At 36.1% G+C, this 72,089-nt stretch overlaps 1 protein-coding gene and 1 non-coding gene across 2 annotated transcripts; one reads left to right on the top strand and one right to left on the bottom strand.

Annotated features, from left to right (window-relative positions):
• Nucleotides 1–37,514: 37,514 nt before the first annotated feature.
• Nucleotides 37,515–37,622, top strand: LOC112725336 (small nucleolar RNA R71). The gene has a single exon (XR_003164451.1). It is a non-coding gene; the product is annotated as a small nucleolar RNA R71 (small nucleolar RNA).
• Nucleotides 37,623–59,414: 21,792 nt separating this feature from the next.
• On the bottom strand, nt 59,415–63,698 carry LOC140176113 (uncharacterized). Its single transcript, XM_072205990.1, has 12 exons — nt 63,584–63,698; nt 62,883–62,938; nt 62,536–62,620; nt 62,409–62,459; nt 62,247–62,332; nt 62,086–62,157; nt 61,909–62,008; nt 61,576–61,787; nt 60,832–60,900; nt 60,100–60,162; nt 59,689–59,708; nt 59,415–59,571 (listed from the first exon to the last, which is right to left on the bottom strand). Exons 1-12 carry the CDS (start codon nt 63,696–63,698, stop codon nt 59,415–59,417), a joined length of 1,086 nt encoding a protein of 361 aa, XP_072062091.1.
• Between the last annotated feature and the right edge of the window lie 8,391 nt (nt 63,699–72,089).

The following is a 72,089-nucleotide window of genomic DNA, read 5'->3' as shown; positions in this document are numbered from 1 at the left end:
TCAAGGTGGATGTGAACAATCTTTCCTCTGACCATAGTCCGATAGTCATAGAGGGCAGTTCCAGATATTCTCTGCCTGTCTGTTTGCCACAGATTAGCGTAGAACTCCTGAACCATATTCCTTCCCACTTTTGTTTCAGGATTAGCTAGGACTTCCCAGTTCCTGTTTCGAATCTGCTCTTGGATCTCCGGATATTCATCTTCTTTCAGATTGAACTTGACTTCCGGGATCACTGATCTTAGACCCATTATTTTGTAGTAACGGTCTGAATGTTATTTGGTTAAGAACTTTCCTTGATTCCAAAGTGGTTTTGGAATACTCTCTTTCTTGCCTCTTGGAGTGGTTTGTTTTCCTTTAGGAGCCATGATCTTAGTGGGTATAATTTAGTAATCACAGATAAACACACCAAACTTAGAGGTTTGCTTGTCCTCAAGCAAAAGAAAAAAAAGGAGAGGGATAGAAGGAGAGCTAGTGTCGAATGGTGGATGAGAGGAGGGAGGCCGAATGTGGATTTAAAACGGGAGGGGGTGGGTTTTCGAAAATTTTAAAAAAGATAAGATAGAAGATATGATTTATAAAAAAAATATGTATGATATGAAAAGAGGTGATTTAAAATTGAAAAGTTATGAAAGATATTTGAAAAAGATAAATTTGGATTTTGAAAAAGATAATGTGGAGATTTGAAAAAAGATATTGATGAGTTGAAAGGATTTTAGAAGGAAAAGAGATAGATTTGTTTTGGAAATTTTGAAAAAGAGTTGGATTGGATTGAAAAAGAATTTGTGTTTATGGATTAAGATACATTTGATATTTTTAAAGTAGGGTTTTTAGAAATTAGGGATTTTAGAAATTAGGGTTTGTAACATGTTTATGCAAGAAATCATGAATTGAAACATGAAAATTAAAATTAAAATGAAAAATATGAAGTAAAAATGAATTTACCTCCTCCCCACCATCCTGGCGTTAAACGCCCAAACACTGCATGTTTTGGGCGTTTAACGCCCAATTGCTGCTTCTCCTGGGCGTTCAACGCCCAGCTGTTGTTTCTTTCTGGCGTTGAACGCCAGGAACTCCTTTGTCACTGGGCGTTTTTCTGAACGCCCAGGACGCTGTAAATCTGGCGTTAAACGCCCAGAAGGAGCTTCTTTCTGGCGTTTAACACCCAGATAGCTATTCCTACTGGCGTTTTCTTGCCAGTGAGCTCTCTTTCTCTGTTTTGTATGCTGAATTCTTCTGTAACCTTGTGAACTTATACAATTGACTCTTTACCTTAGTAGCAATGAACTTTATATAAACAAATAAAATCAAGAATAGGGCAAAATAACAGAAAAAGTCTTCCCAATGGCTGGGTTGCCTCCCAGCAAGAGCTTCTTTATTGTCTTTAGCTGGACCTTGCTGAGCTTTTAATCTAGCTTTAGCCTTGAGCACTCTTGCTCAACATTGCCTTCAAGATAGTGCTTGATTCTCTGTCCATTAACAATGAACTTCTTATCAGAATCAATGTCTTGAAGCTCCACATAACCATATGGTGATACACTTGTAATCATATATGGTCCCCTCCACCGGGATTTCAGTTTCCCTGGGAATAGCCTGAGCCTAGAGTTAAACAACAGAACCTTTTGTCCTGGTTCAAAGATTCTAGATGACAGCTTTCTGTCATGCCACCTTTTAGATTTCTCTTTATAAAGCTTGGCATTTTCGAAAGCAGTGAATCTGAATTCCTCTAGCTCATTCAGCTGGAGCAATCTTTTTTCTCCAGCTAATTTGGCATCAAAGTTTAGGAATCGGGTTGCCCAGTAGGCTTTATGTTCCAGTTCCACGGGCAGGTGACAAGCCTTACCATACACAAGTTGGTACGGAGAGGTCCCTATAGGAGTCTTGAATGCTGTTCTGTAAGCCCACAGTGCATCATCCAAGCTTCGTGCCCAATCCTTTCTACGGGTACTTACAGTCCGTTCCAGGATTCTTTTCAGTTCTCTGTTAGAAACTTCAGCTTGCCCATTTTTCTGTGGATGATATGGAGTCGCCACCTTGTGGCGAATCCCATACCGGACCATGGCAGAGTAAAGCTGTTTGTTGCAGAAGTGAGTGCCCCCATCACTGATTAGTACCCTAGGGACACCAAACCTGCTGAATATATATTTCTGGAGGAACTTCAGTACTGTTTTAGTATCATTGGTGGGTGTGGCAATGGCCTCTACCCATTTTGATACATAGTCAACTGCCACCAGAATATAAGTGTTTGAGTATGATGGTGGAAAAGGCCCCATGAAATCAATTCCCCATACATCAAATAACTCAATCTCCAAGATTCCTTATTGAGGCATGGCATAACTATGAGGCAAATTACCAGCTCTCTGGCAACTGTCACAGTTACGTATAAACTCTCAGGAATCTCTGTAGAGTGTAGGCCAGTAGAAACCACATTAAAGGACCTTGGTGGCTGTTCGCTCACCTCCGAAATGACCTTCATATTGTGACCCATAGAAATGCCATAAGATGCTCTGTGCTTCTTCTCTAGGCACACACCTACAGATTATTCCATCTGCACATCTCTTAAAGAGATAGGGTTCATCCCACAAGTAGTAGTTTGCATCAGAAATTAATTTTTTCTTTTGTTGCCTGCTGTACGCCTTGTGTATGAACCTTGCAGCTTTATAGTTTGCAATGTCTGCAAACCATGGTGTTTCCTGAATGGCGAACAAATGCTCATCCAGAAAGGTTTCAGAGATCTCAATAGAGGGAGAGGGCGCCCCTTCTACTGGCTCTATTCGGGACAGATGATCAGCCACTTGATTTTCTGTCCCTTTTCTATCTCTTATTTCTATATCAAACTCTTGCAGAAGAAATACCCATCTTATAAGCCTGGGTTTTAAATCCTGCTTTGTAAGTAGAATTTAAGAGCAGCATGGTCAGTGTACACAATCACTTTTGATCTTACTAAGTATGATCTAAACTTGTCAATGGCATAGACCACTGCAAGCAATTCCTTTTCTGTGGTTGTGTAATTTTTCTGGGCATCATTTAAAACACGGCTAGCATAATAAATGACATGCAGAAGTTTGTCATGCCTCTGCCCCAGTACTGCACCAATGGTGTGATCACTTGCATCACACATTAATTCGAATGGTAATGTCCAGTCTGGTACAGAGATAACTGGTGCTGTGACCAGCTTAGCTTCCAGAGTTTCAAACGCCTGCAGGCACTCTGTGTCAAACAAAAATGGCGTGTCAGCAGCTAGCAGGTTGCTTAGAGGTTTTTCAATTTTTGAAAAATCCTTTATAAACCTCCTATAGAATTCTGCATGCCCTAGAAAACTTCTGATTGCCTTAACATTGGCAGGTGGTGGTAATTTTTCAATTACCTCTATTTTAGCTTGATCCACCTCTATTCCCTTGTTTGAAATTTTATGCCCAAGGACAATCCCTTCAGTCACCATAAAGTGACATTTTTTCCAGTTTAAAACTAGGTTGGTCTCTTGGCATCTTTTCAAAACTAGTGTCAGGTGATCAAGACAGGAGCTGAATGAGTCTCCATATACTGAGAAGTCATCCATGAAGACTTCCAGAAAATTTTCCACTATATCAGAGAAAATAGAGAGCATGCATCTCTGAATGGTTGCAGGTGCATTACACAGCCCAAATGGCATCCTTTTGTAAGCAAATACTCCAGATGGTCATGTGAATGCTGTTTTCTCTTGATCCTGGGGATCTACTACAATTTGGTTGTAGCCTGAATAGCCATCCAAAAAGCAGTAATAATCATGACCTGCTAGTCTCTCTAGCATCTGGTCTATGAATGGTAAAGAAAAATGATCCTTCCTGGTGGCTGTATTGAGCCTTCTGTAGTCAATACACATGCGCCACCCTGTAACTGTTCTTGTAGGAACCAGTTCATTTTTTTCATTATGAACCACTGTCATGCCTCCCTTTTTGGGGACAACTTGAACAGGGCTCACCCAGGGGCTATCAGAAATAGGATAAATAATCCCAACCTCTAGTAATTTGGTGACCTCTTTCTGCACCACTTCCTTCATTGCAGGATTTAGCCACCTCTGTGGTTGAACTACTGGCTTAGCATTGTCCTCAAATAAGATCTTGTACATGCATCTAGCTGGGCTTATGCCGTTAAGGTCACTTATGGACCACCCAAGAGCTGTCTTGTGTGTCCTTAGCACTTGAATTAGTGCTTCCTCTTCCTGTAGATTTAAAGCAGAGCTTATGATCACTGGAAAAGTATCACCTTCTCCCAGAAATGCATATTTCAGGGATGGTGGTAATGGTTTGAGCTCGGGTTTAGGAGGTTTTTCCTCTTCCTGAGGAAATTTCAGAGACTCTTTCAATTTCTCTGAATCCTCTAGATCAGGCGGAACATCTTTAAAGATGTTTTCCATCTCTGATTCGAGACTCTCAGCCATTTTGATCTCCTCCACCAAAGAGTCAATAAGATCAACTTTCATACAGTCTTTTGGTGTGTCTGGATGCTGCATGGCATTGACAGCATTCAACTTAAACTCATCCTCATTGACTCTCAGGGTGACTTCCCTCTTTTGGACATCCATGAGAGTTCGTCTAGTTGCTAGGAAAGGTCTTCCTAGAATGAGAGTAGCACTCTTGTGCTCCTCCATCTCCAGCACTACGAAGTCAGTAGGAAAGGCGAATGGCCCAACCCTGACAATCATGTCCTCAATCACGCCTGATAGGTATTTAATGGAGCCATCAGCAAGTTGGAGACATATCCGGGTTGGTTTAACTTCTTCAGTTAAACCAAGCTTTCTGATAGTGGATGCAGGTATTAGGTTGATGCTTGCCCCAAGATAACATAAAGCTGTCTTGGTGCAATTACCCTCTAATATGCATGGTATCAGAAAGCTTCCGGGATCTTTAAGCTTTTCAGGGAAGCTTTTCAGAATGACTGCACTGCATTCTTCAGTGAGAAGAACTTTTTCAGTTTCTCTCCAATCCTTCTTATGACTTAAGATCTCTTTTATGAACTTGGCATAAGAATGTATTTGCTCAAGTGTTTCTGCAAACGGAATCTTTATTTCAAGAGTCCTGAGATAATCTGCAAAGCGAGCAAATTGCTTATCCTGCTCCTCTTGGCGGAGTTTTTGAGGATAAGGTATCTTGGCTTTATATTCCTCAACTTTGGTTGCTGCAGGTTTATTTCCTACAGAAGTGGTTGAAGAAGCCCTTTTAGAGGGGTTGTCATCAGCACTTGCGTGTGTCTGATCCCTCACTGGCAATTGAGTACTAGGGTTGGAAGCTGGAGTGACGTTAGACGCCAACTCCTCATCTGTTTCTGGTGTCTGAACGCCAGAATTGTGCTTCCTTTGGGTGTTCAACGCCAATTCCTTGCTTGTTTCTGGCGTTGAACGCCAGTCCTGAGCATGGTTTGGGCGTTCAGCGCCAGCCTTCCACCCAATTTCTGGCGTTTTAGCGCCAGAATTATTTTTCCCCAGGCTCTTACTATCCTCAGATGGAATTTGGGTAGTTTGCTGATTTCTTGGCTTCCTGCTGCCTTGAGGTGGGGTATTTAATGTTTTTCCACTTCTTAATTGAACTGCTTGGCATTCTTCTGTTATTTGTTTTGACAGCTGCTGCTTTGTTTGCTTTAATTGTTCTTCCATTATTTATATTAGCCGTCCTTGTCTCTTGTATTCTCTCCTTGAATTCGGCTAACTGTTTTATTAGAAAATCCAATTGCTATTTTAATTTAGTAGCTTGTTCAGCAAGACTGAGTTCAGTAGTCACTGTTTTAGCCTCTTCTTTCATGGAAGGTTCGCTGCTTAAGTACAGATGCTGATTTCTAGCAACTGTATCAATGAGCTCTTGAGCTTCTTCAATTGTCTTTCTCATGTGGATAGATCCACCAGCTGAGTAATCTAGAGAGATCTGAGCTCTTTCTGTAAGCCCATAATAGAAGATGTCTAGCTGAACCCACTCTGAAAACATTTCAGAGGGGCATTTTCTTAGCATCTCTCTGTATCTCTCCCAGGCATCATAAAGAGATTCATTATCTCCTTGTTTAAAGCCTTGGATGTCCAGCCTTAGCTGTGTCATCCGTTTTGGAGGAAAGTATTGATTCAGGAATTTTTTTGACAGCTGTTTCCATGTCCTTATGCTAGCCTTAGGTTGGTTATTTAACCACCTCTTAGCTTGATCTTTTACAGCAAATGGAAATAGTAATAATCTGTAGACATCCTGATCTACTTCCTTATCATGTACTGTGTCAGCAATTTGTAAAAACTGTGCCAGAAACTCTATAGGTTCTTCCTGTGGAAGACCGAAATATTGGCAACTTTGCTGCACCATGATAATGAGCTGAGGATTCAACTCAAAGCTATTGACTCCGATGGAGGGTATACAGATACTACTTCCATATGAAGCAGTAGTGGGGTTAGCATATGACCCCAGAGTCCTTCTGAACTGTTCATTTCCACTTAGATCCATGATGGAGAAAGGGAGATGATGTGGCTTTATTTTATTTATTTTATTATATTAAAAAAAATTCGAAATAATAAAATAAAATAAAATAAAAACTATAATAAAATAAAAAAATTGAAAATATTTTATGGGGATTTTCGAAAAAATGAAGAGAGAGAATAAGTGGTTAGGAGGTTTTGAAAAAGATATGATAAGATAAAATTTTTGAAATTGAAATATGAAGTTTTATGAAGAATTTCGAAATATTAGCTTAAAAATAGTTAGAAAATATATTTTTTTTGAATTTAATAAGGAAAGAGAAAAATAATAAAATAGCATAAGATTTAAAAATTTTTTAGATCTAATGCTCCTTGTTTTCGAAAATTTTGGAGGGAAAACACCAAGGAACACCAAACTTAAAAAATTTAAGATCAAGACACAAGGAAAACTCAAGAACACTTTGAAGAATCACAAGAACAACAAGAACATGAAGGAGGAACACCAAACTTAAAATTTTTAGAAAACCAAACTAAAATTTTCGAAAATTAAAAAAAGATTAACAAGAAAACACCAAACTTAAAGTTTGGCACAAGATTCAATCAAAGAAAAATTATTTTTGAAAAGAAAGATTTTAAAAAGAAGATACCCAATTACCAAGAACATAGACCAACGCTCTAGCCAATTGGGCAGTAAATGTAACACTTGTTTTGAAGAAGTATTTTTAATAACTAAGAATAAAACTTTTTTGAAAACTAATGTTTTGAAAAGGCACACGAAAAACAAGAAAAGATGCAGATCAAGAAAAACTAAAAATCAAACAAGAAAAATAAACAAGAACAACTTGAAGATGAAGAAAGAACAAAGAACACAAATTTCAAAAATTTTTTTTAAAAGAAAATAAAAACATGCAATTGACACTAAACTTAAAATATGAAACTAAACTCAAACAGAAGAACTCAATTATTAGTTTATAAAATTTTTGAAAAATTTAAAAAAAAAAAGAGAAAATAAGAATTTAAAAAAAAGAAAATTTCAACCAAAAACAATAATAGAAGACTCTAAACCAAAAAGAAAAATTTTTCCTAATCTAAGCAACAAAATAAACCGTCAGTTGTCCAAACTCGAACAATCCCCGGCAACGGCGCCAAAAACTTGGTGCACGAATTTGTTACATGTCAATGTCAATATTGCTATTTTTCACAAATTCGCACAACTAACCAGCAAGTGCACTGGGTCGTCCAAGTAATACCTTACGTGAGTAAGGGTCGAATCCCACAGAGATTGTTGGCTTGAAGCAATCTATGGTTACCTTGTAACTCTTAGTCAGGAAAACAATTCACTTATCAAATTGAATTGCGAGGAATAAAAGAGCATAAAATAAATACTTGTTATGCAGTAATGGAGAATATGTTTAAGTTTTGGAGATGCTATGTCTTTTGAATCTCTGCTTTCTCCCTGTCTTCTTCTTCACGCACGCACGTCCCTCCTATGGCAAGCTGTGTGTTGGTGGATCACCGTTGTCAATGGCTACCATCCTTCCTCTCAGTGAAAATGGTCCAGGTGCGCTGTCACCGCACGGCTAATCATCTGTAGGTTCTCGATCGTACCGGAATAGGATTTACTATCCTTTTTGCGTCTGTCACTACGCCCAACACTCACGAGTTTGAAACTCGTCACAGTCATCCAATCCCAGAATCCTACTCGGAATACCACAGACAAGGTTTAGACTTTCCGGATTCTCAAGGATGCTGCCAATAGATTCTAGCTTATACCACGGAGATTCTGATTAAGGAATCTAAGAGATACTCATTCAATCTAATGTAGAATAGAAGTGATTGTTAGGTACACGTTCATAGGTTGAGAATGGTGATGAGTGTCATGGATCATCACATTCATCATAATGAAGCACGAATGAACATCTTAGATAGGAACAAGCGTGTTTGAATAGAAAACAGAGGTAATTGCATTAATTCATCGAAACACAGCAGAGCTCCTCACCCCCAACAATGGAGTTTAGAGACTCATGCCGTCAAAGAGTACAAAGTTCAGATCTAAAAATGTCGTGAGATACAAAATAAATCTCTAAAAGTTGTTTAAATACTAAACTAGTAATCTAGGTTTACAGAAAATGAGTAAACTATGATAGATAGTGCAGAAATCCACTTTTGGGGCTCACTTGGTGTGTGCTGGGGCTGAGACTAAAGCTTCTCACGTGCCTGGACTGTTTTGGGCGTTCAACGCCAGGTTGTAACCTGTTTCTGGCGTTGAACTCCAACTTGTAACTTGTTTCTGGCGCTGGACGCCAGACTGCAACATGAAACTGGCGTTGAACGCCAGTTTACGTCGTCTATCCTTGACCAAAGTATGAACTATTATATATTGCTGGAAAGCCCTGGATGTCTACTTTCCAACGCAATTGGAAGCGCGTCAATTGGACTCTTGTAGCTCTAGAAAATTAATTCCGAGTGCAGAGAGGTCAGAATCCAACAGCATCAGCAATCCTTTTTCAACCCGAATCAGATTTTTGCTTAGCTCCCTCAATTTCAGCCAGAAAATACCTGAAATTACAGAAAAGCACACAAACTCATAGTAAAGTCCAGAAATATGAATTTTTCCTAGAAAATAATGAAGATATACTAAAAACTTAACTAAAACATCCTAAAAACTACATGAAATTAACCCCAAAAAGCGTATAAAATATCCGCTCATCAAGTCCCCAGTTAGAGGTGCCCAGAGCTCTTAAGCGCACTCTTTTTGCTTTGGACCACGAATTTAACCGCTCAGTCTCAAGCTTTTCACTTGACACCTTCACACCACAAGCACATGGTTAGGGACAACTTGATTTAGCCGCTTAGGCCAGGATTTTATTCCTTTGGGGCCCTCTTGTCCATTTATGCTCAAAGCCTTGGATCCTTTTTACCCTTGCCTTTTGGTTTAAAGGGCTATTGGCTTTTTCTGCTTGCTTTTTCTTTTTCTTTCTTTTTTCTTTCTTTCTCTCTCTCTCTCTCTCTCTTTAAAGCTTTGTGTTTTTCACTACTTTTTCTTGCTTCAAGAATCAATTTTATAATTTTTCAGATTATCAATAACATTTCTCTTTTTTTCATTATTCTTTCAAGAGCCAACAATTTTAACATTCATAAACTTCACTATAAAAAATATGCACTGTTCAGGCATTCATTTAGAAAACAAAAAGTATTGTCACCACATCAAAATAATTAAACTAATTTCAAGATGATTTCGAAATTATGCACTTCTTGTTCTTTTGCAAATGAAAACATTTTTCTTTTAAGAAAGGTGAGGGATTCATGGAATCATTCATAGCTTTAAGACATAGACTCTAAACACTAATAATCATGTACTAGAGATAAAAACAAGACATAAACTAAACATAAAAGCAGACAAATAACAATTAAAAGAAAGGAAATTAAAGACAAAAATAAATGACTCTAATACTAATGCTCATGTAACTCCTAAAATAGGGCTCTAATAACAAAAGTTATCACATAGTTAGGACTCAACAACCTTTATTTTGAGAGATACTTGCTCCTTCAATCTGTGGGACGTCCAACTCTTCAAGGGGCAGCTTCTAGCGCTTTAGCTCCTGTATCTCACGCCCTTGTTTCTCTTGTTCCTTGAGCAGTTTTTAGAGTATGTTGTTTTAATTCTGCTGCTCTTCTTTGAATTGATCCATAGCTTCTTGCAACTTGGTGACAGATGCTTCTAAGCGGGCCCAATATTCAAATTGAGAAATTTCTGGGAGGAGCTCATGCGCCCTCCTTTTGATGGGGTTGTCTTGGACTTGAGGTCCATCCATCACTTTTTTGGTGATTGGGCGTTCAACTGGGATATATTCATCCACGCCTATCTGTACCCCTGCATCTTTACATAACAGACTGATCAAGCTTGGGTAAGCCAATTTAGCATTAGTGGATTCCTTGTTTGCAAATATGTAAATTTCATCAAGAATCAGCTGATGAATCTCTGCTTCTTTCTCCAGCATAATACAGTGAATCATCACTGCTCTCTTGATAGTGACTTCAGAACGGTTGCTGGTTGGGAGTATAGAACACCCAATGAAATCTAGCCAACCTCTAGCAACTGGTTTGAGATCTCCTCTCTTTAGCTGGTTTGGGACACCTTTTGAATTAGTAATCCACTTGGTTCCAGGGAGGCATATGTCCTCTAGAACTTGATCTAGCCTTTTATCCTTGGCCATTCTCCTGTTAAAGGACTCTGGATCATCTTGTAGTTGAGGAAGTTTGAGAACTTCTCTCACTTTGTCAAAATGGAAGTAAATAATCTTCCCTCTGACTATAGTCCGAAAGGAGTAGAAAGCAGTTCCCTCTAATCTTCGCTTTTCTGTCATCCACAGATTTGCATAAAATTATTGGACCATGTTTCTTCCAACATGTATCTCAGGATTAGCCAGGACTTCTCAGCCCCTGTTTTGAATCTGCTCTTGGATCTTCGGGTATTCATCTTCTTTCAGATTGAACCTAACTTCCGAGATCACTGATCTTCTGCACACAATTTTGTAATAATGGTTTGCATGTTCTTTGGTGCAGAAATTCTCATGCATCTAATGTGGTTTTGGATTGCTTTCTTTCTTGTCTCTTAAAGTGGTTTGTCTTCCTTTGGGTGCCATGAGATTAGTTTGTTTTAGCTCAGGGATCATAGAAATCACACCAAACTTAGAGATTTACTTGCCCTCAATCAAAATAAGAAAGAAAGAAGATGAATAAATGGAGAGAAAGATTCGAATGATGGATGAAGAGGGGCTGGCCGAATGTGTATTTAAAAGGGAGGGAGGGAATGGGTTTCGAATTATTTTTGAAAAAGATAAGATAGAAAGATATGATTGATAAAAGATACAATTTGTAAAATATGAGAGATTTGAAAAAGATATGAGGAAGTTAAATCTGAATTTTTGTGAATGCACCTAAGAAATAAAAGATAAGATGGATGAATTAAAAAGATTTGGAAAGAAATTGGAAAGGTAAATGAGTTTTTTTTCTTTTAAGAACATTTAAAATAAGGATTGAAAAGAGTTTATAAGATTATTAATTTTTGAAATTGGAAATTGAAAGATGAATATTTATAACATTTTTATGCAGAAAATTATGAATTAAAACATGAAAATTTGAAAAATTTTGAATTGGAAACGAAATTACCTCCCTGATGAGCGGATAATTTATACGCTTTTTGGCATTGTTTTTAGTATGTTTTCAGTATGATTTAGTTAGTTTTTAGTATATTTTTATTAGTTTTTAATTAAAATTCACATTTCTGGACTTTACTATGAGTTTGTGTGATTTTCTGTGATTTCAGGTATTTTCTGGCTGAAATTGAGGGACTTGAACAAAAATCAGATTCAGAGGTTGAAGAAGGACTGCAGATGCTGTTGGATTCTGACCTCCCTGCACTCAAAGTGAATTTTCTGGAGCTACAGAACTCCAAATGGCACGCTTCTAATTGCGTTGGAAAGTAGACATCCAGAGCTTTCCATCAATATATAATAGTCCATACTTTGAATAAGTATTGACGATGTAAACTGGCGTTCAACGCCAGTTCCATGCTGCAGTCTGGCGTCCAGCGCCAGAAACAAGTTGCAAAGTGGAGTTCAACGCCAGAAACACGTTACAAACTGGCATTCAACTCCAAGAATGACCTCTCCACGTGTAAACTTCAAGCTCAGCCCAAGCACACACCAAGTGGGCCCCGAAAGTGGATTTATGCATCAATTACTTACTTCTGTAAACCCTAGTAGCTAGTTTAGTATAAATAGGACTTTTTACTATTGTATTTACATCATATAATCTTTGGATTATCTTGGGATCATATTGATCACGTTGGGGGCTGGCCATTCGGCCATGCCTGAACCTTCATCACTTATGTATTTTCAACGGTAGTGTTTCTGCACTCCATAGATTAAGGTGTGGAGCTCTGCTCTTCCTCATGATTTAATGCAAAGTACTACTGTTTTTCTATTCAATTCAACTTATTCCACTTCTAAGATATCCATTCGCACCCAAGAACATGATGAATGTGATGATTATGTGACGCTCATCATCATTCTCACTTATGAACGCGTGCCTGACAAACACTTCCGTTCTACATGCAAACAAGCTAGAATGAGTATCTCTTAGGTATCTAATACAGAGGACCAAGTCCGAGATATTAGAATCTTCGTGGTATAAGTTAGAACCCATGGATGGCCATTCCTGAGATCCGAAAAGTCTAAACCTTGTCTGTGGTATTCCGAGTAGGATCTGGGAAGGGATGGCTGTGACGAACTTCAAACTCGCGAGTGCTGGGCGTAGTGACAGATGTAAAAGGAGGGTGAATCCTATTCTAGTATGATCGAGAACCTCCAGATGATTAGCTGTGCCGTGACAGAGCATTTGGACCTTTTTTACAGAGAGGATGGGATGTAGCCATTGACAACGGTGATGCCTTACAAAAAGCTTGCTATGGAAAGGAGTAGGACTGATTGGATGAAGACAGCAGGAAAGCAGAGGTTCAGAGGAAGGAAAGCATCTCTATACGCTTATCTGAAATTCTCACCAATGATTTACATAAGTATTTCTATCTTTATTTTCTATTTAATTATTATTTTTATTCGAAAATTCCATAACCATTTAACATCCGCCTGACTGAGATTTACAAGATGACCATAGCTTGCTTCATACCAACAATCTCTGTGGGATCGACCCTTACTCACGTAAGGTTTTATTACTTGGACGATCCAGTGCACTTGCTGGTTAGTTGTATCGAAGTTGTGAATGAAAAACGATTTATTAAGACGTGCGTACTGATTTTTTGGCGCCGTTGCCTGAGATCACAATTTCGTGCACCACTCCCCCTTGCTGTTCTGGCGTTAAATGCCCAGAATGATCGCCATTCTAGCGTTTAACGCCCATCTGGTGGGCATTTTAGGCATTTAACGCCCAGCCAGGTACCCTAGCTGGCGTTAAATGCCAGGAATCCTTCTTTACTGGGCATTTTTTTGAACGCCCAGAATGCTGCCATTTCTGGCGTTTAACGCCCATAATAATACCTTTTCTGGTGTTAAACGCCCAGAATGGTAGCCATTCTGGCGTTCAACGCCCAAAACGCCCCTTTACTGGTGTTTTGATGCTAGTGAGCTCTTTTTCTCTGTGATTCTTCTGCTTTATATTTTGAACCTCCATTTTCCTGACTTATTCACTGAAATGTATTAACTAACATGAACAACAAAATTAAATAGACTTATATAATTGTTATAAACATCTAATTTTTTATAATGGCTGGGTTGCCTCCCAGCAAGCACTTCTTTACTGTCTTTAGCTGGACTTTTGCCGAGCTTTTAATTTAGTCTCAGTTTTGTCCAATCTTGCTCAACATTGCCTTCAAGATAATGTTTGACTCTCTGTCCGTTGACAATGAACTTTTTATCAGAGTCCATATCTTGAAGCTCTACATATCCATATGGTGACACACTTGTAATCACATATGGTCCTTTCTATCGGGATTTCAATTTCCCAGGGAACAATCTGAGTCTAGAGTTAAATAGCAGAACCTTCTGCCCTGGCTCAAAGACTCTAGATGACAACTTTTTGTCATGCCATCTTTTTGCTTTCTCTTTGTAAATTTTAGCATTTTCAAAAGCATTGAGTTTGAACTCCTCCAGCTCATTCAACTGGAGTAATATTTTCTCTCCAACTACCTTAGCATCAAGGTTGAGGAATCTGGTTGTCCAGTAGGCTTTGTGTTCCAGTTCCATTGGCAGATGGCAAGCTTTTCCATACACAAGCTGGTATGGAGAGGTCCCTATAGGGGTCTTGAATGCTGTTCTGTATGCCCACAGAGCATCATCCTGATTTCTTCCCCAATCCCTTCTACGGGTGCTTACAGTCCGTTCCAGGAATCGTTTTAGTTTTCTATTTGAGACTTCAGCCTACCCATTTGTCTGTGGATGATATGGAGTTGCCACTTTGTGGTTAATTTCATATCGGATTAGAGCATAGTCAAGCTGTTTATTGCAGAAATGAGTGCCTCCATCACAGATCAGTACCCTAGGGACACCGAACCTACTGAAGATATGCTTCTGGAGGAACTTCATCACTGTCTTAGTATTATTAGTGGGTGTTGCAATTGCTTCTACCCATTTAGATACTACTGCCACCAGAATATAAGTGTTTAAGTATGATGGTGGGAAAGGCCCATGAAGTCAATACCCCATACATCAAACAACTCAATCTCTAAGATCCCTTGCTGAGGTATGGCATAACCGTGAGGCAGATTACCAGCTCTCTGGCAACTATTACAGTTACGTATAAACTCTCGGGAGTCTCTATAGAAAGTAGGCCAGTAGAAGCCACATTGGAGCACCTTTGTGGTTGTTCGCTCACCTCCGAAATGTCCTCCATATTGTGATCCATGGCAATGCCATAGGATCTTCTGTGCCTCTTCTCTAGGCACACATCTACGGATTACTCCGTCTGCACACCTCTTAAAGAGATATGGTTCATCCCACAAGTAGTACTTTATTTCAGAAATCAATTTTTTTGTTTGCTGCTTACTGTACTCTTTGGGTATGAATCTCACAGCTTTATAGTTTACAATGTCTGTAAACCACGGTACTTCCTGAATGGCAAAGATTTGCTCATCCAAAAAGGTTTCAGAGGTCTCAGTAGGAAGGAGGGACGCTCCTGCTACTGGTTCTATTCGGGACAGGTGATCAGCTACTTGGTTCTCTGTCGCTTTTCTGTCTCTTATTTCTATATCAAACTCTTACAGAAGAAACACCCATCTTATGAGTATGGGTTTTGAATCCTGCTTTGTGAGGAGATATTTTAGAGCAGCATGGTCAGTGTACACAATCACTTTTGATCCTACTAAATAAGATCTGAACTTGTCAATGGCGTAAACCGCTACAAGCAACTCCTTTTCTGTGGTTGTGTAATTCTTCTGTGCGTTATTTAAAACAAGGCTAGTATAATAAATGACATGTAGAAGCTTGTTATGTCTCTGTCCTAATTCTGCACCTATGGCATGGTCACTGGCATCACACATTAGTTCGAATGGTAATGTCCAATCTGGTGCAGAGATGACTGGTGCTGTGACCAGCTTAGCTTTCAGAGTCTCAAATGCCTGTAGACACTTTATGTTAAAGACAAATGGCGTGTCAGCAGCTAGAAGATTGCTCAGAGGTTTTGCAAATTTTGAAAAATCCTTTATAAACCTCCTATAGAATCCTGCATGCCCCAGAAAGCTTCTGATTCCCTTAACATTGGCAGGTGGTGGTAATTTTTCAATTACCTCTACCTTAGCTTGATCCACCTCTATTCCCTTGTTCAAAATTTTGTGCCCAAGGACAATTCCTTCTGTCACCATAAAGTGACATTTCTCCAAGTTTAAAACTAGGTTAGTCTCTTGGCACCTTTTCAGAACAAGTGCTAGATGGTCATGACAGGAGTTGAATGAGTCTCCAAATACTGAGAAGTCATCCATGAAAACTTCTAGAAATTTCTCTACCATATCAGAGAAGATAGAGAGCATGCACCTCTGAAAGGTTGCAGGTGCATTGCACAGACCAAATGGCATCCTTTTGTAGGAAAACACTCCAGATGGACATGTGAATGCTGTTTTCTCTTGGTCCTGAGGATCTACTACAATTTGATTGTAACCTGAACAGCCATCCAAAAAGTAGTAGTATTCATGACCTGCTAGTCTCTCTAGCATTTGGTCTATGAATGGTAAAGGAAAATGATCCTTTCTGGTGGCTGTATTGAGCCTTCTGTAGTCAATACACATACGCCACCCTGTAACTGTTCTTGTAGGAACCAGTTCATTCTTTTCATTATGAACCACTGTCATGCCTCCCTTCTTGGGGACAACTTGGACATGGCTCACCCAGGGGCTATCAGAAATAGGATAAATAATCCCAGCCTCTAGTAGTTTAGTGACCTCTTTCTGCACTACCTCCTTCATGGCTGGATTCAACCGCCTCTGTGGTTGAACCACTGGCTTAGCATCATCCTCCAATAGGATCTTGTGCATGCATCTGGCTGGGCTAATGCCCTTAAGGTCACTTATGGACCACCCAAGAGCAGTCTTGTGTGTCCTTAGCACCTGAATTAGTGCTTTCTCTTCCTGTGGTTCTAAAGTAGCGCTTATGATTACCGGAAAAGTGTCATCTTCTCCCAGAAATGTATATTTCAGGGATGGTCGTAGTGGTTTGAGCTCTGGTTTGGGGGGCTTCTCCTCTTCTTGAGGAGTTTTCAGAGGTTCTTCTATTTTCTCTAGTTCCTCCAGATCAGGCGGAACATCTTTAAAAATGTCCTCTAGCACTGATTCGAGACTCTCAGTCATATTAACTTCTTCCACCAGGGAGTCAATAATATCAGCGCTCATGCAGTCTTTTGGTGTGTTTGGATGCTGCATAGCTTTGACAGCATTCAACTTAAATTCCTCCTCATTGACTCTCAGGGTTATCTCCCCTTTTTGGACGTCAATGAGGGTTCATCCAGTTGCTAGGAAAGGTCTTCCTAGAATGAGAGTTGCACTCTTGTGCTCCTCTATTTCCAGCAATATAAAGTCAGTGGGAAAGGCAAATGGCCCAACCTTAACAATCATGTCCTCAATTATGCCTGATGGAATCTTAATGGAGCCATCAGCAAGTTGGAGACATATCCGGGTTGGTTTAACTTCATCAGTCAAACCAAGCTTTTTGATAGTGGATGCAGGTATTAGGTTGATACTTGCCCCAAGATCACATAGAGTTGTCTTGGTACCAGCATCCTCTAATGTGCATGGTATCATAAAGCTTCCGGGATCTTTAAGCTTCTCTGGTAAGCTTTTTAGAATGACTGCACTGCATTCTTCAGTGAGAAAACTTTTTCAGTTTCTCTCCAATCCTTTTTATGACTTAAGATCTCTTTCATGAACTTAGCATAAGAGGATAAGTGCCTCTGCAAACGGAATCTTTATTTCAAGAGTCTTGAGATAGTCTGCAAAGCGGGCAAATTGTTTATCCTATTCTGCTTGGCAGAGTTTCTGAGGATAAGGCATCTTGGCTTTATATTCTTCAACCTTAGTTGCTGCAGGTTTATTTCCTACAGAAGGGGTTGGAGAAGCCTACTTTAGGGGGTTGTTATCAGCACTTGCAAGTGTCTGATCCCTTATTGGCGTTTGAACGCCAGAATTGGGTGCAGTATGGGCGTTTAACACCAGATTGCCACCCTTTTCTGGCATTTGGATGCCAAAACTGGCCATCCACTGGGCGTTTAACGCCAATTTTTCACCCTTTTCTGGCGTTTGAATGCCAGAATCATTCCTCTCTTGGCTCTTGCTTTCCTCAGAAGGATTTTGGACAGTGCCTTGGTCATCCTCTGTCAGTTGTTCCTTTCTTGGTTTTCTGCTGCCTTGAGTTGAAACATTCAATGTCTTCCCATTCCTTAACTGAACAGATTGGCACTCTTCTGTTATCTGTTTAGATAACTGCTATCTTGTCTGGTTCAATTGTGCTTCCATATTCTTGTTGGCATTTTTAGTGTCTTGTAGCATCTCTTTAAATTCTGCTAACTGTTTTGTTATAAGAAGCAATTGCTGATTGAATTCAACAACTTGTTCTGGAGGACTAAGTTCAGTGGATAGTGCTTTAGCCTCTTATTTCATGGAGGACTCACTACTGAAGTACAGATGCTTATTTCTAGCAACTGTGTCAATGAGCTCTTGAGCCTCTTCAGTTGTCTTTCTCATGTGTATAGATCCACCAGCTGAGTAGTCTAGAGATATCAGGGCTTTTTCTGTAAGCCCGTAGTAGAAGATGTCTAATTGCACCCATTCTAAAAATATTTCAGAGGGGCATTTCCTTAGCATCTCTCTGTACCTCTCCCAGGCATTATAAAGAGATTCATTATCCTCTTGTTTAAAGCCTTGGATGTCCAGCCTTAGCTGTATCATCCTTTTTTGAGGGAAATATTGATTCAGGAATTTGTGTGATAACTGTTTTCATGTTCTTATGCTTGCTGTGGGTTGGTTATTTAACCACCTCTTAGCTTGATCTTTTACAGCAAATGGAAACAGTAATAATCTGTAGACATCCTGATCTACTTCCTTATCACGTACTGTGTCAGCAATTTGTAAGAACTGTGCCAAAAACTTAGTAGGTTCTTCCTGTGGAAGACCGGAATACTGACAATTTTGCTGCACCATGATAATGAGCTGAGGGTTTAGCTCAAAACTGCTGACTCTGATGGGGGGTATACAGATACTACTCCCATAGGAAGCAGTAGTGGGGTTAGCATATGACCCCAGAGTCCTTCTGGACTGTTCAATTTCACTTAGGTCCATGATGGAGAAAGGGAGATAATGTGGATTGTAAAAAAATTTATTTATTATTTTTATTTAAATTTTTGTTCGAAATTAAAGAAATTAAAATAAAGTAAATGGAAAAGATGGTATAAGTTTCGAAAATTAAAAGAAGAGAAATAAAAGAAATTAGAAAACTAAATCAATTAATTAATTAAAAGGATTTGAAAAATTATGGGTGAGGATTTTCGAAAAATGAAGAGAGAGAAAATGGTTGGGAAGTTTTGAAAAAGATATGTCTTAAAATTAAAGATACTTGTAAGAAAATAAATAAAAGAAAAGATTTGAAAAAGATGTGATTTTAAAATTTTAAAGATTAAAACTTTCTTAACAAGAAAACACCAAACTTAAAATTTTTCAATCAAACTAATAAAATAAGACAAGTAATTCGAAAATAAAAAAAGAAAAAGATTTTGAAAGATTTTATAAAAGATTTTCGAAAAGTATAGAAAGAAAATTGAAAAATAATTTGTTTTGAAAAAGATTTAAAAAGATAAATTTTTAAAATTGAAATTTTAACTTGACTAACAAGAAACTACCAAATTTTAAAATTTTGACTAAGTCAACCTAAGGAAATCAAAAATGATGAGTAAATAAAGGAAAAGATATATTTTTTTTAATTTAATGAAGAAAGAGAAAAATAATAAAATGACACCAAACTTAGAATTTTTAGATCAAAACAAAGAAAATAAACAAAAAAACTTTGAATGTCAAGATGAACACTAAGAACACTTTGAAGATCAAGATGAACACCAAGAACAAATTTTGAAATATTTTAAGAAAACAAAAATACAAAGGACACCAAATTTAAAGATTTTTATACTTTGGATACTAATAATTCGAAAATGCACAAGAAAAACAAGGAAAGACACACAACAAGAAAAACTAAAGATCAAACAAGGAAAATAAACAAGAACAACTTGAAGATTAAGAAAGAACAAAGAACATAAAATTCGAAAATTTTGAAGGAAAGTAAAAGCATGCAATTGACACCAAACTTAAAGCATGAAACTAAACTCAAACAGAAAACTCAAAGGAAAATTAAAGATTAATAAAGAAAAATAAGATTTTTGAAAAGAAAATAAAAGACTCAAATTTAGTGACTCTAAACCAAAAAGATAATTTTTTCCTAATCTAAGAAACAAAATAAACCGTCAGTTGTCCAAACTCGAACAATCCCCGGCAACGACGCTAAAAACTTGGTGCGCAAAATTGTGATTACACCTTTCACAACTCCGCACAACTAACCAGCAAGTGCACTGGGTTGTCCAAGTAATACCTTACGTGAGTAAGGGTTGATCCCACGAAGATTGTCAGCTTGAAGCAAGCTATGGTTATCTTGTAAATCTTAGTCAAGAGATTAATGATAAAATTGATTTTGTTTATGAAAAGTAAATAACATGAAATAAATGGTACTTGTGATTCAGTAATGAGGAACATGTTGAGATTCTGGAGATGCTCTGTCATCTGAATCTCTGTTTTCCTACTGTCTTCTTCTCCAAACACACATGGCTTCCTTCAATGGCAGGCTGTATGATCCTCTCGGATGAAAAATATCAGGTAGGGTTTATGCACGGCTAATCAACTGTCGGATGTCTCGTCTCGGATGAAAAATACCAGGTACAGCTACCGCACGGCTAATCATCTGTCGGTTCTCACTTGTGTCGGAATAGGATCGCTCTATCCTTTTGCACACTGTCACTGTGCCCAACATTTGTGAGTTTGAAGATCATCACAGTCATCTCCTCCCAGATCCTACTCGGAATACCATAGACAAGGTTTAGACTTTTCGGATTCCAAGAATGCTGCCAATTGGTTCTAGCCTCTACTACGAAGGTTCTAATCTTACGGACTCAATTCGTGGATCAGAGACCCAAGAGATACGCATTCAAGCTGTCGCCCAATGACTATGTTGAGCTCAGATAGAACGGGAGTGGTTGTCAGGCACGTGTTCATAGATTTGAGAATAATGATGAGTGTCACGGATCATCATATTCTCTATATTGAAGTACGAGTGAGTATCTTAGAATAGAATCAAGCGTGATTGAATAGAAAATAGTAGTAATTGCATTAATCTATTGAAACACAGCAAAGCTCCTCACCCCCACCTATGGAGTTTAGAGACTCATGCCGTGGAAGATACAATATGAAATGTAAAAAATGTCATGAGTTTTCAAATGAATCTCTAAAAGTAGTTTTTATACTAAACTAGTAACTTAGGTTTATAGAAAATGAGTAACTAAGTGCAGATAGTGCAGAATCCACTTCCGGGGCCCACTTGGTGTGTGCTAGGGCTGAGCATTGAAGCTTTCACGTGCATAGGCCATTCTTGGAGTTAAACACTATCTTGGGTGCCAGTTTGGGCGTTTAACTCCATTTTGGTGCCAGTTCTGGCATTTTACTCCAGAAAAGGGTTTCTAACTGGTGTTTAATGCCAGTTTGGGCCATCAAATCTCGGGCAAAGTATGGACTATTATATATTGCTGGAAAGCCCAAGATGTCTATTTTCCAAATCAATTGAGAGCGTGCAAATTGGGCTTCTGTAGCTCCAGAAAATTAATTTTGAGTGCAGGAGGGTCAGAATCCAACAGCATCTGCAGTTCTTTCTCAGCCTCTCAATAAGATTTTTGCTCATGTCCCTCAATTTCATCCAAAAAATACCTAAAATTATAGAAAAATACATAAACTCATAGTAAAGTCCAGAAATGTGATTTTTTCATAAAAACTAATAAAAATATAATAAAAAGTAACTAAAACATACTAAAAACTACCTAAAAACAATGCTAAAAAGGGTATAAATTATCCGCTCATCAGCGTCGCTCACGCGTTTGCGTGTGTAGCCAAAATCTGCATCCACGTGTATGCATCGATGCAAGTTTTCCAACTCCAAGTTTTGGGCTTCCTATCGCGTACGTTGGGGGTAGCGTTTGTCCACCAACGTTGGCTTGGTCTCGCGTACGCGTGACCCACGCTTACGCGTCGATGGTAAATTTTGCCCTTTCACGCGTGCGCACAGCTCATGCGTAAGCGTGAATTGCTCTTCCACGCGTACACGTCCTTGACGCATACGCATCGCCCAAAATTTTCCCAGCTCCAGTTTTTAAAACTTTTCGAGGACGTTGGAGGTAACGTTCGTTCACCAACGTTCCCTCCAACGTTGGCACCCAGAATTGCACTAATGTTGCATACCCCCTTTTCCTCCAACGTTTGAGGTAACGTTGGTGAGCCAACTTGGCCACCAACGTTACTTCCTCTGCTTTGCTTCTTCCTCTACCTTTTTCTCTTCTTTCTTGCTTCTTTCTTGCCTCTTTTTCACCTGTTATCAATCAAACAATTTCATCAAAGTTTGCTGTAATCACAAGGTAATTTCATCATTCATAACATCAAGTAAAATTAGCATAAAACCATATGAAAAAGCACATAAATACCCATGTCTGATTGAACTAAGGAAGGCATGAAATTCCAATCCAATTACTTACTTATGGTGTAAGAAAGTGCATGAAACCTAATGAAAATAAGTGAAAAATGCTTATGAAACTAGCATAAGATGACTTGTCATCAGTGGCCAGTCAATGTGAGTGTTGATCTTCCACTAGTTAAACCCCATATCTGCTCAGATGAACATTTTAAATCCCAAAAATTATTGTATGAAAATTACATGCTAAAAATCAGTATACCTTAATAATTAAACAAGAATCTTCCAATGTTCAAGTGGAACAGTACGAGGACAATTCTTTATATTATAAACTAGTGGCATTTTTTCCTTATTTTATTCAGATGCATAATATAAGCTAATGTGAGACAACAATGCAAAAGTATAAAGACACGAGTGCTTCCTTTCACATGAAATTTCTCTCTTACAAATAAGTTTACTTAGAAAACCTGCTATTAGGTTAGATTATCACAGCCTCACAAATCACAACACAACAGAAGCAACATTTTTACAAAAACAATTTATGTGTATAAGTTTGAAAATCATTGAGCCATTATATCAAACAGTTCCTGAGCATCTTATGAATAGTAGTTCAATATACCTATTTTTACATTTTTTTGTCAGTTTTGTCCAACTCAAATGTATTTTAACCAAATAGAGAAAATAAGTTATATGCTGTATCGAATCAGCAACATTAGTAGTTACATCAAGGATCCAGAACTTCTTATTAATTCCTACAACAGATACAGCTGATAAAAACACTAAATCAACTAACAATTATAAATAAAATTAATTATTAAGTAAAGATTAAAGAGGATTAATGGTGCAAGAAGCTAACAAAACAAGAGAACTGGAACTCAACAGACCGTGGGACGAGCAAAGGATGGAACCGGCGAGAAGACAACAGTGCAGTGAGAAGACGATGGCGCAAGCGACAACGCAGGTGACAAGAGGATGAACCAGAGATGAGACAACGTGAGCTAGAGTGACAATGCATACACGCGATTGTGGTTTCAATTTACGAACTGTGAGATTGATGAGGCAGAGCGAGATATCGGAGAGGTGGAACAACAGATGATTGAGGAAGAGCGAGAGGTGGTTTCACAGCATGAGAGTGAGAGTGAAAACGATTGTAAGTGATTTTTGCGAGGTGGTTTCACCGCATAAAGGTTTTGATTTTGAGAGCTATCTGAGAATAGGTAACCATTTTTGTAAGATTTTTAAAAATTTAATGGTATTTGCTAACATTTGAGTATAAATGTTGCCTAAAATTTAATTTTATGATAATTACTAACATTTTAATAATTGTTACTAAATGTCTAAAATATAGTAGTGTCATTTAATTATATATCATAGAAAACATACCAAAACAGGCAAGAGTTTATGTGTAGCTCTATACTTGTGTGTATTCAACATTTTGAATGCGAAAACAACACTTGAGAGAATGACACAGTTTTTCTAGGAACAAAATAACATTGCCAATCACATTCACATGTCCGATCCATAGGATGTTATTCATAATCAGTTATGTTGTAATATTATAAGATCTGAAAAAACTTTCACCTGTTATAGCAATCTGCATTTGTGAAGCGAATACTCAATTACTTAACTATTCCTCTGACAGGGAGAGAAATGCAGAAATAAAAAAAGCAATATACTATGTATCAAGAAATGCAACAAAGATCGGGATGTGATTGAGCTTCTCCAAACTTGAAGATAAAAAAGAGTACTAATCCATGCATAAACATTTTCTTTATGGAAGAATAACTTACGATTATAAATGCATTTTGATTCACTGATTTGATGATCCATCCAATATACCTTAGAAAAAAATGAGAAGAACTGTATGCAGCCTTGCCAATCCAGTTGTCAGGCTCATAATTGGAGACCTTTAGTTTGCGATGCATATATTCAAGCAAAAGCCAGATCGACTCTACAAATGATATAGTCAGATAGCCAAGAGCCACAAAACCAAGATTGTAATGCATAAGCCTCTTCATGGAGGAAATGACTAAAAGGGGAGGGATTTCTTGCTGCACCAAGAAAGATGAACTATTTTTAGTAACATACAAAATAGAAGTTTGTAACTACACTAAGAAAAAAAAGTTTAAGTGTTTAACCAACTATTAATCTAATTCAAACCTTTATTATATCAAATGAAGCAACCTACCAAAATCAAGAAACATTATTATTATTATTATTATTATTATTATTATTATTATTATTATTATTATTATTATTATTATTATTATTATTTTCACTTAAGTTAAATAAAATCTCTAGAGAATAAGATGCATTTCAATTAAGTTAAACTAAAGCTCTAGAGAAGAAAAAGGAAAAGAGAAAGACAGAAACAAACTAAAGAGATTAAGACTTAGAATTAACACTTCATTGTATGCTCAATCAAGGAATTGGCTGTAAATAATTTTCAACCTCCTATGCAACTTCACTAGCTAGAACTAAACATTGTAAGTGAAGGTGGAAAAGAAATATAGTGAAGTAAAGCAACAAGAAGAAACAAACTTTGAACTTTATATCTCATACAAGTAAGAAACTAAGAATATTCAAAGCAAAAAGTGATATCCAACTTATATCGATAAATGACGTGACTTATATTATTTGTGCTTTCTTTTGATTTGCCTCTCCTTTACATATCCTTCATCATAATCCAAAATTTTTCACATATTCATACAATGTGAAAGTAGAAAACCAGAGTCAAATGGCAAGAACTCTTGCAGTAGCATCAAATTAGAAAGGTTGGCTGGACCCTGTGGCAAGAGCAGAAACAGTACAATTAGATAAGGCATATAAAACAACTAACTTCATCAAATATTAGGCAATATCCTACATTAAAATATCTTCAACTTGAAAAAAAGTAAACTTGCTTTAAGTAACATGCGAGAGATTAAAAATAACTAACGTGCCAATATTAAATAAGAACTCATAAGCATTACTCTCTGTTGCCTTTAAATGGATCTGAAATTATCACATGGCATATTGATAATCATCAAGAAGAATACTCTGCTACATTAGATCTTATAATAGTCAGATGGACTCTAAGAACACTGCAAAGAATACGACAATAATGACATATGACATTAAAAAAGTTAAATGCAATCACAACTCAGATTTTCTAGTTGATTAAATATACACAACACAATACACGAAGCGGCAATCCGGAAACAATGAGCCATTACAGATAGCAGGAGAACTACTCTTTTCTCTTCCAAGTATATCTTTTAACACTTTCCAAATAGCACAAAACCAAGGTCCAAATGCGAATAAGCACCATTAAATATTTCTGAATAATCATATTTCTAAATCACCTCTTTCATCATATACAATAAGAGTATATTACTATATCCCTTACACTCAATTAAATGATTTAATCAGCATCGTCATCATCATCATCATCATCATCAAAATATTCATCTTTACTATCATCAATACCATTTTCAGCAAATTTCAGAAGAAAACAAGTGAAAAAAAACAAATGAAAATAACAAATCCCACTTTGTTTCTAATGCTTACGCAATCAAAATAAGCACAAAAATGCCGCATGTTTAATAGAGATTAAAAAAAATAAGTCCTTAGCACCCAAAATCTCATATAAAAAAACAAGGACTTCATCATCTTCATCTAACTCTTCAAAATCAGCATTCAAAGCAACTGACAAATTCAATATATATAATCTGTTGATATAAAATATGGAGAGAAAAATTACTCCTCAAATCACCTTTGATTGCTTTAAGTTGTTAATTGAAATGTAATTGTTAGTGTTCAATCAATTGACAAATCCAAGAATCCAAATAAAAAGGTGAATAAGAAAATAAAACCCGAATAAAGAAATAAAATGAATAAGGAGAAGAACCTGAGATGCTAGTGGTGGCGATAGAGGCCAGAGGCGACTGTGACAAGAAACTCGTGCAGGTGCAGCAAATTCGAACCACAGATAGAGCAGATTTGGCAGAAGAAAGGAAGCATGGGAGCACTGCTTCGTGGTCAGGGTTAGCAGAAATAGTGCCAATCGAAGCTCATGGAGTAAGGGTTAGGATTAATAAGATTTGGGGGGCTCATGGAGCAATGGATTTTATAGTAAAATTAGACAAAAATCAATTAGCTAAAATAAGAATTAGACTTGTAACAAACACAATTAGCTAGTAAAAATTAGACAAATTTCAAGGATTCACCTCGTTTTGCTGCTCCATCATTGTAAAAAAATGAAATCAATGACCTAGGAGAAAAAAAAGACAAAAATAGAAAGTGAATACTCAAACAAACAAAGAAAGGAAGAAAGAGCAGAACTAATGATGGATGGTGACGGTGAAAGGCTAGCAGCGAGATAGACTAGAGGTGATAAAAGTAGGACGCTCATACATCTACAGCAGATTCAAGCAACGCACACTTAGAACGAGATGGAGAGCAGATTCGGAGAAAGAGACAAAACAGAGGAGCTCGACATCGATAGAAGTAGGGCTAATAAAGTTCGGGACGAAGGTCGAAGTAGATAACGACTAAGGACGATGGCGAGAGAAGTCGAGGAATGAGCAGATACAGGGAGAGTAAAAATAGAATGAAACAGAAATAGGGAAAGTTGAAGCCGAACCCTTGATGGATTAAAAGAGTTAAGTTAGCGGTGGGTTTGTAAAAATCGTTGCAAATCAAATCATACCAATGCTTGGTGCGTGGCAGAAGTTAGGCCAATTAAGAGATTATAATATAGTAGAACAACGTTGTGAGTATAGCTCTTAACCAGCTAAAATCTGCCTCACGAATTTAAAAAAGAGTGTCACAAAAATTTTAGAATAGAAAAATATTGGGAGTATGAATCCCAGGTCGTCTCCCAACGAGTTGCGAGAAATTATGCTATTTTATTAATTAGGAATTTTCCGAGAGTTTTAAGAGTTGAATAATGAGCAATTAAATAAATGTAGATTTAAGCAATGAAAATAAATTAAGAATAATTATTGATATTCTAAATAAAAAGCCTTGATTGGGGGGATGATTAATTGGAAGTTCTATCCTTGTTAGGATCTCTTAAGTGCAGTATTAAAAAGGTTGTTGTTTTCACGTAGTTAACCCTTACTAAATAAAGGAAAGTCAAGTGATTAAGCTAACCCTTATTCGCAAATCCTAGTCCTCTCCCTTGGGAAGGTCTAGCGTTAATAAATACAGAACTAGCCAACAATTTTCAAATTAATCAACACTTAAGCCTTCCAACTCAAGTGTCTCCTTTTAATCAACCCCCACGTCAAGTTTTGGATCTACTCCATTGACATGGATATAATACTCAGAAAAATATAAGAAGACATAATAAATTAATTAAAATAAAATAGAGACTGAATTAATTAAAAATAAAAGTAATCCTCTTTATCAACAATCCATGAAAATAATCCAATCAGAACTCTAAATAAAATAAATAAGGATATGGAAGAGTAAGGGACAAAGTAGACAAACTAGAATGATGTCTTCAACGGAGGTAATGACTTCTTCAATATCCAAAAGAATAAGCTAATTAACTATAAATGTAAAGAGAACCTAGAGGGGAAGTAATCCTCTCTAAATTCAGATCTAAAAACCTAAAACTATCCTAATGAGAATATGTGAATGTATCTAAAGTTGTGTAAAGAGGTATTTTGAGTCTCTGCATGTTTCTTGACTTTATTCTATGTTTCTGGGCCAAAAACTGGGTCAAAATGCGGCCCAAAATCGCCCCCAGCGTTTTCTGTTAATTATGGAGATCGCGCAGGTCACGCATACGCATCGTCCATGTGTTCCTGTCATTCAGCGATTTTCCTTGTCAGGCGAGCGCGTCGTTCACGCGTTCGCGTCATTCGTGCGGACTCCAATCCACGCGTAGGCGTCAGGCACGCGCACGCGTCGCTACATTTTTCTATATTCCACGCGTTCGCATCAGCCATGCGCTCGCGTCAGTGTTTGCTGGTAATATCCTAAATTTCTTGTGTTCCTTCTATTTTTGCAAGCTTCCTCTCCATTCTCTAAACCATTCCTGCCCTATAAAGCCTGAAACACTTAACACACGGATCACGACATCAAATGGTATAAAGGAGAATTAAAATATACTAATTAGAGGTTTCTCGGAAGCAAGTTTTTAATCATAAAAAATACTAGGAAGGAATTATAAAATCATGCAATTAGTATGAATAAGTGGGTGAAGACTTGATGAAACCACTCAATTAAACACAAGATAAACCATAAAATAGTGGTTTATCAACCTCCCCACACTTAAACATTAGCATGTCCTCATGCTTAGCTTAAAGAGATAAAATAAATGAGTAGGGAAAAGTAAGACTCATGCAATGCAATGCAACCTATGTATATGAATGCAACTATATGATAAAATGATTTTGTCTACTTAGTTAAAAATAAATAAATTCTTTCAAGACAAAAATAAATCAAATTTCACTAACTCAAATCATACAATAAAAACAAGTAGACTTGTAGGAAGACAGCTTATGAAAGCAGGGAACATAGAATTAAGCATTGAACCCTCACTGATGGTGTATGTGCACTCTAGTCTCTCTAGTGTATAGGGTAATCACTCTACTCTTCTCTAATCATGCTATCTAAACCTTGTTCTTCACCTAACTAATCAACAAGTATTTAATGTACCAATGCAAAACATCATGAGGTCTTTTAAAGGTTGTAATGGGGCCAAGGTAAAGGTGAGGTATATATATGACTAAGTGAGCTATAAATTGAATCCTTGATTATCCTAAGCTTTCACCTAACATACATACTCTATTTTCTTCTTAGATCATCCTTAACTACCCAGAATTCTCCTACTTTTGTTTTACATACTCATGCATCAACTTTTTTTCTTAACTTGTATTACATATGCATTGATTTTTTTGAACTTAATTTAGCATTGGGGTAATTTTTGTCCCCTTATTCATTTATCTAATTACTTAATTATTTGAAAAAAAAATTATTTTTTTATTTTTTATTTTTTTATTTTTTTTTGAAGCATAAACATAACATTGCCAATGCACATGGATTTTTAATTTTTCTTAGTTTCACATGAGTAGGTACCCAAATTCCCAATATTTTATCATGACACATTCCCTTATTAACCAATGTTCCCACAGTTTCCCATACTTAATTGATACACACTTCCTATCTTAAGCTAACCAAAGATTCAATTTGGGGTATTACTTGTTTTTCCACTTAAGGCTAGTAATGTGGTAAAATATAGAACAAATGGGATTTAAAAAGCTCAAAGTGGCTAACAAAGGTAAATGGAAGGGTAGGCTTTTTGGGGTAAGTGAGTTAATAAAATAATGGCCTCAATCATATGCATGCATATAACACATTAAATATTGGACATATAGGATGGAACAAAATATAGATTACAATCATAGAGAAGCAGACACACAAGAATAAAATTTTTATGGTTAAATAGTGTAACCATGTCATTAAGCTCAAATCTCACAGGTTGTGTGTTCTAGCTTTAAACCATGTTCCAAATACAACTTCCAAACAAATTTAATACAAAAGTTTTGATTTAAATTAGTGAAATTTTTCAAAAATAATGTCTTAAAAAGAAACTTATTATTTTCAACCAATTAGAATATGCATGCAAATAACCTATGCAATTTATCCTATCCTAACAAAAGAAAAATTAACTAAATATCCTATTTATTGGTGTTTAAGGAAGAGAATTTACCTCCGGAAGTCAGGTACTGACCGACCTCCCCACACTTAAAACTTGGCACCGTCCTCGGTGCCATCTGTCAGGAACAACAGGGGCTAGTAACAGCATCTCCACAATCAGGACCGTCATGGCTCCCTGTGCTGGTGAATGAAGTGGAGTTCGGGGTGTCTGCATCTTCTTTAGGTGGGTGGTTACCAACAATCAGCTCCTTGAGGTGTGTAAATCTGCGCTTGTTACGACGCTCTCTCTGCTTTCCTTTCCGGTCAAGTCGATCTAGCCTCTCAAGTATCTGATGTAGCAGTTGGTTTGTTGAAGGTTCTTGTGATGTGGGAGGAGAAGGAATGTCTTCTGCTGGTTCTGTGCTCCAGTTGATAGTGACAGCTGGAGGTCTGATATACTTCCCGTTAGGGTCGTATTGATCATCTCGTGGAATCATGGCCTTGGTGTTCCTAGCTCTGTAGGAGACTCCGGCTGTTGAGACTAGATCTGAAAATAAGGCGGGAAAAGGTAGGTTGCCCGCAATCTGTACGTGTCCCATAGCATGCCAAATGTGTCTTGGTAAATTAAGGTGCTGGTATGTAAGGATACACCAGAGTAAAACAGCCATGTCTACAGTGAAGGAGGACTCATGAGTGCTCGAAAAGACGTAATGGGACATAATCTGTGCCCATACTCGAGCCTCCATGGTAAGTGCTGAAGCCAATATGCTCTTAGGTCGAGATCGATGGTATCCATAAATCCATCTGCTGCCAGGTTGTGCTATAACTCTGAGAACTGCGTCCCAGTCAAATTGATATGTCTGGCATTTGAATGAGGCTTCTTGGAATGTGTCCAATCCTTCTGGAGCAGGGGAAAGATCTAAAGCTCGTTGAATGGCCTCTTCTGTTATAGGAACTTGCTTCTGACGGACATAGACAGACTGCATGGTTGGCATGTGAAAATTAGAGTAGAATTTAACTACCCATAAAAGATTAACCTACCGTGACTGTCTCTGTAGAAATCCCCATTGTCTTCGTTTAATTTGCGGCTCAACAATGTTGGTTGGGAGGATGAGAAGGTACTCATTGTTATAGTTTCTCTCAGCCAGGATAGGGAACATTTGCTCACAGTAGCTGTTAGTGAACCGCACAGTGTCCTTTGCTGGGAAAGCTTTTTCTTTTTCATCGACCTTGATAATCCTCTTGATTCATTTTGTTGAGGGCTTTACTGCTGTTGAAGATGGCTCTGCGGCTATTGTTCTTTTTGTTTCTTTCCTTGCTGGTGGTTTGGGAGTAGCTTTCTCTTTACCTTTCCTGGTGGCCATCCTGAAAAAGGAAAAAGAAAATAACTTTAAAATTTTAAGGATTAGAGCAAGGAAGAAAAGGGTACAGGTGATAATCAATGCACGGTAAAGAAGGATGTCGTTAACACATGGTCTAGACTACATGTGAAAAGTTCATCAATGGAAATATAGCAAGTGCATGTGATGGCAATTTAATGCATGTTTATTGGCATGCTGGCAAAGGCATGAGTAGCATAGATCAAGCATTCAATGTCCAAGTTAGATTACCAACCCTTTCAAACTAACAACCTGTTTGTATTGACAATTATATTTAATCAATAAAATATAAAAGGGGTTTTGTGAAAAACAAGCATTAGAGTAGTAGAATAGTTTAAAATAGTGTGCAATGCCATACGGGCTTTTTTCACAAACACATAGCATGCATGGTGAATATGTTATTGAAAGTATTAATTTGAACATGCAAGCAACCTTTTAAGAAGTAATATTAATTGTCAAACAATTCCACAATAACTCACAAGCAAAATATAGAAGTAAGTAATCACCGAATTAAATTTCTAACACCAATTAAAGGAATAAAAAGAAAAAGAAAATATAGGTAATGAAAGTAAAAGAAGAAAACATATATAAAAATAATTGAAAAGTAAAAAAAATTAAGAGAGAAAGAAAAGAACCTTGATAATGGATGTGAAAAATAAGGAAGGGGAAAGTAAAAAGTGAGAAAGAATAAAGAAGGAAGAAAAGAGAAGAAAGAAATAAGAGGGGAAAAGAAAAGATTTAGATTTGGGAGAGCTAAGATAAGATATTTGGCTGATCTGGATAAGCTGTGCGTCGCTTGTGACGCAGACGCGTGGGTCACGTGGTGTGTGATAATTTCAGGTGACGCGGACACGTGAGTCACACGATCGCGTGAACTGATTTGTTCTATTGGCGCGAGTGCAGCCTCGCGTACGCACAACTCTCTGTTTTATACTTATTTTGCCAAATTTTGGGGTGACGCGTTCGCGTGGTTGACGCGATCGCATGAATGGCCATATTTTGAAAACGACGCGGCCGCGTGGAGCATGCGCTCGCGTGGTAGGGCTTGTGCTTCTAGCATCATTCCAGCCCCACTCCACTATAACTTGCTGCCATATCCCCATTTACGTCGATTTTGCAGGGCCACGCGTTCACGTGGCTGACGCCAACGCGTTGGGAGGCTATTTCGCAAACGATGCAAGCGCGTCAGCGACACTGGCTCGTCGCGTGCCTCTCTCTCTTTTTTTTATATGCAGAATGCAAATGAAAATGCAGGCTATATGCAGTTATATGCAGAGGTTATGGAAAGAGTCATTAACAAAATAAAAAATGGAATAAGGTAAAATAAAGCAAAGACTGAAACTGAACGATCATATCATGGTGGGTTGTCTCCCACCTAGCACTTTGCTTTTACGTCCTTAAGTTGGATGTCTTCAGGCTCATTCTGTTTCTGTTGGTGGGTCTTCCAAGAGGAAAACCTCTAGTTCTTTGTGATCCTTCATCTTCTCTCCATGATAAAGCTTTAGGCGATGTCCATTGACCTTTTGGAATTTGGAGCTAGAGGGATGACGCAAGTGAAAAACTCCGTATGGCTCTGCCTTTTCTACTCTGTAGGGACCTTCCCATCTTGATCTTAATTTGCCTGGCATAAGCCTTAGTCTGGAGTTATAAAGAATAACTATCTTCCCTGGTCTGAATTCTCTCCTTTTTATGTGTTTGTCATGGACAGCCTTCATATTCTCTTTGTATCGCCTAGAGTTGTTGTATACTTCTAGTCGAAGATTCTCTAACTCTGCTAGTTGCAGCTTTCTTTCAGCACCAGATTTTTCAAAATTCATATTGCATTCCCTTACAGCCCAGAAAGCCTTGTGTTCCACCTCTATTGGGAGGTGGCAAGCCTTTTCATACTAAGTGGAAGGGGCTCATCCCAATGGGTGTCTTATACGCTGTTTTATACGCCCAGAGTGCATCTTGTAGCCTTGCACTCCAGTCTTTCCTATAGGGCTTTACTATTTTCTCCAGAATGCGTTTAATCTCCCTGTTAGACACTTCTGCTTGTCCATTGGTTTGAGGATGATAAGCGGTTGCTACTTTATGAACAATTCCATGCTTCTTCAGTAATCCTGTTAGTCTCCTGTTACAAAAATGGGTGCCTTGATCACTCACGATTGCTCGTGGTGATCCAAAGCGACAGATAATATGGTTTCTAACAAAGAAAACGACAGTGTTAGCATCATCGGTACGGGTAGGAATTGCTTCCACCCATTTAGAAACGTAATCTACAGCTAACAGTATATAAAGATAACCATTAGAGTTTGTAAATGGACCCATGAAGTCAATGCACCAAACATAAAAAATTTCATAGAAAAGCGTAATCTGTTGAGGCATCTCATCCCTCTTGGATATATTACCAAATCTTTGGCATGGAGAACAAGATTTACAAAATTCAGTAGCATCTTTAAAAAGAGTAGGCCACCAGAATCCACAGTCTAAGATTTTTCTAGCTGTTCTTTGGGTGCCAAAATGTCCTCCACTCTTAGAAGAGTGGCATGCCTCTAAAATGGACTGGAATTCTATTTGGGGTACACATCTTCTAATTACCTAGTCAGCACCACACCTCCATAAATATGGGTCATCCCATAAATAATATTTAGACTCGTTTTTCATCTTGTCCCTTTGATGTTTATTAAAATTTGGAGGGAATGTATAGCTAACTAGATAATTAGCTACAGGTGCATACCAAGGAACTACTTTAGATACTGCTTGCAAACTATCAAATGGAAAAGTATCATTGATAGGAGTGGAGTCATCCTTAATGTGTTCCAAGTGACTCAAGTGGTCTGCCACTAAATTCTGGTTACCACTCCTATCTTTTATTTCTAAATCAAATTCTTGCAGCAGCAGTATCCAACGTATCAACCTTGGTTTGGACTCTTTTTTAGCCAATAAATATTTTAGAGCTGCATGGTCTGAGTACACTATTACTTTAGTACCAAGTAAATAGGCTCGGAATTTATCTAGAGCAAAAACGATAGCAAGAAGCTCTTTTTCAGTAGTAGTATAATTAGATTGAGCAGCATCTAATGTTTTAGATGCATAAGCGATTACGAAAGGATCCTTACCTTCGCGCTGAGCCAGTGCCGCTCCTACTACATGGTTGGAGGCATCACACATAATTTCAAATTGCTGGCTCCAGTCTAGTCCTTTCACAATTAGGGCTTGAGTTAGGGCGATCTTTAGCTTGTCAAACGATCTCATGCAATCTTCACTGAATTCGAACTCAATATCTTTCTGTAGCCGTCTGGATAAGGGTAATGCTACCTTACTAAAGTCCTTAATGAATCTCCTGTAAAAACCTGCATGGCCAAGGAACGAACGGACTTCCCTCTCAGAGGAGGGGTAAGGTAAACTAGAAATGACATCTACCTTTGCTGGATCTACTGAAATACCAGTTTTAGAGACAACATGTCCTAGAACAATCCCTTGTTTTACCATAAAGTGACATTTTTCAAAATTCAATACAAGGTTTGAACTAATACATCTGTCTAATACTTTAGCTAAACTATCCAAGCAAAGGTCAAACGAATCACCATATATGCTAAAATCATCCATAAATACTTCCATACAGTTCTCAATAAGATCTGAAAAGATATTCATCATACATCTTTGGAAAGTAGCAGGTGCATTACACAAGCCAAAAGGCATTCTTTTATAAGCATATGTTCCAAAGGGGCATGTAAAAGTGGTCTTCTCCTGATCCTCAGGAGCTATATGAATTTGAAAGTAGCCTGTATAACCATCTAAAATAAAATAATGGGATTTACCTGACAGGCGATCGAGCATCTGATCAATAAATGGCAAGGGGTAATGATCCTTGCAAGTAGCTTGGTTGAGACGCCTATAGTCAATGCAAACCCTCCATGAATTCTGCACTCTAGTTGTTAGGAGTTCTCCATACTCATTTTTTATTGTTGTGACTCTAGACTTCTTGGGCACTACTTGTACTGGACTAACCCATTCATTGTCTGAGATAGGGTAAATGATATCTGCTTCAAGTAGCCTGGTCACTTCTTTCTTGACAACTTCCAAGATGGTTGGATTCAATCTTCTTTGGGGTTGACGGACAGGTTTTGATTCCTCTTCTAAATATATTCTGTGCTCACAAACTTGAGGACTGATGCCTACTATATCCGCCAAGCTCCATCCAATTGCTCTTTTATGTTTTCTCAGTACACTAAGCAGTTGCTCTTCCTGTTGAAAAGTGAGTTCCCTTGCAATGATGACTGGGAAATTCTTATTATCCTCAAGGTAAGCATACTTGAGGTATGGAGGGAGGGGCTTTAATTCCAATTTCTGCTCATGGCTAGGCTCTGGATCATCCGGGGCTGGTGGTAATGGTAAGGTGTCTTCATTATGGTCAGAGGGTGTCCCCACACTCAGACTTTGCTCCAAGTGCTTCTCTTCTAATTCTTCTTGGTGAACTTCAGCTACAGTTTCATCAATAATATCGCACTAGAAGATAGAATGATCTTTCGGAGGGTGCTTCATAGCTTCATTTAAACTAAAACTTACCGTTATGCCATCTATTTCAAAGGAGTAAGTTCCTGAGTATGCATCCAGCTTGAATTTTGAAGTTTTCAGGAATGGTCTTCTAAGCAGGATTGATGATGGTCTTCCTGAGTCATTAGGGGGCATTTCCAGGATATAGAAGTCAATGGGAAATGTGAGCCCCTTAATGCTCACTAATACATCTTCAGTAATTCTAACTACTGTAATAATGCTTTTATCTGCTAACACAAAACGAGCTGCCAACCTTTTTAAGGGAGGGAGCCTTAGAGTATCATATATAGACAACGGCATTATACTAACACATGCTCCTAAGTCACACATGCAATTAGAAAATATTACACCTTCAATGGTACAGTTTACCATACATGGACCTGGATGACTACATTTTTCAGGTATACTTCCCATTAAAGCAGATATAGAACTACCTAAAGGAATAGTTTCTAATTCATTAATTTTATCCTAATGAATGCATAAATCCTTCAGAAACTTTGCATATTTAAGTACTTGCTGAATAACATCAAAAAGGGGAACAGTTACCTCAACCTTTTTGAAAATTTCTACCATTTTGGGATCAAGTTCCGTCTGCTTTCTGGTCTTTCTTGCAAGGTGTGGGAATGGGATAGGGATGGCGCTACTTGCAGCTTCTGCATCCTTTGGTGCTCCATTCCTTGGCTGAGATAATTCTTCTTCAACATTGTCTTGTACTTCCTCTTCCTCTTCAGCATCTTCCATTTCAGCGTCTTCTACTTCTATTGAGTCTTCAATTAGGGCATGTTCTATTGGGCTTGGCTCCTCTTGGGTCCTCTCTGGCAGTGTGGTTCCGGACCTCAATGTGATGGTATTGATGCCACCCTTGAGGTTAAGTAAGGGTTGAGAAGGAATTCTACTGGAGCTTGAAGGTTGATTGGTGGAAGCAGGTAGTGATTCTATCCGGGCGGCGAGAGCTTGTAAAGTGGCATTCAGACCATTTAAAGTGGAGTTAAGTGTAGTCTGCATGTCTTGTTGTCCTTGTGTAAGAGAATGAAGCATCTCGTCATTTGATGAGGAAGTGGGATAAGTGATCTGTGGGACTTGTTGTTGATTATGTTGGGGTCCTTGTGACTGTCTTAGGTGAAGAGCTCTGTAAGGTTGGTTCTGATTCTGCTGTCTATTGTTGTTATTCCACCTCTGGTTTCCATTGTTATCTCTGCCTCCTCTGTTATAGTTATCTCTCCAGCCATAGTTTGAATTATCTCTCCAACTTTGGTTGTGGTTGTCCTGCCATCCTTGGTTATAGTTTCCTCCTTGGTTGTAGTTGCCGCCTTGTTGATTGTATCCTTGATTCGGGTGGTCATAGAAGTTATGAGTAGCTGCCACAGTGTTATCTTCTTCTTGGAGCTGCGGGCATTCATCAGTATAATGACTATAGTCAGCACAGATTTTGCATATTCTTTGTGGGACTAGTTGTCGGCTTTATTGTGGTATGGCAGGCTGAGCTTGTTGTTGTTGGTTCAACTGCATCTGCTTTAATAGGTTGGTCATTTCACATATACTCTGTGTAAGAGTAGAAGTTTCAGTGCTGGAGGAGACCTCTGCAATAGCTTTTGAGTGGGTGCTCCTATGCCTGTGATTTCTAGTAGACTCAGCTAAGTCACTGATCAGTTGCCATGCTTCATCTGCGGTCTTGTACTTTTTTAGAGAACCATTACTAGCACCATCTAGTGTGGTTTTATCCCGAGGCTTCATGCCTTGAGTGAAATAGTTGATTTACACTAGCCTGTCAATCATATGATGGGGGCATGCGTCCAAAAGGTTCTTAAAACACTCCCAGTACTCATAGAGAGTTTCTGATTCTCCTTGAATAATGCATGAGATCTCTTTCCTTAGTTTGTCAGTAACTTCAGCTGGAAAGTATTTTTCCAAAAATTCTCTCCTGAGCGTATCCCAGTTGGTAACAGTTGCTTCCGATTGGGAGTAGTACCACTCCCTTGCCTTTCCCTCAAGAGAAAATGGGAAGGTGGTTAACATAATAGAAGTTTCATTCGCACCATGACGCCTAACAGTAGAACAGGCTGTCTGAAAATCCCTTAGGTGCTTAATAGGCTCTTGAGCAGGTAAGCCATGAAACTAGGGCATCAAGTTGATTAATGCAGTCTTTAGCTCAAAATCTGTAGCCAGAGTCGGATGATGTACTTGGTACTGCTGTAGTGTAAAATCTGGGGCTCCGGCCTCCTGGAGAGTAATCCTCCTAGGTTCTGTCATGTTATCTGCACGTGAATCAACTGAATCAGTAGTAAAGGAGCTTATTTCGTTCTCAGATGGCGGTTCAGATTCACCCTCAGATGAGACTGGTAAATCAATAACAATCACTTCACCACCCTCAGAGGCTAACCTGCGTCGAGCTCGCCTAATACGTGAAATAGTTCTTTCAATTTCAGGATCAAACGTGGCTAAGCTCGGATCAGGCAGTGAATGCGTCATTCAATGAAGGGAACATATAGCTCATGGTAATAAAATAAAAATAAAATATGCAAATAAATAATAAAAATAAAAATATGTACACTAATTAATAATTTAGCACACAATTGTAACTTCCCCGGCAACGGCGCCAAAAATTGGTGCATGGCAGAAGTTAGGCCAATTAAGAGATTATAATATAGTAGAACAGCGTTGTGAGTATAGCTCTTAACCAGCTAAAATCTGCCTCACCAATTTAAAAAAGAGTGTCACAAAAATTTTAGAATAGAAAAATACTGGGAGTAAGAATCCCAGGTCGTCTCCCAACGAGTTACGAGAAAGTATGCTATTTTATTAATTAGGAATTTTCCGAGAGTTTTGATAGTTGAATAATGAGTAATTAAATAATTGTAGATTTAAGCAATGAAAATAAATTAAGAATAATTATTGATATTCTAAATAAAAAGCCTTGACTGGGGGAATGATTAATTGGAAGTTCTATCCTTGTTGGGATCTCTTAAGTTCTATCCTTTTTCACTTAGTTACCTTACTAAATAAAGGAAAGTCAAGTGATTAAGCTAACCCTTATTCACAAATCCTAGTCCTCTCCCTTGGAAAGGTCTAGCGTTACTAAATACAGAACTAGCCAACAATTTCCAAATTAATCAACACTTAAGCCTTCCAACTCAAGTGTCTCCTTTTAATCAACCCCCATGTCAAGTTTTGGATCTACTCCATTGACATGGATATAATACTCAGAAAAATATAAGAAGACATAATAAATTAATTAAAATAAAATAGAGACTGAATTAATTAAAAATAAAAGTAATCCTCTTTATCAACAATCCATGAAAATAATCCAATCAGAACACTCAATAAAATAAATAAGGATATGGAAGAGTAAGGGACAAAGTAAACAAACTAGAATGATGTCTTCAACGGAGATAATGACTTCTTCAATATCCAAAAGCATAAGCTAATTAACTATGAATGTATAGAGAACCTAGAGGGCAAGTAATCCTCTCTAAATTCAGATCTAAAAACCTAAAACTATCCTAATGAGAATATGTGAATGTATCTAAAGTTGTGTAAAGAGGGCTTTTGAGTCTCTGCATGTTTTCTGGCTTTATTCTGTGTTTCTGGGCTGAAAACTGGGTCAAAACGCGGCCCGAAATTGCCCCCAGTGTTTTCTATTAATTATGCAGATCGCGCAGGTCACGCGTACGCGTCGTCCACGCGTTCGCGTCATTCAGCAATTTTCCTTGTCACCCGAGCGCGTCGTTCACACGTTCGCGTCATTCATGCAGACTCCAATCCACTCGTACGTGTCAGGCACGCGCACGCATCGCTGCATTTTTCTACATTCCACGCGTTCGCGTCAGCCATGAGCTCGCGTCAGTGTTTGCTGGTCATCTCCTAAATTTCTTGTGTTCCTTTCATTTTTGCAAGCTTCCTCTCCATTCTCTAAGCCATTCCTGCCCTATAAAGCCTGAAACACTTAACACACGGATCACGGCATCGAATGGTATAAAGGAGAATTAAAATATACTAATTAGATGTTTCTCGGAAGCAAGTTTTTAATCATAAACAATACTAGGAAGGAATTATAAAATCATGCAATTAGTATGAATAAGTGGGTGAAGACTTGATGAAACCACTCAATTAAACACAAGATAAACCATAAAATAGTGGTTTATCACTACTCTTCTCAAAACTACAGCTAGAATCATTGTTAAATTTGCAAATTATGGTGGCTATCAAAACAGACACTAATAATCTGCCACTATCTTCCACTTCTATTGTAGTATGTAATACCTTACCACTCAGAGCTTTACTCCTAGGTCGTAAATCAAAGGTGGTGAGGCACTATGACCTCTAAAAATAAAATACATACATATATAAAAAGGATGATATAGCTAGGAGCCTTGGAAGAAAAAGGTACGGTCAAAACAAACTAAAGATTGGCCGCTCACGCAATACAATAAGATAGAAAGCTTATACAGGAAGGTAAAAGACATATATATAAATATAGAATTCTAACAGGTAAATATAATCTAGTTCTAGACTCGACCAGCGAAGCTAAGGCTACCTAGAATATATATATATATATATATATATATATACACACAACCCAACAGTAAACCAAAAGACAAAATACCAATCCTAATTATCCAAAGTCAAACTCTAGGAGGGATAAAACATGTTTTTATACAAAATCATAGAAAATGCACATATATATCTAAATATATAATATAAAAAACCCAAAAAGATAAATCTTCGCTTCCAAGAAAGCAAATCCAGCACGCTCAGCGAGGCGCGTCACGTCCTGCATCTGAAAAGCAAAAACATGTATGGAATGAGAACCGAGAGTTTTCAATATGGTAAAGGTGCCCACATAAATAATATATAAGGTCCCAGGAAAGTCAAAGGCATTCCTAGAACTCCGACACTCAGATTATAAAATCTAAAGATTTAAAACGAAAAACCATAAATGGGGTGGTCCTCTAAGATTCTAAACTTAACCAAAACCGTACTAAAACCCTCAAATCCTCCGCCTTTCTTCCAATCCTCCAACTTTGGTGAAACCACATAAACAAACAAGCAGACAATGACAAAGACAGGTAGGGTACAAGTAATGCAGATAGCAAGTATAACAATTAAGGAATTCCCAATTAAAGGACAAGTAAGCATTTCAAACATATGCATATGATGTATACCTATCCTATGGCTAATGAGTCTCATCTGTAGGTTATCAAGCCAACCCGACAAGTCCGGCTGTTAAACCCTGGACTGTCCTTCGATGCGCATCCCTAAGAGTCTACGCATTGATTTTTCTCATATATAAATTTTGCTCATTGGGGAAATCCTTCCTGAGAATTTATACGTGCCCGATCTCCCTTACGTCGTAGGATCAACAGAGTATCGAGTCTCAACCTAGAGCACGTGGTGGCAAGCCACTGCTCTTTATCCAGGAAAACTCGTATCTTAGATAAAATAAGTGCAAAAGCCTCAAATTCATTCATATTAATTCAAAATCATTTCATAATCATTCATTATAGCCATAACATCACTTATACATCATATATTTGCACTTTTTATATAAAATTCATCATAACCCGGAGCAAGTGGGGCGAACCACACCCTCGCATCTACCCGGAGAGCCTCTATACTAACCAACCTGGAACAAGTGGGGTGAAACCACAACCCTTGCATCTACCCAGGAGGTATGTTCTCATATGCCCAGGAGGAACAAAGGAGGGGATTCTAACCTCCCACCATCTCACTAAGGGCGATTTATAATACCAGGAGGAACAAAGAAGATCCTCACCTTCCACCATCTCCTGGGGTCGCACTTTCAAGAAAGAGTACTCAGATGAAACATTTATTCCTTTCTTTATTCAATTTCATAATATAAGAAGTATATATATATATGTGTGTGTGTGTGTGTGTGTGTGTGTGTGTGTGTGTGTGTGTGTGTGTGTGTGTGTGTGTGTGTGTGTGTGTGTGTGTGTGTGTGTGTGTGTGTGTGTGTGTGTGTGTGTGTGTGTGTGTGTGCAACCTATTTCCTCTACACTCTGATATCTTTTCTTTAATCAACGCAGAACTCTCACTAAATCACCCTAGTTAACCTACCCATAGTACTTTGTAATCCTAAGTCACCGACTGTAAACATTAAACAGAAACTACCTCTTTTATCCTATTGAGTATACCCTTACTTGTCCTAAAGCTTAAACATTAGCTATCATACCTTAAAAGCAATTACAGAGGTTTGGAAAGCTAGAGAAATGGTTCAAAACTTCAAAAATCCACCTTTTAGAAAAGTAGTTAGGTGGTTTTGAAAAAGATAAGAAATAGAAAACGTTTTAAAATCAAACAAAAAGTCAAGTAGTTAATTGAAAAAGATTTGAAAATAAATTTTGAAAAGATAAGAAGTTAGAAAAAGATTTTGAAATTAAATTTTGAAAAAGATATGATTGAAATTTATTTGAAAAATATTTGAAAAAGAAATTAAAAAGATTTGATTTTTAAAATTAAAGTTGATGACTTGACTAACAAGAAACTAAAAGATATGATTCTAGAATTTAAAGATTGAACCTTTCTTAACAGGAAAGTAACAAACTTGAAATTTTTGAATCAAAACATTAAATGTTAGCAATAATTTCGAAAATTATGAAATAAAATTAAGAGAAAGATTTTGAAAATTAATTAAAAAATTTTCGGAAAACATGAAAGAAAAATGAAAAAGATTTGATTTTTGAAAAAGATTTGAAAAGATAAAGTTTTTAAATTGAAATTTTGACTTGACTAACAAGAAACAACTAAATTTTAAAAATTTTTGACTAAGTCAACCTAAAATTTCGAAATTTATGAGTAAAATAAGGAAAAGATATTATTTTTGATTTTTTTGAATTAATAAAGAAAGAGAAAAACAACAGAATGACACAAAACATAAGAAATTAAGATCAAAAACAAATAATGCATGCAAGAACACTTTGAATGTCAAGATGAACACCAAGAACAGTTTAAAGATCATGATGAACATCAAGAACATATTTTTGAAAATTTTTAAGAAAAGAAAGACATGCAAGACACCAAACTTAGAAATTTTTAATGTTTAGACACTAATAATCCGAAAATGCACATGAAAAACAACAAAAAACACCAAACAAGAAAAATTAAAGATCAAACAAGGAAAATCATCAAGAACAACTTGAAGATCAAAGAAGAACACATGATGAATTTTCGAAAATTCAAGAAAAATTAAAAACATACAATTGACACCAAACTTAAAATTTGACACAAGACTCAAACAAGAAACACAAAATATTTTTTTTGGTTTTTATGATTTTATTAAATTCTTTTTTCGAAAATAAAAATAAAAATAAAAAGCTTAAACATAAAATAAAATTACCTAATCAAAGCAACAAGATGAACCGCCAGTTGTCCAAACTCGAACAATCCCTGGCAACGGCGCCAAAAACTTGGTGCACGAAATTGTGATTCACACTTTTCACAACTCTGCACAACTAACCAGCAAGTGCACTGGGTCGTCCAAATAATACCTTACGTGAGTAAGGGTCGATCCCACGGAGATTGTCGGCTTGAAGCAAGCTATGGTCATCTTGTAAATCTTAGTCAGGTGGATTCAAATGGTTATGAGGTTTTGATAATTAAAAGATAAATAAAACATAAAATAAAATAAAGTTACTTATGTAATTCATTGGTGGGAATTTAAGATAAGCGTTTGGAGATGCTTTGTTGCTTCTGAACTTCTTCTTTCCTGTTGTCTTCTTCCAATCATGCGTGCTCCCTTCCATGGCAAGCTGTATGATCCTCTCGGATGAAAAATACCAGGTACGATCTCTGCACGGCTAATCAACTGTCGGATTTCTCGTCTAGGATGAAAAAACCAGGAATAGCTACCGCACGGCTAATCATCTGTCGGTTCTCACTAGCGTCGGAATAGGATCTCTCTATCCTTTTGCACACTGTCACTGCGCCCAATATTTGCAAGTTTGAAGCTCTTCACAGTCATCCCTTCCCAGATCCTACTCGGAATACCACAGACAAGGTTTAGACTTTTCGGATCTCAGGAATGCTGCCAATGGTTCTAGTCTATACCACGAAGGTCCTGATCTCAGATTCGGATGCTCTGTTGTCAGGAGAGACGATGCGAATCGCGGATCAAAGACCCAAGAGGATATACTCTGGCTGTCGTCCAATGACTACGTTGAACATCATGTAGACTGCTTGTGGTTGTCAGGCACACGCATCTTGGCTAAGCGAGTAACGAAGATAGTGGGTGATTGTCACGGGTCACCCCTTCATTCTGACTTAACTGAATTAAGTACAAGAGTATATCTTGGACAAGAAGTAGGCGTGAATTGAAAGAAAAATAATAGTACTTGCATTAATTCATGAAGAACAGCAGAGCTCCGCACCTTAATCTATGAGGTGTAGAAACCCCACCGTAGAAAATACATAAGAGAAAAAGGTTTAGGCATAGCCGAATGGCCAGCCTCCCAATTGTAACATCCAAGTCTAAACTCTATAAAGTCTCAAAGATGATAAAGTCTATTAATATAATAGTAAAAAGTGCTATTTATACTAAACTAGTTACTAGGGTTTACAGAAAATGAGTAACTAAGTGCAGATAGTGCAGAAATCCACTTCCGGGACCCACTTGGTGTGTGCCTGAGCTGAGCATTGAGCTTTACAAGTGCATAGGCCATTCTTGGAGTAAAATGCCAGCTTGAGTGCCAGTTTGGGCGTTTAACTCCAGTTCTGGTGCCAATTCTTGCATTTTACTCCAGAAAAGAGTCTCTGGTGGGCGTTTGAATGCCAGTTTGGGCCATCAAATCTCAAGAAAAGTATAGATTATTATATATTTCTGGAAAGCCCAAGATGTCTACTTTCCAACGCAATTAAGCGCGTGCCAATTGGGCTTCTGTAGCTCCAGAAAATCCACTTCGAGTGCAGGAGGGTCAGAATCCAACAGCATCTGCAGTCCTTTTTCAACCTCTGAATAAGATTTTTGCTCAGGTCCCTCAATTTCAGCCAGAAAATACCTGAAATTATAGAAAAACACACAATCTCATAGTAAAGTCTAGAAATGTGATTTTTGCATAAAAACTAATAAAAATATAATGAAAAGTAACTAAAACATACTAAAAATTATGTAAAAACAATGCCAAAAAGGATATAAATTATCCGCTCATCAGTGTTCGCGTACGCGAGCTACGCAGAGTAGGTAAAAAGCTGTTAAGTCCATAAATTCAGTTTTCTACACCTAACTTCCGACGTCCATAACTTCCTCTACAAAACTTCAATTCCCACAAAATTTATATTGTTTTAAAGCTTTTGAAATTATCTTTAATTCGAAACAAATTTCATTCAAAACCTAAATCCGAGGCTCAAGTTATGGACCACCGAAGTTGGTTAAAAATCAAGCTTTACCAAAAATCACCAAACCACAAGTTTTCCAAATTCTCAATTCCAAAACCCTTATTTCCTAACTAAAATAGCACCAAACATGTTCAAACCATAGTCATACACCATCCATTCATTTTACAACATACCACATCCTAAACCTCCAATCTAATCAACTTTTACAATCTCAATTCTCACCAATTTCAATATCAAACATAAAAAATCCACATTTCATGTTCATACCATAACTAATCAATCCAACCAACCAATTCAAAACCCATTTACATCAAATTCGACAATTATCATCATTATTCACTAAACATAATAATTCATATATTCATCTTATCCTATGGTCAACTAGCCTAAGTTTTTACGATACATTTTATCTTAACTATGAGAATCCAAAATCATACCTTGGCTGATTTCTCCCTAAGCTCAAAACCACCAAAAATTCAAGATTTAAGACTCTCAATCAACTCCAATTATTCCAGCCACCAAGGGTTTGTTCCAAGAGCTCTAATTCACCGATTCAATCTCCAATCTAACATAAATTCAATTTAATTCATACAATTTACTAAATTAGCACAAGGGTACACAAAATTGGGTAACCCACAAGGGTTTAGAGTCTTTTTTACCTTACCCATTGATGATTAGAGTATAATCCAATAATTATCCAATGTTAGATTGCACTTAAACCACCAAAATCATCAAAATCACTCAAAACTCAAACCAATTTTGTGGAGAAAGGGGACATAGAGAACTGGGCACAAATTACAAAGAGACTTTCACTTTGCTTAGATAGAATTGAAGAGGATTCCGAAACGAATGCGTGGCCACAAATGGCTTGTCAATCAGAGCTCCGGATTAAAAGTTACAAGGATTTGAAATTGAAAGTGGAACATGAGTTAGGGTTCTCTTACTCTTCTCTTTTCTCAACGTGGATTCCCCTTCCAAAAATGAAAACAGAAGTGTTGTGGCTGCAAGGGGGAAGAAAGGGGTTATATGGGTTGGGCCTTGGGCCTAATATGGGTCTGGTTCAACTAGTTTAGCCTGTTAGTCCAATTTTGGGCCAAAACCTTTAAAATTAGTGTCAAAATTCGTATTTTTAATATTTCTACTTTCCTAAATTATAAAATTTAAATTCCTAATTTTTTCAAATAATTATTAATTTATGAGTTAATTATTTATTAATTCCGCAGGTTTTACATAGTGAGTGTGTTGCGTGAGTGAGGCTGAATGGGTACAAAGAGGGGAAAAATTTTTTACAATGTGTTTATTTGGTGTTTTTATATTAGGCAATACTTTTAAAGCGCATCCAATACATAACAAACAGGTTACTCTTTAAAAGCATACTCTTTGATGAGAAAATTGTACTTATAGATATTAAGATAATGTTACGTTTTATAAGTGATCTTTATAATATCTAAGGAGATATTTTTCAAGTGATGCTAGAACTGTGTTTCTTATTCTCTTATAAAATGATAACATGGAGAAAAGTATAGCCTATTTAAAATAGAAAAAATAGGCTACGCTTTTTAAATATAACTTAAAAAAATGTGGCTGAATGAGTGTATATATATATATATATATATATATATATATAAACCCAAAGTAGTTTGAAAACTAATTTAAAAATGATGAGAGACTTTTGCATGAATGATATTATAAAATGTGCACGGTGGTTTCATGAATTGTTCTGAAAGGACTACTGATAACTTTTTTGAGGCAATATTAGTTTGGTCCTCGAATTGAACAAATTAAATTAGCTAGTTGGGTCTCCAAACTTTTAAAATCACAAAATAAATTCTCTCCTTTTAGAATTGTGACTCCCATTAGTCTCTAAACAAACTTATGTCTCCCAACTGTTAGTATAATGTTAATCTAGTCGTAAGTTATGCTATAATACCTAGTTGGTATAAATACATTTTAATTATAATAAATATCGGTAATGTTAGAGAGAAAAAAAATCAAAATTTGTCTTATTTAACATTCATTAATTGTTGTTAGAATTAATAAATGTTAAATATAAAATTCAAAAAAATTAAATTAAATAAATTAATTAAATTAAAATTGCGTTAATGGAAATTAAGACACTTGAAATATGTAAAAATATTAGAATTTATAATTAGAAATTTAACGGTAAAAATTAAATCAAGCATGAAAATATAATTATTTTGAGAAAAAATACTTACCGGTGTTAAAATTATTTGTATCGGCTTAACTCTATCCGATACTGCGAGTCAGGAAAACTAAAACTATGAAAATGTCAAGAAAAAATATTTAGAACATAAACTCGAGCACTTATCTTAAAAGGTTTGGCCCAAGGTTAGGCCAAACGGGCTAAGATTAAGATTGGGCCTCACTTGGGCCTAAAGCCCAAACCCACCCATTAACACCCCTCTCTCAACACTCATTTCAGCCACATTTATCACTTATAAGAGAAAGAGGGGCGAATAGAGGAGAGAAAGGGGAAGAAGAAAACCCTAACCTTCATTATCTTCATTTGGCCATAACTTTTACTCCGGAGTTCCGATTGACGAGCCATTTACGCCCACACGAAACTTATCTTCTCCTCTTCAATTCTATATAATTAATTTAGTGAGTAACTCGAAATCCTAGCTCCAGTTTCTCATTCAATTCTGAATTTATTTTGAGCTTGGGTATTGAAGATTTTTGGTGATTTTGATATTATAGGAGTTCTCTAACTTGTGTTCTTGGTGGTTTTCATCACTAATTTTAGTGGATATAGATAAGAACCCCTTTTTTCTTCTTTGTTCATCACTTTCTATGAGCTTTAGTCTCGATATTATGCTAAATTGTATGATATACTATTAGATTGAGTAATCGAAAGCTTGACTTAGTAGAATTGTGGAATTGAGGCTTGGAAATTTGGAAGAAAAAGATTGGAAGCTTGAAGTTGACGACATTAAAGTATGGGTTTGAGTTTCGGATAAATACCATGTAATGTGGCATGAAATTCTAGGCTAGTGGACCTAGGATTATTGTTTAATTATTGTGGTTGATTGTTTGGTTTAATAAAAATTGTGGTATATTGGATATATGGTTGATCAATAGCATTAATTTATGAGGTGAAGATGTATAAGTATGTATATGCATGATTATGAATGTGATTGATGTGGAAATTAGGTCGGAGGCCGTGATACGGTGAAAACTTTTTTATATGATAAATTGAGGTAAGTGGTATGAATTGATGCATGATATTGAGTATGTATGTTGAAACTTTAATTGAGAATTTAGATATATGAATGTTGAATGTTGTTGAGAAATAGATATAGTCGACATAATGTGTTAAATAAGTTGGAAGTGGGTTGATTTAGGCTTGGAATGGTTGAGGATTGATAAATGAGTATTTGGAATGTGTAGAAATGGATTTGGAATGGTTTAGGATTGAATTGGATTGATAATTTATGAAATTTAGCAATGGTGTGAATTTGATAAAAATAGATTTTTAGCCAATTTTGATCGGCCATAACTTGGTGCTCGGAGTTCGAATGTGAATGAAATTTATCTTAAATTAAAGCTAGTGGGAAGATATGTAAAACCATCTAAGAATGAAGGAAAACAAAATTTTGTAGAGAAAGTTATGAGTGTTTGAAATTGGGTATAAAAATCTGAAATCTGAAAATTTACAGAAAAACCATAAATTCTAGTATGTGTGCGCACGTACATGGTTGTAAGCACGCATAAATCAGAACGGGTGAAGGGATACGTACGCACAACTGGTCATGCATATGCCCAAGCTAGGAAACACTTCTGATTTGTGCATATGCAAAAGTCCTTTTTTCTCACATAATCTTTATTTTTGACTGTTTGGCTTTTTTGGCAAACTTGTAAACTTTCATAACCCCTGTAATGAGTATAGAGATGGTGGATTAGAGGGTAGAAAGCATTGGAAAGGAAATTATTGAGTCAAAATGAGTTGGAAGTTATTGAAGGGATGAGCTTATACGATTGGATGATGGATATGAGTTTGATTGATATGATACCTATCTGGGTAGATGCAAGGGTTGTGGTTCGCTCCACTTGCTCTAGGTTGAGATTGGAACTCCCTGGGTAGAGAAAAGGGTGTGGTTCACTCCACTTGCTCCGGGTTGAATTTGGAACTCCCGAGGTAGATGCAAGGGTTGTGGTTCGCCCCACTTGCTCCGGGTTGAGATTAAAACCACCTGGGTAGATGCAAGGGTTGGGGTTTATCCCACTTGCTCCGGATTGGGATTTGAGACACTTTGTTGATCCTTTGTCGCAAGATGTTGCCGAACACTTAGACCTTCTAGGATGATTTCCCCAAGAGAATTTGATAAATATAAATACCTCTTAGGAATGCGTGCACTGAGGGACTGTCCAGGGTTCACTATCAGTCATGTCGTGTTTTGACTTATAACTGACAGATGAGCTCATTGGTCGTAAGACAGTTATGCATCTTTTGCATTTATGTGTATTGATTGGTGTGCATCTTGTATTTAATTTGTCTTGTTGCTTGAATAATTATATCTCTATGCTATTTGATCTAATTGCTTTATCTGTTCTCTCTATTTGTGGTTCTTTGTATTGCTTTGTATGTATTTGAACAACTGAAAGATCCCTTATGCTGGCGGTGGTGAGGCTGAGAGTTGTTCCTGATGTGGTGATTGGAGGTTTGTAAAAAACTGAAAATAGATAGATAGATTAGAGATCCTTAGACAAGTTACCATTTTCTGATTTAGTGAGAATCCTTGGCTTGGATCAATGAAACTTTGACGATTAAGATTGCTTAAAAAGTTCATATTACTTTATATTGTATCGATTCGACACTTTTATCTTACTGAAAACTCGGTGATTTGAGTTCTTACCCATATATTATTTTTATTTCTTAAATGCAAGTTCCAACGTTTCTCAATGAGTGAGAATTATGGCAAAGAAGACTTTTTGTTTTTGAATTATCAAAGTGTTTTACAACAAGGTAAAATCGGCTATATAGGAGAGGAATGAGATTGATATCTAAATCAGAAGAGAGTTTAATAACTAACTCTTATCAGATTCTGAATTGATAATAAAATCTATTTTACTTTCCTTTCCTTCATTATATAATGAAGATATTCGAACTCCTCCTTTTTTTTATGTCGAAGAAGGATGGAATACAATATATTATATTATCCATCAATCTTGTAATATGGAGTCCGTACATTCAATCCATATATAAGTTGGAAATTAAGTCATATAATGTTACACTAAGAAAAGTAAAAGAATATGAATCTTAGTAATACTTAAAATTAAATGAATAGATAAAATTAGGGGTAAGTACGATTTTGGTCCCTAAAGTATGGGCCAGAATCGAATTCGTCCCTCTTCTTATTTTGCCATTAAAATCGTCCTTAATGTTTTTTTTCGTATTAAAATCGTCCTTTTTATTTTTTTGGACAAAAATGCCCCTCCCCGTCTTCCCTTCCCAGCACCCCTACGTCCCCACCCCCCACCACCACCCCCACCCCCACCCCCACACCCCCACCACCACCCCGCGCCCCCTTTCCCCCCACCACCACCACCACACCGCGTCGTCCTCCCCTTCCCCCCAACTCCACCCCTTCCCCGCCTCCCCTTCCCCCCACCTCCACCCCCACCCCCTCCTCGCCTCCCCTCCCCCTTCCCCTCCCCCTCTTCCCTTCCCCCACTCCCACCCCGCGTCACCCCCCTCCCCTTCTTCCCTTCCCAGCACCCCCACTCCCACCCCGCGTCACCCCCTCCCTGTCTTCCCTTCCCAGCACCCCCACCCCACCCCACGTCACCTCCCTCCCCGCTCTTCCCTTCCCCTCCACCCCCACCACCACCACCACCACAGCAAACAACAAACAGAGATAAATCAACAAATCAAAGATTCAACAAATCAAGAAGCAGAAGACGAAGCAGAAAGAAATCGAAGCAAGAAGCAGAGGCGGCGAGCAGCAGTGGCGAGGCGGCGACCAGCAGCGGAGCGCAAGCGACGACGACGAGGAGGTCACGGCGGCGACCTCCCTGTTCCCCCCTTCTTTCCACCTCCACCCCCCGGTAGCGTGGTGAGGATGATGGCGGCAGCGCGGCGAGGACGCGGTGGTGATGAACGCGCGGCGGCTCCAAGCCCGTGACCCCTCTCAATGGGTCTGACGGCGGCTCCAAACGGTGCGATGGTGGCGGCGACTGAAGCACGAACGGCGGCGACAGGGTCTGACGGCAGCAACGCGAGCAGCAGCGAGCTGCTCCCTCCCCGGCGCCAGCCCCCTCCCCCCTTCCCTCCCCTCCCCTCCCCCCCTTCCCTTCCCCTCCCCTCCCCTCCCCACCCACGCGTTTTCTTCCCCCCTTCCCCAAACACCCGTTTTGTTTTTTTTTTTATTTTATAATTTTTATTATTAAAATAGGAATAGGGGTAGTTTAGGAATAAAACAAAAATTTTTATTAAAAAGGACGATTTTAATACGAAAAAAAACATTAAGGACGATTTTAATGGCAAAATAAGAAGAGGGACGAATTCGATTCTGGCCCCATACTTAAGGGACCAAAATCGTACTTACCCCTGTTATTAAACAAATTATTTTATACTAGTTATAACTAGTAAAATCTAATAATGTTTAACCTAACAAGCAACTAGTAAAATCTCGTGATATACAATGCTATGTGTTTCCCTTAACATTTTAAAATAGAAAAGGTATTAAAAAATTAAGAAGTTCTTATTTATTTGTTTTAATATTGTAGAATTGAATGAGTTCTTATGCTTGTTTTGAAAATACAATAAATATTCTAGCAAAAAAAGTCGTTCATATTTAATATGTCCAATTTTAAAGTACTGACTTATTGTGAATACACAGTTTGAATTGAATCGCTTCAGCAAATTATATAAAGGAACTACTTGGACTCATACAATTAAAGCATGTAATGTAGTGCACAATTCGTATGTAAGTTGTATATAGGTTTGGTAAATTTTTTATTTTTTGAAAATAATTGTAATAATATTATTTTTTGAAAGATACCTATTTAAAATTTACAATCATTATGTTTAGTAAAATCAAACAAAAAAAAATAGTTTTTAATAAGTACAAATAATAATAATTGTATTTAAAAATTAAATTTTAAAATTTAAAAGATTATAATAGATATAATATAAAAATAAATTTAGATTATATTAAATTTGTTAATTTTAATGAGCATAAACGAACTTCAAAAAAAATTTTTTAGATACTTTTATAAATACTTCTAACTTTTAAAAATTACAAGTACAAATATATTATCTTTTTTATTTACGAAACACAAAACGAAGTACTTTTGCTTTTCAAACACTAAACTTTATTAAATGGTAAACATTTTTACTTTTCAAAAATAATTTGTCAAAACTAATTTTTAAAAGATAATTTTTTAAACGTTATAGCATTTATATTTGGTAAATTAAACTAAAAATGACTTCTAATAAACAAAAAAAAAATAATTATATTTGATAAAATAAATTTTAAAATTAAAAAATCATAAATAAACATAAATATAAGAGTAAAGTTAAATATTTATTAACGTATAAAATTATACTAAATATTTTAATTTTAATAACCATAAACCAATTTTTAAAAGCTTTTCCTTAGATAATTTTAAAAGTATTCATAATTTTTAAAACAAAAATATTATTTATACATTAAAATTAACTATTAAAATTAGTTACTAATATATTTATATATAAATATATATGTTATTTAATTTATTGTCAATATGCATTTATATTCTTAATTTTTTGTATATATTTTATATTAGTAATTAATTTTAATAACTAATTTTAATATATACGTTGCATAATTATTTTTAAAAAGATACGAACACAAGCACAAAATTTCTTTATTTATCAAATACGAAACAAAATATTTGTACATATTTTTAAAAAATACAAACACTTTTTCATAAATCTTTACCAAACCAAACTTTAATAGATTCAATAAGAAAAAAAGTCTTTGTTCTAGTGGACGACCTCAGCTTGTATTATTGCACTCAGTTGATGGCACTACCCCAAAAGCAAATTCCGCATATATGTGATTTTTTCTCTCTTATATTTCCATCATTTAAAGATTTTGATCGGATATCAATCCATTGAAGAACAAAATATCATGGGTGGTCAAAATTTCTGGGAGTTTATACAAAATTATATTATTGCACTAATATTCTGAAGTTTTTCTAGCCACCAAACAGTCTCCAATTTAATAAATATTTTTTATTTTCCATTTTATAATATTTTTTACCCATAATAATAATAATAATAATAATAATAATAATAATAATAATAATAATAATAATAAGGGATTGTGTTATACTGCTATCTAATGTGAAAATTCCACTGGCTGGAGAGAGAAAGTTCGAAAATTTTGAATTGTTTAATAATTTTATTATATAAACTTATTTATTTTTTATGTTGGACACCATTAGAAAAGAGAAAAATAAAAAAACTAGAGAGAGAGAGAGACCCACTTTTCATATAGCCATAAGAAAAGGGGAAAATTAATTATTTTAAAAAATATTTGATTTCTTGATCATTTCTATGTATAATTTTCTAAATAAAAAATTATAGATATAGTAATAAAATAATAATATCACATCAACTACATTGATTATTTTACAAACTAGTAAGCATTAATTAATGTGATCCCATCCAACAGCTGACATCAATACAAAAATGCACATGCACATGCAGATGAACGTGATATTTCGAGGCATGCTTATCCTTTAATTTGTAACTTTTGAACAGAAAAGAGGTGTATTGTGCAGACAGATAACTAGACAAAAGCCAAATAATGGTTAGTACTGTTTATCGTCCCTGGCATTTCGTTTTCGTTATTATTATTATTATTATTATTATTATTATTATTATTATTATTATTATTATTATTATTATCATTATTATCATCATCATGGACTGCTAATTTTGATACATTATTCATTTTAATATTGTGATCTTTTCCCTCTAAGAAAATTGGTCTACATATGAGAATTTATCGTTGACATAATAAGCATAAACTAATTTTATGGTAGTGTTTGAATAGCATAGGACGGTAACGGAGACAAATTCAGTAGAACCACACACACACATATAGTGACATATTATTATTATTATTATTATTACGATAATAATATAAATATTATTAAAATTAAAATAATATTTTTTATATTTAATAATATTTTTTATTTTTTAAATTAAGAATTAACTACTAAACTAGTATTTAAAGTTTTTAGTAATGACAAAAAACATGCACTCTTAAATAATTCAAAATGCAAAATAGTCCTAAAAGATTTAAACATTTAAAGGTTAATTAATCACATTTAAAGGTCAAGTCATCTTTTAAGTTAGCTACGTAAATATTTTTTGTTAAAGGAGACGTGATCAATTAATAGTTGAACATTTTTATTAAATTTTTAAATTTTTTGAAGACTATTTTGTCTATTTAGTTATTTAGGGTCGTTTTTGTTAGTGCTAAAGATTTTTAGATATTAATTTGATAGGTAATTCTTTAAATAAAATAGCCTTATTTTAATGTTAGAATCACTTTTAAGACATGGTAGTTACTATAGCCATTATGATATGTCAGTGTTTTTTTTTTTTTAATCATAGTATGGAATAGCATTGTTAGAATCAAATTCACAACCAATTTTATTAGAATATTGGGTCACTAAGGATTTATATATATTGGTTTAATTATTTAGTTACTAATTGAATTGATTGATTAGATTTAATTAAATATTTATATTAGATTAGTATATTAATAGTTGCTACTATGGTAATGATATGTCTATTAACTTATATTTTTTATGAATTAAATGTGCATAATAATAATAATATAAGATTAAATAAAATTGTAAGTATTTTATTTAAGCGGTTTGGGTTTAAATCTCAAATAAATACTTTTATGAATTATATATATATGATTTTAAATAAGATACTTACAGTCTTAATTAACTTTATATTATTATTGTTATACATACACATTTCTTTCATTGAAAATTAGATTAATTAACACATTAGTATATTATTGTCTATTGATATACTAATTTTATATAAAAATTTAATTATAATTGAATCATCAACTGATTCAATCCAACAGTTGAATTAGTAATTTATTGACCTAATATATATTCAGATAAAGTCATTTACCAATTTGAGTTTGATAATAATACTTCTGATAAACAGAACCAAACAGATCACCAATTTACCCATTTTCTGGTTAAATTAGCCGATCCGAACCAGTTGTCATAACCATGTGGGTCGTTGGTGATAGAAAAAAAAATTGTGTTAGTACGTAATATTATGTTATCACTAATGTTTCCACTTTTGGGACGTATAACGAATATAATTGTTTTAACATCAAATCATATTATTTTTATAATGTTTTAGTTTGTTCTAAAATTATTTGACATAATTTTATATAGATAAAAACAAACGACAACATAAAAGTTTAAATGTTTACTAATTGAATTGTTAGATTATAATTTACTAGTATTGATTATTTTAACAAATATTGATGATACAAATTAAACTATTTTCATAGTAGATGATTCTATAATTAAATGGTTGAATAAATAAAAATAAATTCTGATAAAGAGATTTATATAATAAATTATTTGATCCTAAGTCCTTATAATATACGAGCCATTTGAGTAGTGCGCGTACTAGATCATGGATACGCCAAGGAAAGAGTGAGCTGCATTATTCTTCCTTTTTTCTTTTTCTTTTTTTTTTTCTTTTTTTTTTTTTTTTTGGATAGGACATTATTATTATTCTTGACCATGCATGGCACCATTCCTAACCTTTTTCGAGCTTTTTATGGATGAAGAATTTGTCACTCAACGACAAGGTAACCTTAACCATCACAAATAGTGTCCAACGGACGCATGTCTTGTCGCGCACCACAGCTCCAATGCCAACTAGATGACGAGAAATTACTTAATTTTGCTATGTAGGAGTGTTTTTAATATGTATGTTAAGAATATTGAAGATTGTTACTTTAATTTAATTTTAGATTTTTCTAACATGTGATTGAAGGCACATCTTAAGAGTATTATAAAAAAAAAGTTTCATTAAAAATGATTAAAAAATATATTTTTTATATTTATAATGCATTAAATAATTATCAAGGATTGTAGTGTATGAAATGAATTTATTTGAATCTAGAACTTCCAATGTCGTAAAACTTTTTTAAAGAGATAAAACACAAGTCACTGAATTACAAAATTTGTTAAATAATGTAATTCTTTGTGTAAGTTACAGAAACAAGTTGGCATAAACTTATAGTTCAGATGGGAGATATACAATAAAATTATCCAAAAACGAACATAGCTTCGAAAAAATTATATGGACTACTGACAATGAAGCATATCTTTGATTATGTTTAGCAAGGTATGGTACTATTAAGAAATCGAGATGCTAGCGTAATTTGTAATTTCAGAAGCTTTGAACACATGGGATATGCTACTGAGAAGACAAAGTATTCAAATGAGAGATCAAAGGAAGGACGGATGTGTACTATATAGAGAAGGACCTGAAACGATATTATAGGAGTCATGACATGATTAGAATATATATGATACGTTTAGAATGTGTAAAACTCTTCCTCACACTTTCTGTATTTTCTTAATTCTATTAGGCTCAATCTTCCACTTTCAGTTAGTTAGTTAGTTGTTAGAAAGTGCTAGAAGCTTAACAGCTTTATCCAGCTCACTGCTCAGTCTCACCCCTTATAAGTAACCCTCCTCATCACTTGTAATAGCAGATTTGTGATTCAACTCTCAATTCAATCAATGAAACCCCTTTTCTTCTCTGTTTTCTCTGCTCTCTCTCTCTAGCTATCTACTTTTTTTCTGATTCTTCTCCTTCAAGATCATCCTCTGTGATCTGGTACCTTTCATAGTATCAGAGCACATGGTGCCATAGCTTCTGCAAGATCCAAATCACAAGAACAAGAAAATCAGAGCCGCACACCATGGCTCAGGGATTCATCGCAATACCAATCTCAATGAAGTTGGATGAGGACAACTTCTTGAAATGGAAAGACCAAACATTCTCAACAATTGAAGGAAATGATATGCTGAGTCATGTTACAGGAAAAGGAATTCCTCAACAGTATGTTGTTACAGAAGATCAAACGGATGCAGTGTTGAATCCACAGTATCAACAATGAAAAAGACAGGATGTGTTACTCAAATCTTGGCTCTTAGCCTCAATGAACAAGCCATTCACTATACGAATGGTTGGTTGCACCTATACGCATCAGGTGTAGAAAAGATTGGAGGATCACTTTGCCTCTCAAATCAAGGCAAAGGTAATGCAACTGAAGCACAAGCTCAGTACTCTTTAGATTGGAGCATTAGTGACTGAGTATGTACTTTCGATTAAAGGTACAATTGATGCACTTGTCTCTGTTGGAGAGTTTATTAATGAGAGTGATCATGTAAATGCAATCTTGCATGGCCTCACTGAGGAGTATTCCTCCGTATACACCTCTGTATTAGCTAGAGCTCAAAGCATAACAGTGGCTGAGCTAAAAGCATTTTTACTTGCAAATGAGAGCATGCTTTCTAGATTCAGGAAGCCAGAAGCGTTTGTCTAAGCTAACTTTGCTCAATTTGGAAGAGGAAGTTTCAGAGGCAGCTTTAGAGGAAGAAGAGAAAGGACGTTTAGAGGAGGCAGTGGTGCTTTCAATGGAGGAAGGTTTGCTCAAGATCTCTCGATGCAGGAACAACCAAATAGTCGACAGTTTACAGCTGGTAGAGGTTAGTTCAATAGAGGAGGAAGAGTGCGTGCACAAAACAAGAGGCTATATGAATGACAGACCTCAGTGTCAGGTTTGCAACAAACTAGGCCATACAGCAAGGACTTGCTGGTATAGGTACAGTAGTGAAAACAACCAGGCTTACAATAAAGAAGGATACACTAGTAGAGATGGAAACAGTTCTTGCTATAGCAACCAGGTATCTCAGCAGGTTTTTCAGCCTCATGTCAATTTTTGCAATGTTCTAGCAACACCTGCTACAGTTCAGGATCCAAGCTGGTATCCTGATTTAGGGGCTACGCATCATATGACTTACAATGAGCAGAATCTGCTAGAAAAAGAGGAGTATTGTGGCAATGAACAAGTCATCGTTGGTAATGAAACAGGTTTGCATATCTCTTTTGTTGGTAACTTGTGTATTAAATCTGATCTGAGCTCTAGAATACTATACCTCAAGAAATTGTTGTGTGTGCCTGAGATTACAAAGAATTTGTTGAGTGTATATCAGATTTGTTGTGACAACCAAGTCTTCTTTGAATTCTATGATAGTAGGTGCTGCATAAAAACAAAAGACACTCAGGAGACAGTGCTTCAAGGCATTGTTCACCAAGGCCTTTATAGGTTCCCAGCTTTTCAAAGCTTACCAGAAGCTTCCATTGCATCAGTAGGAAATAAGGATAATTTGTTGACTTGGCATGCTAGACTAGGACATCTCAATCATAGTGTTGTGTCAAAAGTACTTAAGACTTGTCAAATTTTTCTTCCTCACTACAAGAAAAACACCCATTCAGGTACATTTGAAAAGTGTAGCCAAAAGTGAAAAAAAATGATACCTTAGGCTACAGCTACGCATTTTGGGCTACGGCTACTACGCTTTTTGGGGTGATTCCTATTCGGCCGTTGCCTATTCTCAAAGGCTACGCTTTTGGCGTTTGAGAATAGAGTGCGCTTTTCAAGTGATGCTGTCCAGGACCAAAGGCTACGCTTTTCAGCTTATATTTTTACCAGAATAGGCTACGCTTTTCAACGCTACTGCATCACCTGTAAAACGTAGCCACATTGTATACCATAGCTACTCTATATAAGTGTAGCCTTAGGTCCCTAATTATTTTTTTTAATTTTCTGTATAACCATAGCTACTCTATATAAGTGTAGCCTTAGGTCCCTCATTATTTTTTTTTATTTTTTTAATTTTCTGTATGTATATAATATTCTAATAATTTTTTATACAACATAATATTTAATAATATTATTACATATATAATTCTATATTTTTAATTAAATGAGTTAAATATTATAAAATAAAATTAAACACATAATTATACTAAATAATTTCTTTAAACAATAAAAATTATCCTTATACAATTCAAAGACATAATCTTAAGAAGCAATTAACAATCAAAATATAACTTAAGATAATTTAAATCACATAAAACTTGTATCACATATCAATTAAAATGCAAAGTTTGCACTCTATATCCGAAAAGAGCTTAACAAACAGAAAATCGTTAATCTTCTAATTTTGGCATAATGACTAAAAAATGTTCTGAAGCACCTTCAGATTCTTCTCAAACACATCTTTTTCATGCTGATCTTCATCACCATCAAGAAAACTCTTGGCCTTAACAATTGTATCAGTGTTCATTCCCTTGTTCATTCCCAGCGGGACTGCTGCAAAAATACTTGCACTTCTAAGAAATTTAAAAATGAATTGAGATAGATATATCAATTTTGCACCAATATCCCAAATGAAATTGACGGACCAAACATGAATCCCATGGCTTAAACTATTTTTGGCGAATCAGAACCCAAAACAGAACCTATAACCCTAAAAATTAGAAACAATACACATTCAGAAGCTAAAACCCCAAAATAAAAACCATAAAATCAGAACCCTAAACCGTAGGAAACATTAAAATAAAACCAAAGTCAATTAATCACAAATTGAATAAAGAACAAAATTAGAATTCAACACTAATAATAACAAGCAGCACTCAAATGCGATTTTGCACGAGAAAGCTTCTAACACAGACAGCACAGCAGAAATTGAACTAGACACAGAAAAACCTAATTAAATATGAAATTATGATATAGAATCCTAATTAAATTTAACCCTAATTGCAGAGTATAGAACAAATTTTTTTCAATTGGCAATTTTACTATGGTGGTACAGGATGATCAGCAGAGCATATAAAAGTGTCGTTAAACATCTCACTTACCTTATCATGTGAAAGATGTTCAAATGAAGGACCAAAATAGCGTTCACAGAGATCTTCCACTACCTACACAGTAAAATGGACTTCAAGTGTCAACTAATTAATCAAAACAGACGTACGTGAAAGAGAATAAAAGAAAGATTATTACTGAGGGCTAAAAACATTATGAAGCAGGCAATGAAATTAAACAGCCTTCCTTGCAGAAATTGGACCTGAGTGGCTAACGTTACACTAGGGGCCTTCTTCAAAAGGAAGATTGAGCCCAGCTGCAACAACTTGAGTTATGTGTTTTGTTCTTGACAATGGGATTAGGAACCCTAATTGCCTAATCACACTTAGCAGAAATTGAAAATCTCAGGAAATCAACTGAAAGTGCAAAATAACATGCAACACCAAAATAAGTCAACAAATGCATGTCGAGAAAGGACACAGGCACACAACAGAGTAGAAATTAGAACTATATAAACTTCTAAATTTACTAGCAAACATGTTGATTAGCAAAATCTCACAACACTAAATACAAGTAGGACTGGCAATTTACTGCACTGAATACAAGTAGCAATATCTCCACCAATGCACATAACACACAATTCAAGAATACATCAAGTTACACAAGTAAATTGAAGCAAAAAGTTTAAAAAATTGAAGACAAATTAATGAATAAAACTTCAAAAACTAGTGCATCAATCAGAAACCTTTTCACCTCCAAATTTTGAGAAATACAGTGCTGCTTACCTCTGGAATGGGTTGTCGGATTACATATTCCACGGCAGCACCAATTAAAATCCTCCAAGTGATCTTGCACTACATATTGAAGACTAATAATAAGAATTGAAAGTATTTCAAAACTCAAATGCCCCTGCACTGTTCTGAATTCCATTAATACAAGTTACATAATAAGAACAGGAACTCTATAGCACAAATTCAATTGTACACAATAGAAGAACAAAAAAGCTTTGCCCTTAGTGCAATAATAAAATTTGAATGATGTGATGGTTGGCAGGCTTAGCTTTGGGATTGCAATGATCTTATTGATAACTGCCACAAGCATGAGTAAGAGGCAGCCTTATAGGATAGGTTGGTTGAATGGTGAATGCTACCTAGTCAAAGGGGGGTGTTTATGCCGGCTCAACCATATTGATCCTAGTAATCGTAGGTTCGGTATTGGTTTGGTTTTGTTAACAATAAAGGCCAATCAAACAGAACAAGATCGCAAAATACATGCACAAACAGGGTGAGGAAGAATTGATCATCCAATTATTATACTTAGAAAGATGTCTTACAAGTTGCTGAGGTAAAAATCCAAGTTCACATTCCAAAGATATGCTTCCAAAGGAATACTAATATTATAATAATAGTTGTTATTCATTAAAAAGGGTTGCCACATTCAATTAAGATGAGTAAACATGCTTGTATAAAAATTTAAGTGCTGCATAAATTTAAGTACAAAAATATTATAATAATAGTTGTTATTATCACAAAAAGGAATTGATTCCCGTAGCCAGTCAGATGCTTAGTCCCCCCAAAGATGCATAAAGTGCTGCAGCTAAATTTAAGTATAAAAATACGCATACAAACACACATGGTATAATAATAGTAACTGAGCATTGTCATATGAATTGCAAGTACCAGGAAAATTTTATCTCTAGTGGCATATCTCCCTGTGTGATCTTTCAGTAGCTTTTCAAGTGCTGAAAATAATGTAAAATATGCAACATTTAATTAAGACAAGAAAAAAAACCACTTAAATGAATAATTGGTTTGGAAGTAACAAACCATAATATATCTTAATGGTATTCAGTGAAGTGTCACCTGTGAAGCCCTTTCTAATGACACTTTGTGCCCAAGGAAGTTTTTCATAAGGGCCAACCTTTTTCTCAATGATGTTATTCTGCAAAAAAATATGTGCAACCTGTGGAGAATGGATAAGATGATTAGAAATCCAAGTAACAAAAAGGACTAGAGCTTAAGATTATGCAGCAGGTGTACCTGAAAATTGAGTGCTCTTTTGGGACTATCATGAGGCAGCAAAGGGTATTGAGGATACTTATCATCCAAATATTGAATACATAGAGAACATGAATAATTGAATATAAATAAGAATATATAAGAGAAACAGGGAAATTAAAATCAAGAGTTGGAGGACCAACCATAATAATGGCTAAGGATTCAGCAAGAACAAAATCGCCATCTACCAGAATGGGAATTAAAGCAAGAGGATTCAACTTGAGGAACTCTGATGGTTGTTTAAACAAGGCAATTTAATAATACATGTAATAGAAATAAATACATAGCATAGGTTTAGAACAAACCGGGGTCAGATTTGGAGGAGGTGGTGATAGCTACGTAGTGGTATTTTAAGCCTAAAAGAATGAGAATTGATTAGGAATGTGAATGTAAATGTAAATGTAGAAGTAGAATTGAATATAAATATCATACCTTTGAGGTTGAGAGCGAATCGAACTCGGAAGGAGCAGGAGCTCATCCAGTGTGAATACAGCTTCAGATTCACAGCTTCACTCTCCTGAATCACCAAACCATATCGTTTTGAATTCAATTTTTATCAAAACAATCAAAATAATCGCAACCTAAGACAACAGAAGAACGGACCTAGGGTTTGTGGTGAACGAACCTAGAAGAATGAGTTCTCCTACGCCGCAATAGTAGCATGCATGTTCATCAATTCATGAGTTCACAGATTATTGTACCAAACCCCCAAATTGAAACCCTAAAATCGGAACCCTAACCTCTCAAATTTCAGAAACCAAATGAAGGTGGATGCATACCTTCTTGACGATGGTGAGTGAATGAAGAGAGTTTTTCAGTTGAGCACAGTGTCTTTCTGATGTGAGAGCACAGCGAAGAGAAGCAACAGTACGGTGAAGATGAGTGACGGCGTGGTGAGTGGTGAAGATGAGTGAGTGCAGAGTCTTCCTGGAGGTGAGTGGTGACGCCGTGAGTGGTGAGTGGTGATGGCGGACCCTTTCTCTAATTTGGGGTTACGAGTGGCGCGAAGAAGAAGGGAAGAGCTAACAAGGGTGAGTGTTACTTTTCATTTGATTTGGCTAAGTGTTTGAATGAATATCATTTGCTGTAAAGTGAAAAAAAATTTACTAAGTGGTAGATATTTCACCTGAGATACATTAGACAATGCTTTTAAAGCGCACCTGAAACTTGATAAATAGGTTACCCTTTAAAAGCGCACTCTTTGGTGTAAAAAGTGAACCCATAGCTCTTAAGATAAGGCAATGCTTTATAAGTGATATTTGTAGTATCTAAGGAGACACTTTTCAAGTGATGCCACAAATGTGTTTCCTATTCTCCTACAAAAAGGAAACATGGAGAAAAGTGTAGCTTATTCTAGGAATAGGCTACGCTTTTTAAATATAGGCTAAAAAAAGTGTGGCTGAATGGGTATTTTTCTTGTAGTGCCTATAACCAAAGTTGATTGTTCAGCCTGCTGTATTAGCAAATCCCATCACTTTACCTTTCTCATTATCACAAACTGTATACAAGCATCCCTTAGAACTTGTACACTCTGATATTTGGGGTCTAACCCCTATTGCCGATAATAGTGGACACTGGTATTTTGTAAATTTCATTGATGCGTTTTCCAAATTTTTATGGCTTTACCTAATTAAGTCTAGAGCTCAATTAAAATAAGTATTTAATCACTTCCAACAAACTGCTGAGTTACAATTAAACACAAAATTGAAGATTTTGCAAAGTGACAATGTTGCTAAGTATGTGAGTTTATCAAAGATGTTGCAGGCCAAAGGAGTTATTTGCAGGTTTTCTTCCCCCCATGTTCATCAGCAGAATGGAGCTGGTGAAAAAAAACATCGTCATGTGGTTGAAATGAGACTTACCTTGCTTGCAGGTGCATCTATGCCTACAAAGTTTTGGGGAGAGGCCTTCACCACTGTTGCAAAGTTGATCAACATGCTGCTGACACTAGTCTTAGATGGTGTGTCCCCTATTGAAAAATTGTTTGGCAAGAAGCCCTCCAATGAACAGCTTCGAGTTTTTGGCTGCCTATGTTTCGCTCATCATAGAGCTTATAATAAGCATAAGTTGGACTTCAGATCTTCTCCCTGCACCTTTATTGGTTATGGAACCTCTCACAATGGTTATAAATATCTCACTCAAGATGGAAGAGTCATTATCACTCCTCATGTTGTGTTCTTTTATCAGTTCCCCTTTCAGCAAGCAATAACTCACAATTTCAGTAACACTGCCTCAGAAAATCAAGCTGCTTCCCCTAATGTCCCAACCATTCCAACCATTCCAAGACTAACCACTTCAAGGCCTGTTCCAAACTCAATTGAAGCTAGGCACAATCACCCCTCCTCAACAAACAAGTTTCAGGACTCTAGTTTCAAGTCAGCAGCCCTCTGCTAGTTATACCTGCTCTCAAGTCAGTTCCTCAGGCTTGTTGCAGCAGCCAACAGACATCCCTTCTACTAGATCTCCAACCAAGTCTCAAATGCCAACAGCAGCCTCATCTAGTCTAACTTCAATTCCTATTAATGATATTAAAATTGTGTTACCAATTTCTGAGGATCCAGAGCCTGTTTATCCAACTGCAGCAGTGAACTCTCACCCAATGATCACCAGGAGTAAAGCTGGCATAGTCAAGCCAAAGGTCTTCCTTGCAAGTGTTAAGGCAAAAATAGTAACACAAGCCCTCAAGTCTCCAGAATGGAAGGCAGCTATAGATGTAGAAGATGCTTCCTTGGTCAAGAATAGAACAAGGGAATTAATGAGTCTTCCACTAAATAGAGAAGCAATTGGCAGCAGGTGGGTATTTAGACTAAAGTACAATGCAGTTGGAACTTTGCAAAAGTATAAAGCTAGGTTAGTTGTTCAAGGGTAAGCTTAAAAGCCTAGTTCTGATTTTACAGAAACTTATAGTCCGGTGGTGAAACCTGTTTCTATCAGACTCATACTATCTATTGCTGTATCCAAGTCCTGGACAACTAGGCAGCTGGATGTCAATAATGCTTTCCTTCATGGAGACTTAATAGAGGAAGTCTACATGAAACAGCCTCCTGGCTATGAGCAAGGAGATCCCTCATTGGTATGCAAGCTCGCCAAAGCTTTCTATGGGCTGAAGCAAGCCCTAAGAGAGTGGTACCATAAGCTGGCTGGTGGTTTAAGAGAGATTAGCTTTGAGGCCACAAAGTTTGATATCACAGTCTTTATTCAGGAACTCAATGGACTAAAGACCTATGTGCTTGTCTATGTTGATGATATCATAGTAACTAGGGAGTCTCCAGAGCTTGTGAAGGATGTTATAGCAAAACTGAATGATAAGCTTTCCTTGAAAGACATGGGAGACCTTCACTATTTTATTGGAATTCAAGTAAACAAAACCTGTGATGGAGGGTTGGTGCTTACTCAACAAAAGTACATTAGTAAAGTCCTAAAGAAAGCTGGAATGGTGGGTTGTGCACCCTGCCACACTCCCTTACCATCCACAGTAAAGATTACAGCTCTTGGAGGATCAAGCTTCTATGATCTATAGCTGTACAGGTCAATCATCGGCAGCTTGCAATACTTAATAATAACCAGGCCTGAAATATCCTATAGTGCTAACAAATTGTCTCAGTTTGTTCAAGCTCCTCTAGAGTCTCATTGGAAATTAGTCAAACGTGTGCTGAGGTACCTTAGTAGGACAGCCAGCTATGACCTGCACCTAAAACAGTAGTTCGGATTGGACTGGAGATCCGGATGATAGGAAATCCACCAGTGGCTGCTGTATTTTTCTTGGCACAAATTTAATCTCCTGGGCATTAAAGAAGCAGACAGTGGTAGCTAGATCCAGCACTGAAATTGAGTAAAGGAGTTTAGCAGAGGCAGTAGCAGAATTAACTTGGATAAATACTATGATGAGGGAGCTACTGCATCCTCCACCAGAAGCACCAATAGTGTATTGTGATAACTTGAGTGCTGTTCTACTTGCTGCTAGTGCCATTCTGCACTCCAAGTCTAAGCACTTTGAAATAGACTTGTATTTTATTCATGACTATGTTAATAGTAAGGCAATCCGGGTCAGCCACATTCTAGGCTCAGTCCAAATAGCAGACATCCTTACAAAGGCAGTACCCTCTGAAAGCTTTCTTCACTTTCGGGGCAAGCTGAGTGTTCAAAATCAGTAGCAAATCACTGGTCAAAACAAAAACAACTAGAAGTGATGATGCTAGGAGTTATGGTGTCAACCAGTGTTCAGTAGTCAACAAAGGCAGATAACTAGAGATGATGATAGGAGTCATGACATAATTAGAATATGGCACGTTTAGAATGTGTAAAACTCTTCCTCACACTTTCTGCACTTTTTGTTAATTCTGTTAGGCTCAATCTTGCACTTAGTTAGTTGTTAGAAGGTGCTGGAAGCTTAACAGCTTTGTCCAGCTCACTGCTCAGTCTCACCCCTTATAAGTAACCCTCCTCATCACTTGTAATAGCAGCTTTGTGATTCAACTCTTAGTTCAATCAATGAAACCTCTTCTCTTTTCTGTTTTCTCTGCTCTCTCTCTCTATCTATTTTTTTCTGATTATTCTCCTTCAAGATCACCCTCTGTGATCTAGTACCTTTCATGATAAACCACTTGTTCTTACATTGTACCTTTGTTACAAATCTGTGGTGGTTGGCATTGGATGTGGAAAATGTTGTATGGCTAGGACATAAGGACGTTAAAACATGGTTTGAAAGTTAGATGGATAAAAAATACATAGGTTTAAGAAGAGAGGGTGTGTAGCAACCCAAATTTTTAGTAAACTGACTTTTCGTAAAGAGAAAGTCTGTGGGGCTAGCAATTTTATTAAAATCTGGCCAGCACTTAACCAGCAAAAGAAAAGTAAGCAATCTTATACCATTAGATATAATTTAACACTATTAAAAATATTAATAATGACTAATTGATGGCTAAAAATTACAAAACTTGCTGGCCCCCTACCACTCCTCTTTAAAAAATTATATGCACGTGAAGATAGATCAAGTGACACGGTTAGACTCCAATTAGCGTACCAGATTAGGATCTACAGAAAAATTAATATAATAATATTTTATTATTATTATTTAGTCAATAATATTATACTATTTTATAATGATAATAATATTTATAATAATAATATTTTATAATAAGTAGGTTCATGTAGTTTTACAGAATTTTCAATTAAATTCTTATAATTATTTTCTTTTTAATTGGATCCCTATACTATTTAAATTTTTTTAATTAAGTTCCTGTTGATGTTTAGCGTCAAAAAGACAAAACATTAGTGAAGTATGAATTTACTTATTTATCTATACCCTAGACTTATAATACGGTTTATAACTTCATATGAACCGAGAATTCCTCCCCTTACCATTTGTTCTTCTACATCAAACAGAGAAACCCAAAACTATTTCAAAAATCCTAAACTATTATTGAACACACACAATCAACAAAGATGTTCTAGCAAAATAAACCCCAGATCTTGCGCAGGTGTATTTCATACGGTTTGGACAAATACTAGCATCAATAAGACACACAAAGAGTTGCATAATGAGAAAGCATATCTTTACGGACAATTGGACAAATAAACTATAATCCAACCTGTTTATTACATGATCTTATTATCAAATTGCAATATACTCATATGAATCAACAATGGTATCAATTTGGAGATTTTAAATCCAACCAGCATCAAATTAAAAAAAGCTAATGATTTCAACAAAAATCATCTGTTCTGACCAATTTGAGGGACTAAAGGTTTGCTTTAAGAGAAAATGAACCAATGGTATGCATCCCATATGGTTTTTTCTGATATGTTTGGTATTGAGGAGAGGACAGACGTCAATGATGCAGGGAAGAAAATTGCGACGCAGTGCCGACGAGAAAATAACGAGCATGAGCGACAGAGAAGGAGATATCCGTGACAGATCTGAGGTACGCTGGTGAGAGTCAGAAGCAAATGAAACTGATTCCTCAATATATGGTATACTAATATAGGTGAGGATAGGTTTAGGGTTTTCTGAAAGAGGAATGATGAGAAGAGGACCAAACTGAGTTCATAGGTGACGACGACACCCACGGTTTGCCCCGCCGGTGACGACACCCACGGTTTGCCCCGCTGGTGACGACAACACCCTCTACCCGAGGAAAGGAATTCGGCGATGAGTTTGAAGTGGGATGGTGGTTGGATTCGGCGATGATTTCTGGGAGAATGACAAGGGTGCTTTTGGAATTTAGAGAATACTAAGGTGATTTTAATTAGGTCTTTTATCCTTAATTTTAGAATATTCATCTTTTAATAGAATGTTCCATTATCTCAATTTTTTTCACAATAGGGACTTAATTAAAAAAATTAAATAGTATAAGGACCCAATTAAAAAGAAAAAATTATAGGGATATAATTAAAAATTTGGTAAAACTATAGGGACCGACAAAGTAATTAAACTTATTTTATAATGATAATATTTTGTTAATCATATAATAATCGGGTCCAAAATTCAACTGGTAAGAATTAGTACTAATATTCTCTTATTAATATAATTGCACTAGAATACTATAGAGATATATATTATAAAGTAGAGATAATTATAATATTATGATACTAGTATCATTTATATTGATAAAATGAATTATTTGATCTAATAATTATTCTCAAACTTTACTTTTTTGACTTTTTCCAATCCTATCTCCATAAATTCATGTAGCTCCTATCTTTGTCTAGAAAATCATTTAGAGAGAGAGAGAGACTCCATGGATATTCAACTTCCAAACTTGATTCATGAAAATTCAAGGCTCCAATCAAAATTTTACTTTGACTAAAATCTTTCTTTCATCCTCAAATAAATTTCTTCAAAGTTAACAAAATCTCCTCTTTCCATCTCCTTTAAAATTTGGCATGGTGTTTCCATGAAATATGTTTCATTTTCTTGATTTTCTTGAATAGAAAATCATATTCTAGGTGTCTCAAAGAATTCAAAGCTACAAGTTTGAAGCTTTAAAAGTGAGAAAATCTCTTTCTTTCTCTTGATGTTTAATTTGGCCATAATGACTTTTAAACTCAAAATTATTCTTATTTATAGGAAGGAATTGGTGCTAAAAAGTTTTTAAGAGGTGTTTAATAAACTTGAAATTGAGGTAAGAGTTAAGTTAGCTTAAAATGACCTCATAAATGCCTAAAAGCCTAAACGATGCATATGAAGGAATCTTGATAAATTTAAATGTTTGAATATGTAATTGATAATGTTTGAATGCTTAAGATAAATGTGCATGCTTAAAGTTTGAATGACCAAATGTATATGTTTATGAGGCATTATGTTTATTCTTTTGTTAATGAGAATTTAATTGTAAAAATAAAAATATTAAATATAAGAGAGATTAATCTTAAAAGGTACAAGAGAAATTTATAAGATTATATTAATAAAGTGAAAGATAAAGAAAAGAATAAAAGACATCAAAGGCAAGGTGTAAATCATGAATGCTAAATAGAGGGATACAAATATAATTACAGTAAAGTATAAGCGTAAAATGGTATTTAGTTAAAGTTTGGTGGTTAAGAAGGTAATTTGGAGTTTTAAAGAAAAAATTGTCATTTAATAAAATATTAGAGTTAAAATAGTAATTTAGGACTATATGAAATATAATGGTAATTTTGTAAAAGTTTAGGAACAAAATAGTAATTTAGATAAAGAAGGGTAAAATAGTCATTTAATAAAGAATGTAAGGGTAAAAGGGTAGTTTGATACTACAAGGGTAAAAATGTCGTTAAAGAAAAAATGAGGGTGAAATGGTAATTTTGGAATCGTAGAGGGTATAAATGTTATTTTAAAGAAAGATAAGGATAATATGGTAATCAAGGGACTTAAGGGCATAAGGTTTATTTTATAAGAATAAGCCAAAATCAAAGCGTAATTTTGCAAGAAAGAATACAGTGGTCATTTCTTAAAAGAGTGAGGTTAGAATGGTAATTGAGAGATTCACGAACATACTTGTCATTTTGATAAAGATTAAGGACAGAATAGTAACTTTTAACTAAAGGGTATGAAAGTTATTTAGTAAAAGACCGAGGACAAAATGATAATTTAAGGTAGAGACAGATGTAAAAGGAAATTTTCTAAAAGAAATAAGTGCAAAGGAAGCTCCTAAAAACAGATAGAATATATACAATAAAATGAGACAAACTAAAGTAAAATAAAATAGAATGAAATAAAATAAAATAAAACATAATAAGACAGACTGAAATTGAATTGAATCGAATGGGACAGATTGGGACAGATTGAGAACCCATAGAGATAGATTGAAAAAAGAATGAAAAACACTGAGAGTAAATGAGACAGAATTTGACGGATTGAAAAATAGAAATGCTTTCTAATGAATATTCTTAAAAGCTTTATAGTAAAATGATAAACAAATGTTTGAAGCCTAATAAATATTTAAAGGTTCTCCTGGAAAAGTTGAGGGTTCCAACCCCCTTGCTTAGTGCACGGATTGTTTAGCTATGTGATGTCAGGGTATCTTGGCTAGTTTTACTAGCCATTTTTTGTGTGTTTTAGGTTAGTTTCATCCATTTTCTTAGGCAATGAGCAAGTATTTGGTTGAATATGCATTCACATTATGATTCAAGCAAACATTGTGAATTTTGAACAATTTCATGAGAATAATGCAAGGTTGAATGATAAAATGAATGATGCATCATCTCATGATCAAGAGCAAGACTTTGATGCACTTTGTTTGTTTGATTTCCGGTAAGAAAAAGCAGAGAAGAGCCATATTAGTGCCACTAACGTAGCCATTAACGTAGAGAAAGGGAAAGCTTGCAATGTTAGTGGTGAAGTTAGAACCACTAACGTCTTCAAATTAAATCAAATCACTATCAAAACTCAGTCTCAAAAAAGAATCAATCACAGGTACAAACAATACATTGGCAAACACAATCAGAGCAATTATAGCAAGTACGACAAATAACAGTTAGATAGAATTCATCAGATAGGAAAACCAAAACACTTAAGCACACCCAGACAAAGCAAACAAATGTAGTATGATGCATGCCTATCCTACTGGTCATGAGCTCATGTGTCGGTTAAACTGCCAGAACCCAGCACATCTAGTAGCTAACCCAGACATTGTATCTAGGTTGCTCATCCCCAGGAGGAACACAAACAAAGGAGAGTGCCTTTCCACTTTCTCCTGGAGGAATTATGAAGGAGAGTGCCTTTCTACATCGAAGGAGTGTGCCTTTCCACCTTACAACCAGAGAAATATGTGGGAGAAAACAATACGAAAGAGAGTGCCTTTCTATCTTCCACACATCTATACCACGACAAGAGAGGGAATCCTTCATCCTCAACTTGCCAAATCCGTGAGTAGGACACAACCACCGTCCTCACAATATTGATTATAATCTCATTCCATTCACATTGACCATCAAACATAATCGAATCGGAATCAAAACCAAATCATGTAAACCAAAACCAATTCATTTAAACCAAAACCAATTTCAGTTTCATTTTTATTTAAAACATTCCCAAGAGGCTTAAAAATCATTTTGTTTCTCTAAATCAAATTCAAATACGTCATCTTCTCTAAAACGTCTCAAAACTTTTCTTCAAAGGCTCAAAAACTCCTCCATTCTTAAATCCACCTTTACATCACTTTATTTCTTTCATTAAAAATATTCAAAATACCATTCTTGAATTTATTTCAATTTAATAAACTCATTTCCAATCAATCGAATACCCAAAAATAAAACCTCCAATTTCTTATAAAAATTTTGGCTGCATCTCCTCTAAAACTCAGACTTTTTGCCACTCTTCAAGGGTCCCAACCAAACCATTTCCAAATCTCAAAACCTTTTCCAAAATTCAAATAAAATTCAAACTTCCAATTATCAAATCATTTCCAATAAATCAACAAAATCAATTCTAATATCAAAACATTTACAAATCTCAAATTATTTCATCAACCACCAATTTAAAAAAAATTAATAAATCAGAATTCTCA

The sequence above is a fragment of the Arachis hypogaea genome, chromosome 11 (genome assembly GCF_003086295.3).
Source record: "Arachis hypogaea cultivar Tifrunner chromosome 11, arahy.Tifrunner.gnm2.J5K5, whole genome shotgun sequence".
Classification (NCBI taxonomy): Eukaryota; Viridiplantae; Streptophyta; class Magnoliopsida; order Fabales; family Fabaceae; genus Arachis; species Arachis hypogaea.
The sequence above is the reverse complement of the archived record's forward strand: the minus strand, read 5'-3'. Positions and strand labels throughout refer to the sequence as shown.

Coding starts and splice junctions, on each gene's coding strand:
- LOC140176113 (XM_072205990.1), bottom strand. CDS start 63,698: ATGAAATTTACAAAATACCAGTGTCCACTATTATCGGCAATAGGGGTT. Junction 62,009..62,085: donor AAAGAGCACTCAATTTTCAG/GTACACCTGCTG, acceptor CATTCTCCACAG/GTTGCACATATTTTTTTGCA. Junction 60,163..60,831: donor TCCGACAACCCATTCCAGAG/GTAAGCAGCACT, acceptor TTTACTGTGTAG/GTAGTGGAAGATCTCTGTGA.